This window comes from Cibotium barometz, chromosome 26 (assembly GCF_041138505.1).
Source record: "Cibotium barometz isolate CiBa-2024 chromosome 26, ASM4113850v1, whole genome shotgun sequence".
Taxonomy (NCBI): domain Eukaryota; kingdom Viridiplantae; phylum Streptophyta; class Polypodiopsida; order Cyatheales; family Cibotiaceae; genus Cibotium; species Cibotium barometz.
Window position 1 is genome coordinate 24,327,311 of NC_141071.1, and position 72,089 is coordinate 24,399,399.

Here is a 72,089-nt window from a genome sequence, read left to right on the forward strand (position 1 = left end):
TTTTAAAGCTCACCCAAAACATGCAGGTTAGATAGAGTGCTTAGAATGGTATAGAACATGAATTTATCAAATGGACATTACAAATTGGGGATGGCACTATAGGTTAGTCAAACAGTGATGATATAGTGGTAATTCCACCGCAAATGTTTATCCATAGCGACTCTGTTTTTGAGTTTGGTAGAATGGGTATACAAAGATCTTCAGAGAGTTAAGGATTATGCATGCTTCTTCAAAGACTGTGCTATTCTTGCACCACGAAATTTAGAGGTTGATGAGATCAATGAACTAGCCTTGAGTTCATTGCCTGGTCTTGAAAGAGAATACCTCAATACAGATTCTATTGTTGTTTCTTATGAGAATGATGCAATAATGTATCCAATTGAGTACTTGAACAGTTTGAACTTAGGTGGTGGTTACCCTCCTCACCGCTGAGTTCTAAAGATTAATGCCCCTATCATTCTGCTCCGCAATTTGGACCCTTAACGTGGACTTTGTAATGGTACCAGATTGATATGTAAGCAATTTAACTCAAAGATGATAGAAGCATAAATCATTACAGGTACAACCATTGGATATAGAGTCTTTATTCCCATTATAAAATTTATGCCTACTATGCTTCAATTACCTTTTGACATGAGAAGGAGGTAATTTCCTGTCCGGTTAGCTTTTGGTATGTCAATAAATAAGTCCCAAGGACAAACATTGAGTGTATTAGAACTTTATCTGGCCACACAAGTGTTCACACATGGACAACTGTACGTTGCTATGTCACATGTTAGATCATCCAATGCAGTGAAAGTGTGTGTAAAGCATATTGTGGAATATGAAAGTAGCACAAGAGGTTCAAATGAAGTCTTCACAACCAATGTTGTCTACAAGGAGGTTTTGCAAATGGCATGCCGAAGAATGTAAATGTAAATGGCAGCTTGTAAATGTTAGAAACTACATTTATTCATATCTTTGTATAATGAAGTAAGCATTTGAATGGAGAATGTTTCCAAAGGTGTGCAAGTGCAGTCTTTGATTGCTTTTGGATTACTTTTATACATAGTGCCATTATATTATTTGTTGCTTGGATCAAGCTACTACTGAGCACACAGCCATATATATGTGTGTGTGTGTGTATATATATGTATGCATGTATACATACATGTATACATGTATATATATATATATATATATATATATATATATATATATATATAGAGAGAGAGAGAGAGAGAGAGAGAGAGAGAGAGAGAGAGTGTTATATTTGAGCAGGGGTATATTGCTTAGGATGGATGTGGCAAGGAGATCATTTTCGTTTGTTTATGGTGATGGACAAGACATTGAAGGTAAATTTTTTAGACGTTTGCTATAATATAGATATTATCGTTTTCTAAGATCTATTTAATATTCGTGTGGTGGCTGAATTGTAGACCCTCCATTTTGGGAAGGACAAGCAACAGCATCTCTAATTATCGAACTATTAGAGAGCACTGGTGTTTTATGATATATATAGAAACTTCCTTTTTGTGTAGCTTTTGTGTTTTGTTTGATTAATTTATATTTTTATTGAAACATTCTTTTTGCAACAGGGAATACCTTTACTTTTTAGAACCCAAATTGTTGTTGGGTTTATATGGTTGAGATAGTTACGCGGCGATGAGAGCTTTGGGCTCCTTAGAATTTACAATTTAAGATTACGGAAGGTTGCATATCAACTTCATGTACGTGTAATGTTTGTGAATTATGAAAAGCCTGATAAGTTAGATTTTTAGTGCATAGGCATTGGACAATATAGAATTTTTTGATTTGTGATTTACAAGCTTGTTCATACGCCGTTCGCCTCAAATATTGATCCACCAAATGAGTTTTGTAAGCTTTTATCCTTATCCTGCTTTTTTCAACGGGAATTAAATCTTCAATATGCTAATGTTTTTTTTCTGGCCTACATTTTGCCAGATGGAGGCGCGGGATATAGGCTACCAAGGAGAGAGAATCCTGTTGTCCGAAGATTGTTTTAAAGCCGTGTTCATGTGTGTTAAGGTTGTCATCATTTGATGGGTTTGTAATGCTAGATGTATATTTATATGCCAAGTTTGGTGCTTTAGAAGCTTCTATATGGATATATATGGCAATCATGATGTGTTTTATATAGAAGGTTGGCAAGTTGAGGATGATGTATACATATATGTACGAGTGTGAACAATATCTATAGATATTATGGGTGTGTGCGCATACGCAGACACATATTTACATGTGTGTATGTGACATGCACACATGCATCATAGGCGCACACACACATACACATATCTTCTAGTTGGAGCATGTATGGTTTCAATGGATTACACGTACACATACATACATGTACATACATACATACATCTTTATACGTGTTTTTGTGTAACGTGATGTAAGTAAATGGAAAACGCTTCCAGCCCGTCGGAGACGGGTCGCGACACTAGTTTATGTAATTGAGGTTAAAACATTAAACCTTATGTTTTGCAAATCAATCCATCATGTGTGTGGGCCGTGGTGGCCGACGTGTGGTTGTGTAGATGTGGCTGGCGCAACTGTTTTGGTGGCAGACGAAAAAACGATAGGCAACGTGTGGCTTCAAAGGCATTTATTATCATGGGGTTATTGACAAAATGCAAGCTCCAATGATGTTTTTGTTAAGGGAGGCGACATGTTTTTGTTAAGGTTGGACTCTCCTTTATGCCTGCCCCATGGAAGCCCACCATTGCTAGTGCACTTGCAAAGAACATCTAGGCCTCTTCATCTCCGTTCACTTTCACCAAGCACATGGAGCCCCCCCTATTTTCTAGCGCTTCTTCTAATTCCTCTACTTAACTACCATCAATTCTGCAAATAGGTGCCCTTTTTGATAGATTAATACTCATTGAAATACCTCTACCATCATCTTCCCTCTTTTCTTCTTTTGACAGATTTTGCAACCAACCTAGCCAAGACAGGCTTACAAGTATACTTGTACAACCATAAAACCTCCAAGAATAATGCTCTCTACCCAAAATAGCAAGTAATAAAAGCCATAATCACCTTAATTTCTACAAATACTCTCCCACGGTTTTCAATTTGAAGCTTTTCTTGTCCACAAAATTGAAAATTTTGCACTTCTTGAAATCTAAAAACTGAAAATGCTTGTTACCTTCTCTTTCCACACCTTCCAAAGCTTGCTTTCTCCCAACGAACTAAGCTATGGTGTTTTTTTTATTTCTCACACTCTCTCCATCACTAAAAGGATACATTTTTGCACAAGATAGAGAAGGAATGCAAGAAGCAAGAAAGTGGAAGAGAGGGAAAAAAGAATGACACAACTCCCTTTTCATGAGAAAGGAGTCGTACACTTCTCCAACCACCCAAACCAACTTTTCTTGATATGTTATTAAATTGATAAAGTAAACATCTTTCACTTGTCCTAAGGTTTCCATTTGAGGCTTTATTTTTCCTAGTTGACATGCTACCAAAGAAATGAACAGATCTAAATGTGCATTGGCTTTTACAAATTTGCAGATCTGCTAAATAGCCAATCACTTATAAAGTGGTACAAAAGATATTGCAAAATAAGATTTTTACAAATGCATAAATGCCAAAAATATGGATAAAATCAATATTTTTGCTGATGTAGAACACTTTGTTGATACTATTTTGGTACCAAAAATAAAGGTTATCATTCCTCCCACACTTACTTTGTGAGATCTCACGAACAACAAAGAGAAATTCCTTTGCCATTGTGAAACTACATCAATCATCACTCTCCAATACCCTCCTTCTTCTCACACTTCTCACAAACATTCCCTTCTATCACTCTTCTTCTCAAACTTCATACCAAACTAAACTTCTTCTCACACACCTCAAAATGATAAGGCAAAAAGAACTACTCCCAATTATGAGCAAGTAACTCCTCAACCAAGCATAAAAAGAAACGCTAACTCCACCTTTGGCACCAATAAAAACCCAACAAGATATTGCATTAAGGAACTCCCAAAAAAATGATAAAGATTGACTGTCCTCCCACCTAGTTGGTCTTAATTTCTTTGGTCTTTTTTATTGAAAAAGAAAATCTAAGCCACAAAATTTATTGAGCCTAGTGTGTATGCAATTTTTTTAAACATCTCCTTGGCAATCCCCATCTCTCCTCTTGAAAATTCCAGCCACCATGTTTGTAAAAAAAATATTGAAGATCTTCTATGCTGATAAGCATGTGAACATGTCCTTATGGAGGACATTCACACGCTCTAGATTTTTTAAACATTTCAAGGTCCAATTTACCTTATCTCTTTGTAAGTTGTGGCTGTTACGATAATTTGTGGGTACCACAGGTTATGCAAGGTGGTGTAAAGAAGAACTCTCTAAGCAACCTTAGTTGTTGATTAAGACTTATCTTAATCATGTGATGTTAATAAATTTTCTCATAATGTAATTGACGTGGCCATTACTGAATTAGTATGCAAGAATTTATGACAGACGTTTAGGATGTGCAGGCTAGCCGTTACTAAATTGTAGTGGCCATTTATGAACGATAGTAGGTGGAGCAGGTGACAGACATTGACGATGTGTAGGCTAGTCGTCGTTACTGAATTGTAGTGGTGATGAATGTCCGTTTACAAACTATAGCAAGTGGAGCGCAGGTGACAAGCTAACGCAAGCAGACACATTTTTCCTTCGACATCACCTCTATTGATTTCTTTGCGCTTGTCACATCACCTGTAACTATTAACCATTTTTCTTGATCTTGCAAGGCTTACATAGGTTGTGCATTATCACAGTAGGCACTGGCGATCTTCTCTTGTCCTGTGGAACTTCTTCTCCATACATACCAAAATTTGCACGAGGTGTGGTGGTAAGCAACATGGTTTCTCCTTAATCTTCTTATCATTTACACTAGACTGTAGGTTACAAACATTTGCTCATAGGTGGATGACCTTAATCTATCTACTATTTCTCGACTGTTGTTTTGATAGGAGATGCATGAATTCTCCCTCCTAGCCTCCATTGCAACTACTCTGTAGGTTTATCTTTGGAGGAGCACCCGGTTGTTTGCAGGTTCATCTTTTATGACGACTTTGAGGATGCATAGGCCGTAGCATGAGCATGCAGGTGGAACGGTGTGAGAGGACGTTGTTGTCCCACCCTCTTTCCTTTCTCTCTCCCTTTCCCTCTCTCTCTCTCTCTCCCTCTCTCTTCCCTTTGCCTCTCCCTCTCTCTCCTTCCCAGCCTTCTATCATCCCTCTCACTCTCTCTCCCCCTCTCCCACCCTCTTCCCTTTCTCTCTCCCGTCCTCTTCCCTCCTGTGGTTGAATCTCACTTCCCATTAGATACACCATTTCGGTCTCTTGGGATTGTTCCTCTCTCTCTCTCTCTCTCTCTCTCTCTCTCTCTCTCTACCTTATTCATACACACAATTCAAAAAATGTCAATTCTTTATTGGTTCGTATGACATGTTATACATAAACATCATTACAGAGGGGAATGATGTCTTATTGTGAAACCCCAACATGCATTGCTCTCACCCTCTTTCTCTCTTTTTAATATGAAAAATAAGATCATGACACAATCATAAACAATTGCTAAACCTAGTTACTTGAATATTCACAAATAAATATGTTCATCAAGACACCCTCCAACTACTTCCTCTTCGGGATCAATACAAACAATGTTCATGCTTAATTTTTGTGCTACCATAGCACAATCTCCACATCCATTATAAAGCTCTACTATCACTTGCCCTTGTTTTACATGATGCTTTAACAGGCTATCCCAAAAGTCATATCCACGTTGAGATCCACCTGTAAAGAAAAATCTCTCTTAATTCCACCAAAAACTGTAACGCCCTTATTTTGGAGCACAAAATTGTTAGCTCCATACCTCACCATGCTGCCCCATCTAGGCATCTACCCCAATGCATCATGTTGCAAGGATCAATGATATAATTAGGTGAGAAAGGTTGTGTATGGTTTTGTCCAACTATGCTCATAAAGGTAGCAGCAACAAGGGTATGTATATGCACGAGGATGAGATGTTTTTTATAGCAAAAAGTGATGCTCAATGAAAACCTCTATGGTTAGTGTTGCTTACCTCTTATCCAAAGGCCCTTCCAATATGCGTTGTACATCACACATTCACCAAGGTGTCTAAGGAGAAGCCAGAGCACTCAACGTGAGCTATAATGGTTGCCACTTGATACACAATACCGATGACAATAATAGAGCCATTGTCATCTGGTCTCACAAATCTGAAGCAATGCATGCTCCTCTCCATTTACGTGGCATCAGAATGACATAAACAAAAATTTAAGCATGGCATACACACAACATATGCACAACAATACATAAGGTCTTAATGAAGAGAAAATCATCTCATCACTCACATGTGCAGAGATTCCATGGTGGGACAATGTCATTGGGGTAGCCATAAATAGAACCTCTTGTGGCCAACCTCACTATAGTACAATCACACGTTGTGCTTGTATTGACACCTTTAATAGTAAAGGTCATGTCTCCCACATTGACCTTTTGCAACATATTAAAGATATGTTCTAGCTCCTATGGACACTCTTGGTTTAGAAGTGCACGGCCTATCTTCAAAGGATCCCCAACAAATGCCATTATCTTTGTAAAACGATGTCTTACCACACCATGTTGAGTAGATTTATAAATCAATTATCATTATATAGGATATAAAAGACACACCTTTACACAATCCTTTCACATGTGGTTACAATTGATTATTACACGTGTTAACGCTGAGGCTTCTATAACGGTAGAGGAACTAGCACTTTGATCTTCACTTGGAGCGCCGAAGATTGCTGTCGTGGTACGATGAGACACTCCTACAAAGCGTGCATTTTGTAAGTGCGTACACCACACAAATACATTAAATTATAATTACCAATGATTAAAATCATACCTGGCAAATTCATTTGGGGTCAGGCCACCCAGGCTAGCTAGACTAATATGTTGAAATGGTGCATTTGGCGCTTCATCTCTTGCCAGGCTTATCTGAATCCATAACTTAATCTATGTCAGTATCCAAACAATATAACAATAATACTAATGAACCACAAGTAAAAGAGTGCCCTACATGTGTTGCTGCATGACCCACTTCTTCAACTTTTAGGGTTACCTCGATCTTGCGAGTACTATCATCAAAATCGCTCTCATCATATTCTGATGGAGTGGTATCAGAGTCGTCCTCTCCCTGTAGTGCCTTTCCTTTTCCCTTTCCCTTCATTGCATCCTTCTTTAGCACTTTTTTCCCTTCATCATCATCCCCTTCATCTTTCATAAGACCTTTGCCCTTGCCTTGAACATGTGATTTGTTATGTAGACTTCTAGGCTTCACAATTCATGATTTGAAAAGATATAAGGAAAAATACTTAAAATAAACTAAAATATCTAATTGTATAGTTCATACTATGGTTGATTGCTTCGTTTTACAAGCTCGAGTATACATCTCGTTCTTGCTCTTACGAAATTTGTCACTTGGAAAGTCAAGGAACAATGGGCATCTCTTGTATATCCTTGTATCCCAAAGGTCTCAAAGTTGCTGCTGTGTATACATAGTGCTCTCATGTTTTGGATTGCACTAATCTTTTAAGATTACAGGCATATCTACAATATATCTCTCCGCATGGCACTTACAAATCCATCTACACATTATTATTTCCGTTCAGTTTACGAATATAAGAGTACAACTAAGTAGTAAGTAAGCTTTGTAGAATGTTACACACCTGAGCACATCACGCTTGGTAGCCTTGACGACAACGAGGTTTGAAGCTACCACACCCTATTTCTGGATCCCACCATTTCCTCGAACAGCTTTCCAAAATACAATCTCTTAAGATCGGTAAGGTCCTTCAGGAATATATTTGAAAAAATCACCTTGTACGTTTTTGATATTTCTACAAGGATGGCTACACTCTGCGCTCTATCTCATGCCATATGATTTCTCTTTAAAGCAAATCCCTGAATAAACTTGTGTTTGCTGCGTTGCCATTGAAATTGTTATTCAAACAAATTAGAGTGCTTTGTAAATATTAAGAAGATAGGAAAAGTAATTATTACATACTTTTAGAGATTTGTGAATCCTTTAGTCTCTGCAAATTGCCATCGATCCAAATATCCAAAATTTGTGCTTTGTGATCATTTGGCAACAAGCTATCTGCCAAGCTATATAGCCTATCCTTTGTCAAACAATCTAGCTTCTCATCCCAATTAACTTACACTAGTCATCTGTAACACAACACCAAAATTAAACAGCAACATTAAAACTATAAAATGTTGTTGCCTACAAAATAGACAAAGGAAAGAGTGCAGGATTTCTTATTCAAAGAAACCTTCCCCTTGTGCAAGGTTTACAATTATCGCCAACCACCTTGTAGCATGCCTCCACTTTCTTTCATCTTTATAAAATGTAGTTCTCCATTTCTCTTCAAACTCATGTGCAGGCAAACTATCTACTAGGGGGTCAATATCTCACGTGGCTGCGAGGTACTCATCCTATTATTCACAAATTACAACATTAATATGCAAATGTTAATCATATATTGCAAGTGTCAAAAGATTGAAGGTTTACTTGGAATACTATTTGCGAAAGTTTCAAAAGCTCACAGTTATACCAAAATTGGTGGCCATGCCACAACTCAATGATTGTCGTCCCATATATACAACATCTTGTTGCTTATGAATTCCGACTCCGTACCTTTGATCATATTCTCGAACTCCTCGTTTTTCAATCGCCAGATGTCATCCCATGCAAGAACATCATCTTAAGTCACTTCTCTAACAGGATAATGGGATGAGGAGATACAGAAAATGAACCTGCGTCTATCGACAACATAACCATTCGTGTAAAATTCCATTGCTAGCTTCTTGTACCTAAACTGCACACTTTGTATAAAGGGGTTAGGCACAAGTCTGCATAAGGGAATAGGTGGAAAAGGAGTGGATTTCACCACCTGCAATGCACACACACACATTATGCTTGGTAATCCAAAAAATACCTTATGTTAGATATGAAAAAAAGTATTTAACAATTACCTTCACTCTGTTAAGACTGTCTTGTAGGAGTTCTAATCGTAAGCAAGTTGCATGAGTCACTGTGAAACCCTCTTCATTCTCGCCTTCTTTTTCAATTCCCTTGTCCATCTCTCCTACTTCCTTAGTTTCTTTAATGGATTTTGAAGAAGCATCTTTCTTCAACGACTTAGCAACTCGACTTGGATTTCTTCGAGGAGGAGTCCAATCATCATCATCTTCCTCTTGCACTTTCTTCCTCTTCTTTGTACTTGACAATTCTTGGCTTGTTTATCTGGTAGGTGTGATCTTTACACGCTTTGGATGTGGGGTTTCCTTTGATGTGTTTGCAAAGCAATCTAAATACATGGATATATATAAGACAGATTGCTCTAAAAAAAAACCACTAAAAAAGAGAATAATTAGAAATGTAGAGAGAGATAAAATAAGGCTTACGCAATCTCTCGCTGGCCACACAATAATGTATCCTTTGGTTTGATTTAACTTGTCGATATCACCATCTTCGAGGGAAAAAGGAAGAGATACTTCTCCCACTTCAAAATCTTATATCGACATGCTAACATGACCAAGTGACAAACCAATTCCATGGATAGTATCCGCAGTGGGGTTTACATCCAAATCGGTCCTATTAGCTACCTTGGTATCATTGAACGTCGACACTTGTGTCCCTCTTTGGAATTGGGGAGACGCCATGAGGACGAACAAGTAGCAAGAGAGGAAGGAGACTGAACAAGGAAGAAAGAGTCCTAAAAGATACAAGAAAGCAAAAGATATAAGAAAGCACAAGATAAAAATAGAGTAAAAAAGCAATAAATATAAATAGAGGGACAGATATAAAAAGAGAGAAAAAAGATTAAATTAAAAAAATCTAGGGTTTTGAAAGAAGAGAAAGAAGGAACTCTAAGAGAGAGGGAGGGAGAGGGCTGTCCTTTTATGGTTTAGGGAGCGAGAGAGTCTGTGTGAGAGAGGGAGAGGGGGACGTCGTTTAATGGGTCTAGAAAGGGGGAGAGGGGAACATTTTGCTTTTTAGGGGGGGGTGTTGTGTTCGCAGGAGCCGTGTTCACATATAGGGAGGGGGGAGTGGCTGTGCTGTGTTCACATGGGGTGAGGGCGTGGCTGTTGCGTCCGTGTGTAGGGAGGGGGGGAGTGGCTATCGCATTTATGGGGGGAGGGTAAAGCATTTAATTGGGAAAGAGGCGTGTGCGCCCCCCACTAAGGGTGACGGTAGCCCTTAGCGGGTGGTGGGGGGTTGCCAACTAAGGGCAATCGTCCTCCCCCCACCAACTAAGGGCGATCATCACCGCCCTTAGTTGGTGGGGGGGAGGACGATCGCCCTTAGTTGGTGGGGGGCGCCCACCCTTACTAAGGGCGACCGTCGTTCATAGTTAGTGAACTAAGGGCGGCAGTCATCCTTGGTGGGGGGTAGCCCCCACTAAGGAGGACGACCCGCTCCTTTCCAAGCACATGCCTAAGCTACCCACTCTTTTCAAGCACATGTCTAAACTACCCACTCTTTCTAAGCAATGCCTAAACTACCCACTCTTTCCAAGCACATGCCTAAACTCAACATGAGTGACTCACATGTGTGAACTAGCACTCTAATGTGTGTAAGTTTTGGCTTTAAATAAAACGGTTCCAATGTGTGCGAACACAAGTGCTAGTGTGTGTAAGTTCTTTGTGTGGGTTATGTACTTATTACTTGGGGTTAAAATCAGCAGCTTAAGAACTATACAAGGATGTTGATAGTAAAGTTATAGCCTAAATTGGGATCACAAAAGACATGTAAAGGTTATGCAATCATTATATGGGAGTTAGTTATGGAATAATCATTAAATGGGAGTTAGTTATGCAAGCATTTATTATATAGTAATTTTATTAAAAATAAATTTTAGATTTTGTATATTAATGATACTATTTATAATGATTAAAGAATGTTTTTATGTTTATCCAAATAATGATTATTTTTTTAAAAAAAATCTAATATATATAGAATTAGTGTTTAGGTTTTGAACTTGTCATCATTAGTTTGTTGTGTGTTTGTGAGCTGGTTTTCTGAGAGTTTGTGTGTTTGTGAGCTGGTTTTCCGAGAGCTTTCCTTGCCATAGAGAACACTTATTTTCACATTTTTGTAGGAGGTTTGGAGAGTGATCCTATTTGTTAAAATTGTACAGGGTCATTTTTATATTACTAAAACTGATGATTTTGATGGAATATTATGTCCTCACTCTAGATTGAAAGTTTTTGCAATCAAACCACAAGATGATGGTGTAGATCATCTTATACCTATCCAATTAGCTAGACCCACTAGAGAGGAACCATGTTATATCTTTGATAAAGATATAACAACAGAATATCTTGTTATTCCAATAATAGGAGAGTCAAGCAACACTACAACAAGCACCCTTAAAAGAAGTCATTATTAAGCTTACAATAGAAGATTCTCCCATAGGTACACCACTTCAGAAGAGTGTGGTAAAATACTTATTGTATAAGGAATCTCATATTGTTCTTCATCGTAGAATATTATTAGCAACCACACGTATTGAGAAAGTAGAAGAGATTCCTCAAATCTGTAATGGCGATGTGGCTTTGAGTTGCCGAATGTACGTGATCCTTCAACCTCTCCAATGCAAGGAATGGAGTAAGCACATGATGGCTGTTGTTGTTAGGTGTGAAACCTATAGAGAGCCATGTGAAGTTTCCTAGAGTTGTACGAAGGAGTTCATGTGGAGGCTTATTTGAGTGCACTTTTGCCTTGTGTGGAAGCATGGGCACACTGAATACAACATCATGGATTGGTACGCTTATTGTCTTGGCTTAATTTTAGTAAACTTTGATTTATAAGAGTATTTATTAGAACTTTGTAATTTTTCACATAATAGGCAAGCTCACACAGAAGCTTCCCTCTCTTGGCTTAGCAACATATGGATATGGATCACTAGCTTGTTTCTATTGCAAAGAATAAACCTGTATGAGGAGCAAAGAGGAACATCAAGGCATGCATTACAAAAGATAAGAGAACTTGTGCAAGAGGTAGTTTCAGAGGTGGCTACAAGTGGTCCAAGGAAGGTACAAATAGATATCACCAAACAAACAACTCATATTGGATGCAGTTGTCATGAAGCATACGAAGAATGAATCAAATATTAGCAACATGGAGTTGTCACTATTATTGGAGCACATGCATCCCCTAATTTAATGCCAAAGAAGGTAATGTTAATTCCATATTAATTTTAATTGTTTGGTAATTCTTGTAAACTTAAGTTCACATAGTTTGTTAAGTTGTCCAATTCTCTTGTAGGTTCAGGAGGATGGTGCGTGCTTCTAGGATCAACAATTTAGTGCAAGGAGTAGAGTCAAGTATCTTAGAATTGAAGAGACAATGTGCTTTTGAGTTCTTCCATATGGTAGTTGTTTTCCTAGGCAAGCTTTGGATGAGTCAGAGCGGTGTTACATGTTTAAAATGTCAACCACAAGGCCTGCATCATCGAGTTTAGATCTGGTAAACTATATGTGCCAAACAGAGACAGGGATTTGAGGAATGCTTGGGCTTGTTTTGATCACATCAGGTGTGTGCAAGGATGGACAACAATGGCTACACATGTATATGATCCAAGATATAGTTTGGTCTTGTAAAGTTCTTTGAAAAAATGATATTATTTTTAGTACTTTTCTAATTGTTGTATGATGGCATGCAGCCTGTAAGAGCTCATGAACAATTACAACTTGTGAAATAAAAGAGGAGAACACAATGGCACAAGTGCTTTTTTGGGAAATGATTAACAATTTTGTGGTCGAAAAAGGCTTTTCCAAGCCAGGTTTTTTTAGCTTCATGGTGGCTAATGAGGCTGGAGCCAACTGGAGGGCAGTTAGGACAGTCTATAAATAATGGACAAGAGAATATAATGGAAGGTCATGAGAATTCGTGTCTTTTTTATTAAGAACAAAGCTTGAACATCCATACAATACAATATGTAGTTGGGAATTTTCCAGGAAGAGCATAAGCGACTATGTCGTTAGTGGCGTTGTGCATTAAGTGAGAAAGAGACACTTTTAAAATATAGACACATTAGATCATGGTGGATGAACGGTAAAGTCGCTAATGCAAACTCACCAGCCATGGATTGTTTGCTTAGTTGGTGGCATGCTAGATATCCCCATTGGAGGAAACATCTTGTAGTAGGGGTAAGTATTACTTTCCTAGTTTAAAAATATAATAGCTTATATTTGGAATCTGAATTGTCAAGTTAACTATCTAGTTATAGGAGCTTGCAAAATTAACTTAATCTCTTATTGTAAGATATCGACGAACCCAGTGTGTCACACATGTCGACCACCAATCTAGTAAAAACAAAACGTGCAAGTTGGTTAGCAGGATAGGGTTTCAGGGGAACCATCTCTTTATATGATGCAGCTGTTTTAGACCTCACTAATACCCTCTTTATATGATGCAACTGTTTTAGACCTCACTAATACCCTCTTTATATGATGCAACTGTTTTAGACCTTACTAATACCCTCTTGCAATCCACAAAGAAGCATGCATTCATGCAAGGTAAATATCATGGATCATATCCCATAATAACAAAGTTCATGGAGAAGGCCAGAACATCAAAAGCTCCAAGTTTGTCAAAGCACTAGCAAATTAGTGGAAGAAGCATCTCTTTATATGATGCAGCTGTTTTAGACCTCACTAATACCCTCTTGCAATCCACAAAGAAGCATGCATTCATGCAAGGTAAATATCATGGAGCATATCCCATAATAACAAAGTTCATGGAGAAGGCCAGAACATCAAAAGCTCCAAGTTTATCAAGCACTAGCAAATTAGTGGGAGAAGCAGTGAGTGGCACACCAATGCACGTGCAACTGAATTTGTTTGGTGATAACATTACCGTTAGCCGGCTTTGAACACCCACAATTATAAATCTTGAGGAAGATAACTCATCACATCGTCCAGAGTATGCCACATAAAACCAGCCACGCAAGAAAGAAGGTAGGAGATTAAATTTTCCACCCACTATTCCTTTAGCTACAGAAGGTGGTCAATTGAAGCAGAGGTGCAAGAAATTGTGGAGAGTGACATACACGACTCAATGTGGGCTATACGTCGAACATCTCTACACAACAAGGTAAATTGCCAAGGATGGTTATTTGGTCAAGATTGAAAGTGCAAAAAGAGCATCAAGAACTGTAGGCAAGGTGTTCCATTTCCTTTTCTCTATGGTATGAGAGAATGATTTGGGGCACAAAGGTGTCAGTTTATGTGGTTTTGTAACAGTAGCGTGGATCATACTTGGAGAGTATGTAACACCATCTATCAATCACATGTTAGACCCCCAGTTGTTTGGCCAGTGAGACGAGGTACAAACTTGGCTGTGGATGAGATTTGATCATTGGAAGTTGGTGGGTTTGTGTTGCAAAAGAGACAATGTCAGAAAGTAAATGATGTAGGCCAATCGTCAATAAGGTACAGAAGTGGCATATCGGATATGGCAGCCAAGAGAATAGATTCGGTAATTTTAAGTACAGCTACGTCTTTGAGCATTTAGTCATTAAGGTCGGGAGATGGAAGTGTTTGTAATTGAGATTGAGGAATCACTAGTACACAATGAAAATAACCAGGTGACTATGGAAAAGAATGCACATGTCTCGATTTTCAAATCAGGGTAGGTATTGGATGACCATATTGTGTATGCGCTGCACCTTTATTTTGTATATTTGCGTATCTTTGAGTTAGATGCGAACCATAATATGTTTATACATCAACCCACTCTAAAAAAGAAGGACCTAATGAGAATGTTCCGCAACAACAGGCAGGAGAACAATGTGAAAAGCACCTCATACTATTTATGACATTGTACTGTAGTTTTGAAAAGATCCTTAATTTTGCAATAATAAAATGTCCTTTATCTCAATTCTCTAGTAAGGACTATTTACTTTTCATTTTTTTGAATGTTATAGTAGGACAATCAATATGGTTATATGTCAATGGCTTGAATATGTTCATTTCATTCATCTACTTTTCTAAATAAAGGGGATAGCCATGCATCTACTTTTCTAAATTTAGGGAAAAGCCATGCATGTACTTTTCTAAATTTAGGGGAAAGCCATGGATTTACTTTTCTAAATTTAGTGAATAGCCATGCAAAGTACCTTTTTGCTTTTTGGTTTGTGTATCTTTAAATTTGACCCATGCCTCTTACTTTAATCCTCACTTCCAAATCTTGTTGCCTCCCTCTCCCTCTCATTGTATTTCTCTCCCTCACTATCGTTCTCTTCCTTACAACCCTCACCATCATCAACTAACCTTTGTTGATCTCCAATGGCTTCTTCCAACGGCCCCAGCTACACTCTAAAGAAAACCCTGGATAGGGTTTACAAAGATTTATGCAAGAAAATGGGCGGAGATGCAACATAACATCTTAGAATCATGACAGAGGCCCGCAATCTTTGGACAAAGATGCTAGCAGATGAGCCTATTGATTCTGAAGATTTGTATGTGTGGAACATGAAGATTGGAAGCGTTATTAGCACTTGGTGAAGTTACGAGTATATTGTTGAAGAGACGAAGGAGCCCCTACAAGAGGAGTTAAATAATAGAGTAGCCCAAAAAAGTGTATAGGTGTAGGAACCATAGGTAATTATGGTTTGTTATCAATTTTAAACAATGTTTGATCGCAGTAGCCCTTATAAGAACGTAGGTGCAGATGTAATAACATTTTTTTGGAATAAAGTGGTCACAACTATAGATCGCCTTGTATTTTGTATTAATTGCCTTGGTAAATTTTTAATTTGTTGTTGTTTTGATTAATTATGTCAAATTCTCGGTTTGTTGTATGATTTGAATAACAATTATGATAGAAGAGATGTATTTGGAAGGTGTATGTGAATGAACAAGGTTTTATCTGTAATTGAAAGTAGTATTTTCGATCCTAAGGATGTAATGTCATCATGTTCTTATCTCTCTCACTCCCTCTCGCTCGCTCTCTCTCCCTTTTCCTCTCAAAATAATTAGGCCATGATCTCAATCATAATTGAAAAATTATTGACCTTAATAAATTTACATTCTTCATTACTTTTTAATATCTAGTACACAAGGCATAGTAGATATCTTGCCTAGAATGAAATTATCTTGTATGTATAATTCTTTAAATTATTCACCTTGTTGATTGTACTCACATGCAATAATATGCCGTCACATGCAATAATGTGCCGTCACATGCAAAGGCTTCAAATGACATACAATCACATGCGAAGGCATGCAATGACATACAATCACATGCGAAGGCATGCAATGACATGCAACACTACACAAAGGGCATGGAGTACCGTGCAATGACATGCACATGTAATAATGCCCAGATGCATGCAATCCCATGCATGTAGTCTACGCATAGTCGCATAGACCCATCTTTTTTCCTCACCAATAGAATTGGTGAAGCCCAAGGCAAAGTGCTTGGTCGAATGAATCCACTTTTAAGATATTCCTTTAGCTGTCATTCTACTTCTTGTGCTTCCTTAAAACTAAGTCGATAAGGAGGCTTACTTACTGGCTTTGAGCCAGGTATTACTTCGATTGGATGCTCAACATCGTAACAAACAGGAGGTAATCCTTCCGGTAATCCATTTGGAAACACATCTTTAAATTGTTGTAACAATTGCTTTAAGGATTCATTAATCTTTTTATTGTTAACATGCTTTGATTGAAAAGAAGTCATGTAAACACTATGCTCACTCAAATCAATTATGTTTTCACTTGCGTGGGCGGCGGAAAAGAAAATGACATCATCAAGTATCGTGTAACACAAAAAGATGTTTTCTATTTTATTAGCTTGTACAAGGCAATTGAGTTCCATAAAGCATATAAGAGGTGAGGAGGGTACATCATGTTCACCTTGCAAATGCACTTTCTTACGATCTACTTCAAACTCAAAAGAATTATGCAAATAACTTCTAGACAAAAATGGACCAATGTTATATAACCATGCACAACCTAAAATAAAAAATGCTCGAGTGATATGCATAACTTGAAAATCCAAATGCATCACATGACCTTGAATGATTAATGAGACATCACGGACTACTGTATCCCAAACATCTTTATCATAACCGTTAATCAAAGAAACCACATATTTATGATCACTTGAACTTTCCGACAACTTTAATTTCTTGACTAAAGTATAGTTCAAGAAATTGTGTATGGCACTATCATCAATCATAACTCGTACCTTGTGACCCTTAACGTGACCATACATTCGAACCAACTCATGTGGTCCAAATGTTGGCACCCACATCGATGATGTGACACAACACGCATGAGTAGAATCAACACGGTAAACTTGAACCTCTTTAAACTTACAAGAAGTCTCTAGAGGGAGCACTTGAATAGTGTGCACTTGCTTTTTTTTCTTTGATCACCCTGATTCGTCTCATTTTCTTTAAGTTTAGGACATTGTAGTTTACTATGACCCTTTCCCATACAGTGAAAACATATATTTTTTTTAACTCTTTCAAAATCCTCATGCTTTAGAAATTTATGTGGTCCTTTAGACTTATTGGATTGGTCATTCTTTTGGTTAGGTCCTTTCCTCTTATTTTGACCTTGATGCTTGGAACCCTCAGACACACTAGGTGTTTGTTATACATTATGTGCATGCTTTTTCTTTCCGACAATGTCATCGAAAATCTGAACAAACTTAATTGCTCATTCTAAAGTTTTCGGTTCATTTTGCTTGACTTGATTCTTATAGTCCGAGTCTAATCCACAAATCTTTTGAAAATTGTCTATTCCTTTCAACTTAAGAACGATTTCTTTATAATTGGAGATGTACCGAGTCAATGTGAGATTTCTCATCTCACAATTATCCCACGTTTCCCAATTATGATCCATCTCATTCTCAGGAAGAAATTCCTTCATGAACACACTTTCAAATTTAGCCCACGTAGTAGGCCAAGTTCTGGACTCCAAGCTCATTCACCACTTGTATGCCTTACCTCCTAGAGTTAAGCTCGCTTCAAGCGCGTATATCTCCTCTCGAGTTTGACGCAATCAATGCAAATCCTGCCACTTTTGTAAAAAAGTGTTGACCGCATCCTTATTACGTTCCTTCTCCTCCCCCCATTAAAAGTTGGAGGTTTCAGATCTTTTAGAATAGCAATAGCATCTCTAGAGTTAGATGTACTGACATTCGCATTGCTCCCTTGGGCGGGTTCTAGTAGCATCCCACCCACTGAAGCACTTACAGTGGTAGAAGCTTGCATATTATCCTTTAACTCTTGAATAAATAGAAGTATCTTACCGTGCTTGGCCTCAATGTCCAAAGTACAGGATTCTATAGCCTTAAACTATTTAGTGCGACTAAATTATCATAAAAAGAAGGTCATTGTGACGTTAGGATCGAGCACTACCTTTTCCATGTCCAACAAACGACTGGGATCTCCAGACTCATTAAGGTTATTAGATTCCATATGGACCCTCTAAATATGATGCAGGAGAATGAACACAAGCACCAACCTAAAGTCCAAGCTCTTGGAAATCAATCGGATTGTTAGCTCAAAGTGAAGTTGTCAGTGCCATATGAAAAGCTACGGGTTGTCGTTGTTGAGAAGCACCTTCCAATCTTCATAAGAATAACCCCGAAACTCCACTTGATAACTCCACCGTGGGAACATCCTCCAAGGTTCAAAGGTTTAAAACCTTTGAATGGGTTATATATTTTTTTATTTTCTTTTGTTTTTTTTAAAATTTGAAATCTTTGAATTTCGAAGAAGCTCCAGCGCTACACTACAACGTGGCCTGATGGTTCAATTGGGTGCACAATTCTGTCGGCGGGGCGGCTGAACAATAGCATAGGCAATGGGATGCTATGAACTTTGACCTACACTGGGCAATAACTACGTAAACAAACTCTTGGTTGTTGTGTCTACATCAGTGCAGTACTATTGTTTGACAACTTTGGTAGGAGCTAAAGGCATGAGAGAAAAAAAAAGTGGTTGCCACTCCTTACGTATGTAGGCTACCATAAGCCAGTTTTTGTTGTTCTCTGCAAGCTATTATGTGAACGTTTGTGTGTCGACTTGTTTCAGTGTAGAAGTAGTGGCCAATGTTTCCATAGAGTGCAACGCTCAAAGGATAGATGCTGCTAATTGGCATGCTCTGATACTAGGGCAACCATGGCTGCACGATCTTCTTCTCCAAACGTGGGTGCTGAGAGCTCCTTGGTTCACCTCCCCAACCATAGCAAAAAACTACACGACTACTATCTCTAGACTCATACTCTTTTAATAGCTAAAAGCCCTTCACATGTGCCCAGCCACGTTTACTAGTGTCCGGCCACTCTTGAGTCCGTAAAACTGGTCATATTGGCTCCCCTAAATCCCCGTCCCCTGTCCGGATGGTTGAGCTCTCTACCTCCCAATAACACCATTGTCGCAGAGGGTGCCTAACCCAAACCATGAAGAGTCTTAAAGTGGAATTTTTGTTTAAAAGGGCATATATGTGTGTGTTGAGTTGTGTCCATGAGAGAGAGGCATGCACGTGTATGAGAGTCATGAGCGAAACATGTCTAGTTCATGCTATGGAGGGGGAGTATTAAAGAATTGGTGAAAGTAATGAAGTGCTCCTAGATTTATGGAATGTGACACCAAGGGGGGAGTGTTATAAATTATGGTGCCACAAATTTATATAATTAAGGGGCAGTGTTGGAAGTATAGCTTGGGTGATATCAATTGTGTAAAGTCGGAAGGATAAGCACATGGGTAGGTGTTATCTTGAGAGGGAGTATAGCTTGGGTAATATCAATTGTGTAAAGTTGGAAGGATAAGCACATGGGAGGGTGTTATCTTAGAAAGGTGACAACTCATGGATAATAATGCCACATGGGTAGGTGTTATCTTAGAAAGGTTATAAATCATGGGTAGGGGTGCCTTATGGCAAAGATTCTTGGCTAGAGGCTAGCTATATTAGAAGCCCCTCATTATATGGCTAAAAGCATATTGCAATACATTTAGTTGAGTGTGCTCATTGTTGGTGTCCACATATCTTAATCATAGATTATCTTGATTGTTTTGAGCCCCCTAATCAAATATCTCATTATGCACAACACTATACCAAGCCTATCCCTAGCATCTTAGCTTCTCAGCATCCCCTCCCCCCTCCCCCCTCCCCCTCCCCCCCTTCCAACACCCCTCCAAGAAAATGGGGTAGCCTCATGGGAGAGCCTGGAAGAAAATGGAGTCCCATTAGGGGCAACCCAATTTCTTGAGGTGGAAAAGAGAGCCCTCGTCCCTTCCCAATCATCATGGTCCTCGAGGGTGGAGTTGAAAATGACAATGAGGTGTAGGTGCTTTTGATGACTCAATATGTTATAGTTGATTTGATAAGTCATGGTTTGTGTAGCTTATACATCATCGATTCTAGAAAGCATTATGGTTTGAGTAGCTTACACAACAGCAACTCTAGAAAGCATTATGGCCATGTTGATGTCGTAGATATATGTATAAATTATAGAAAATAATCCCTCTTGAATGCATGGTCTAGATTCACCCTCTCGAGACCCAAGGCCATGGAGGGTGAAATCACTTAATTTGGGATTAATGAATATACTTCATAAGATGACACATGAGAACTACTCATTATTATCTCTCATACAAATGGGCTCCCAAGCATAATGATTTTTAACACTGTAAATCCCCCAACAACCTTTACTCGTCATAAAGAGCCCACGTTTTGAAATCATGAATCGTCCCCATTTTTTTATGATGTTGGTGTAATTTTATCTTCTCTTTTGCTTTGTAATAGGCTCTTTGCATATGTGGAAAATTTATTTTTATAGTCAAACATGAAATCCATTATCCATTAGATGCCATAGAAATCTTTTCATTGGTACATAGTGAGCTCCTTTGTCTCTAACTATTGGTGGGCATTTAAAATTTCCTTATATGTATGAAAATGTAGGTTTTGAAGGTGCATGTCTTTGACTAGGCTTATTCGGATGTTGCATGCACTCTTTTTTAATTGGACTCTTATGACTTTAGCACCTTCAAGTTCACCAACTTTTGTTTCTTTAAAAATGACTTTGGGAAAAAAACAATGTAGAATGCACAATTTTTAACCAGGCATAATGTTTGGTTTTTATAGCAATACCCCCCGATTTGTTAAGAGGAAACATGATGCCTTTGATTTTGTTTCGATATTTTTTCCATGTCCTTTTAGTCATGTATGTTACATACTTCAAAGGAAATTTGCATTGGGAAAAGGTTCACATTCTATTTTTATTCCTAACCTAAAGGTAGTGTTCAAAAAACTTTTTGAAATGAACATCCTTCTCATTGTGGGTTGAAGCAAAATTAGTAATTTTGAAAAAGTATTTGTTTTATACTTTCATCTAATTATATTTGAAAATTTCAAGAAGGTAGTTTTCCTTCTTCTCTCAATATCACTAGTTTGGCAACATGATGAGCTGTTAAACAACTATCTTCAAAAAGTTTTTCCAAGTTATCTATAATGAATTTTCACATGCTATCTTTTGCATCCTAGTTCTTATGCCTTGAATTCCATCACAAAATATAGTATGGCTAGATTTGATTTCTAGTAAGAGATTTGTGCAAAATTTGATTTGATTTCTAGTAAGAGATTTGTGCAATATAGTATGGCTAGATTTGATTTATAGTAAGAGAATCCTAGTTCTTATGCCTTGAACTCTATCACAAAATATAGTATGGCTAGATTTGATTTCTAGTAAGAGATTTGTGCAAAGCTCTATAACCTATAATCTTGGTAACAAAAGCAAGGCCCGAAAGAGGGAAAATAAGGCTTAGAGAAAGGAGCGGTATAGAAAGCCTATTTCATATTTTAAAAATCCCTTTAATGAAAGGATTTATGTCCTATTAGGTTTCCAAAACAGTGATATGAGGTGGATGAGCCAACTCTAGGATGGAGCGAACTTATTTCTTACAGAACCCTCAACTTGCTTAAAAAAAACATTTTATGTCATATAATGTCACCAAAAACAATGATATGAGGTTGACGAGCCGACTCTAGGATGTAGCGAGCCTTATTTTTATGTCCTTTTAAGCTACCAAAACATTGATATGAGGCAGATGAGCCGACTCTAGGATTAAGCAAACTAGGGTTCGAACTCATCTCTTTGAGAACCCTCAACCCCCTCAACCCGCTTTAAAAATTCATTTTATGTCCTATAATGTAACCAAAAACATTGATATGAGGCTGACGAGCCGACTCTGGGATGTAGCGAGCCTTATGTCCTATTAATTAACCGAAACAATGATATGAGGCAGATGAGCAAACTCTAGGATCAAACTCTAGGATCAAGCGAACTCATTTCTTCGAGAACCCTCAACCCACTTAAAAAGAACATTTTTATGTCATGTTAGGCTACCAAACTAGTGCCAAGTTAACCTCCAATATCAATATAATGTAATATATTCTCCCATATACCATCATCATCACCGGTGCAAGTTTTTCCTCCTCTTGTGTGTTTTTTTAGAAAAAGAAAAAGAAAATAGTGAAAATTTGAAAGAACCTCATTAATACTGCGTGCCAGCGCCTGCACAGATAGAAATCAAACCACTAAGCTTGTTGTTTGCAGCTTGTGTTCTCTTTAAGGGGTGCCCATTTTCTCTCATTTTTGTGGAATTTGATCTCTTACTGCCTTAGCCCTCCTCAGAAGCAGAGCCCATTTCTTCTTCACGTAAGCTAACACCTGCTTTTAGCTTCGTTTCCCCCCATCTAGTAAACCTGGCTCAGAAGATCGGCAAATCGACTCGCAAGCCGGGTGTTATGTCCAAGGCGCTTGTGTACGCCGATGTGAATCTGAATCGTCCAAAGGATTACTGGGACTACGAGTCGCTCGTAGTTCAATGGGGGTAATCCGAGCTCAAACTCTCCAGAGATCTTTGCGTTATGCTTATTTTGAGTTCTCTGTGTTGAGCTCTCTTATGGTTCTCCGTGTCAAGCTTTGTTAGGGTTCTCATAGCGTTTTCACTTTTTAGTGTTTCGTCCGTTTAGTTATGTAGCGTTTCCTTGACTTTTCTGATGTTGCTCGGATCTATCTCTGATCTGGGTTTCAGTGACCAAGAGGATTACGAGGTAGTGCGGAAGGTGGGTCGCGGGAAATACAGCGAGGTCTTCGAAGGCGTCAACACTGCCAACAACGAGCGTTGTATCATCAAAATCCTGAAGCCTGTAAAGAAGAAGAAGGTATTTTTCATGCCTTTCTCATGCTTAGGTCACTTCCACGAGAGAAGGGCAGCTTTATGTATATATGGGTCGTGAGATTTCCTATGTGGTTGCAGACGAGTTAGGGTTTTTGTCTATCAGGTGAACTCAGGGTGAATTGAAACTTAGCTGCTCACCATGTTTTTGGCCAGAAAATCTGTCCAGAAATGGGTGCGCCTCTACTTCCTCCTGCTAGTTGTCACACAGTTCACCTGGGCATCATCGGGGATCAGAATTTTGGAGGAAAGCTTTATCTTAGGTGCTCATTTACAGCCTGTTTTTTGTTTGGAGTATTTTTTCCAAGCAGTTCTCCAATCAGCGTGCAAGAATTGAGCAGCCAAATGCATTCTCCCATGAGAACACAAGGCTTCTGTAATGGTGGGTTGGATAGCCTGTTTTCTGAAATAGGCTCTGCTGTTTTGGTGGTACCCATTCTGGTGGGGAACAGGTATCCATCATCTATTCCCTACTCTAGATGAGGAAGGTGATGAGTTCCTGGAGGCGCATTTCCCCAGTGTCCATTTTATAACGCCATGCTGCCACAATTGCAAGGGTGGAAAGTGCCAATCCTGCTCTGCTTGGTGGCTGCACCTTGTGAGACACATCAGCAGGACCCGGAAGGATGGAAGGTCTCCCGGGTTTTTTTGATCTGCAAGTGTCAAATGTGGTTGAGACTAGATCAGCAATAATGATGGCTTGGAAGTGAAGAATGCAGTCCCTTAGGGGACTGCATGTTTACAGCCTTTAAGAGTGTGCCTCCAACCACAGGCTACACCTGCATCTAGTTATATTTTGGCACATGTATGCCATGGCATTTTAGTTTGGAAGTTATCATTTGTAGCCTCAGAAGTGAGGTTCTGGGGCAGGCCTACCTGTGCTAGCTGTCCATGCATGTATCAGGGTTTTTAAAGGTTATACATGGATGAAGTTGGCAATTTTCATATGCTTTTGTTGTCTTGCAGTTGCTCAATGCCATGTGTTTTTTTGGGTCCTTTTCAGATCAAGAGAGAGATCAAAATTCTACAAAATCTTTGTGGGGGACCAAATATCATCAAGCTTTTGGACATAGTACGAGATCCACAATCAAAGACACCAAGCTTGGTTTTTGAGTATGTCAACAATACAGATTTCAAAGTCCTTTATCCGACACTAACAGATTACGACATTCGCTACTACATATATGAGCTTTTGAAGGTAAGTACATATCTTTTCTTCTTGCACGATAGTTATTTAAGATGCATTTGTGGCAGGTTTGGAAAGTGTTTTTTCTGTTTTGCTCAGCAAGAATGTACACACTCTCTCTTTTGGGGTTTTTCGCTTGGGTTATTAAATTTGTATTCTGTTCTGTTCCATCCATCCACTAGCCTGCTCGTTTGACCTGGTCACTTGCATAGCAATAGTTGTGCCAAAAGGGACTGGGGTCCTATCTAGGTGGCATGACACGTTCGCTTCTGTTGTGCAGATTGCTCAGAACATCGAGATTAAGTACAACCATGGGAAACCTAAAACTACCCAAGGGTCAATGACTAAACCTACTCCCAATGGGGTAATAAACCATCTACCCATGGGTCCTACAAGATCCATTTGAGCCCTTGGTTTCAGACCCAATGGGAGCCAATTCAGGATCATAAGGTGAGTCAAGGTATAACAGGGGGAAATTGACCAAAGCAGAGTGGCTTCATAATGGAAAGATGATGGGTGTTTTTTTTTTCCATACTGGGGGACACTTCAAGCATCAATGTCCTAAGAAGCAGGTTGCTCTTGCAAGTAAGCCTGCACCTTCAGTTTCTACAATTCAGCCACCCTAGCTTCTCAAAATCCCCCAGCTCCCGCGCTTGATGCCATTATCAGCCTTTAGTTGGAAACTAAGGAGGAGGGGGTGTCTTCTACCGAATTTGAGCCTAAGGAGTTGTTCAAATGTTATGGTTGTGTGGATGGACAGAGGTTTGTCTTGTAGCACGGAGGATGTCATTACAAAACAGGCTGCTCATTCTGCCCATTTTGTTTTGGCCTCAGTTAGCCTTCAGGTGGTGGGATTTGGTGAAGGTATGAATGCTAACATCCAGTATGAAGCCCATAATGCGAAGATAGTCTTACAAGTGGAATACTATAGAACACTTGTGCCTATGTGCTAGGGTCTGATAGAGACGAGAGAAGAACATGGCACACACGAGTTCTAAACTAATGTTCTGGATTATGTAAAAGATATAAGTGTTTCCGATATAAAAGATGACTGGGAATGTCGCAACCCAAGCTTTGCTGAAGATCTCCTTGGCCAGCCCACGCATGCAGAGAAGTGCTTTGTAGAGAGACTAGCACCAAGAAAAGCAGATGTTTTTGACGAATTTCCTATGCACGTATATATATGCATCATTACTGTTGGTTGGTCATGTTAATGCTGTCGGCTTGTTTTAATGTCCACGGCCAGTATAAAAACCCACGATTGCTTATAAGGCTGTGTTTCTCACATGTGGGCTGTTGGTGGTGCGTGCCCAGCCTGATGCGCACGTGTTCCTACTGTTCATGGCCTACTTGACTGTTGCCCGACTGCCCTCCAAGATTGGCCGACTTGTGTGCCTGCATGTACTCGATTGTTGCCTGACTGTCCTCCAAGATCGGCCGACTTGTGTGCCTGCTTGCCCACATCTTGTACCTGCAGCCCGACTAATATCTTGGCTAGTTGTCTACCACATGGCACCAGTATAGGTCAGGTGTGCCACATTCTTTCCCACTTGCCTTGCAGTTGCCTGTAGCTGCACGTTGTCCATATGAAGTGCCCTTTCATAAAAGGAAAAGATCCAAGTAGAGTGCATTCATGATAACCAAGATTTGTGCAATGCCTTGGCTCACATTGCATCCTCACGGCATCAGCACAAAGATATGGAAAAAAACTTCCGGATGATCAATTGTTGAATGAGTCAGCACTTTCCATTTGTCCAATCGTTCTTGAAGAAGCATTGCAAGCTGCTGAGTATTCTTTAGGAGCCCACGGGAAGAAATCTCTAGAGATATGGGATCGAGTAGGAAGCGCTAGCCTTGGTTTGGGGGAGATTGGTGGATGCCGGTCATGGTTGGAAGGTGAACTACCTTGCTACCTCATGATTTGGTTAGTACTAACCGTCTTTTCAGCTGTGTTTAGAGCAGATTCTTGGAGTGCTAAGGTTGAAGAGATATGCGTGTCTAGGTGTTGTAGATGTCAAGATTTCTAGGTATTTCTCTCATCGTCTCTCTTTCTCTAAAAACGAATTGCGTTGTTCGTTAGCTATTAGAGTACACCACTAGTGATGATGGTGGCTAAGGTCAATGAAGTTGATAAAATTCCTTGTTGTAACTTGAGCTTGAGAGACTGTTGTCTATGCTCTATAGAGTGGACTGACTTGCCATGCTTAGTAGCAGTGATGGTAAGTGTGGTCCCCACTTTTGATCCTTTTCTTCCTTGAAGAGAGAAGGTGGCCTTGCTCTGGTACCAATGTAACTGAAGCAGGGGGCTTGCCCGAGGAACTAGGGCCTTATATACACTATTACATCAATGCATATTTAAAGATTAAAACATGACCGAAATTCCATAAAACTTAATCCACTGGTATAGGTGCTGGAACAGCAGGTACATGTGCTTGTACAGCTGGTAGAGCAGGTACTGTGGCAGTAGAGGGTGCAGAAGGTGCAACAGCAAGTACCGATGCTAGGACAGCAGGTACAACTCACCATACAGTAGATATAAGATGGTTACAACAAGAACAAACAATTGTAGAGCAGGTACAGGAGATGTCCAGCAGGTACATGAAAGTATAGTATGGCTAAGTGGGGTAGGTACAGCGGGTGTAGTTCAGCTGTATGGAGCAGTATGTGGCTGTACAGAGGTGCTGCGCAAGTTGTTTCTGGAAGAGAAAAAGGTGGTGGGCATCATTAAATAGGGCCTTTTACCTGTCCACCCAATATTAAAATGATGTGAACATTGTGAAATGCCACCTTTTGGCCTCCGTTCACTCGGGAATCCTTCCCCAGGGCATTAGGGTGTTTCTTGCATGACCAATTCCACCTGCGTGACTCACATGTTGTTCCAAGAGCCATGACTAGGTTTTGGGCACCATGGTCAAATAAATCTCCCATTTCCAAGGTTTGTACTTTGTTGATATCTTGGTGTTCTCCGGAGTCTCTCCACATGTGAAACTACTTGGAAGTGTCCAAGACGGTGACACGATGCCGTAAACACATTGAACACACGTAAGTCCAAATTATATTCAGGCTCAGGCTCAGGCTCAGGCTCAGGCTCAGGCTCAGGCTCACCACGCAACAATAGATCCAATACATTGGATCACCCGTCCATAGAGACCAAATCAATCAGTCTTGGTGTCCCATACCACTAGGGCCCTATCCTATAATTGGCGTGCATTTCCTAATCGTTGGGCTCTCTAGCATCGAGATTAGGTTAACTAAACCTACGGTTTGCGTTAGTACATAACATACTTCCCCTTAGACATTTACGTGTCCTTGCAATTGAAAGCAGGGAATCATTGCCTCAAACTAGCCACCATCTCCCAAGCCGAGTCCTCATCGGTCCTATCTTTCGACTTAATCTTATGTTCATCATCCAATTTTTCATGTTAGTAGACTCAAGGAGAAACTAAACGGCGAGTATAACATTGTGTCACTTCAAGAACTTGTTGATGTTGAGGACTTTTATTCCACGTGAGCCGAAGCTCAAAGTAGATTTCAAGGAAAAGAAACTTAGAAATAAGTTGACTTTTGAACTTCTTGTAGTCTACAAGCTTATAAGTAACCTCACCTACTCTATTCAGGATTTTGTAAGGTCCATGCACCTAGGGGATAATTTGGATACTTTCTTGTCCTCAAAGTCTCAAAACTCTTGGGTACTCAAATACAGAAGCATTTCCTTGGAGAAAACTCGCACAGAACATTGCCTACTAGCTTATGGCGTGGGGAGGGTTCACACGTGGGCGAAGGGCACTAGTAAGAAGAGGTCCAGGTTGGCTAAGAGCTTATAATTAATAGCCTAGGGCTAATAATGGCTAAAAGCTTATAAATAAATCATGAAAGCTTATAAATAAAGCAAGGGCCAAATATTACTATATAAGTGACCTTGGGGTCACTTATTAGACATAGGAGGTCAAGTAGTCATGCAGTGGCCCGGGGCTACCAAGGAAGCGTGCAAGATCTCATGGCCATGGAGCTACAAGGTGGGTGGTTCGGTCTTTTGGTATGGGATGCTAGGTTGGGGCCATCGGTACCAAGCAGGTGTCATGTGCATCATAGATGCCATGGACATTTTCAGGGCTAAATCCAAAAGAGGCAGCCAGATAAAGAGTAGAACCAGAGCACAGAGCACCTTTGGCAGTGTAGACTGGAGACAGGCGTGGAGAGCAAGCTGAAGGTCAGATGGCTGTCGGCTGCAGGACAGGTGGTGCTGGCTGCACACAAGGCTGTCGGCTGCTCATGGACGTGGTCGGCTGAACCAGAAAATAGGGGCAGCAGCAGGCGCAAGGAGGAGGACCAGTCGACTGACTTAAATAGCATTTAATGCATTTATGACTGGCCGACCAGCAGTCGGCCAATCTACCAAGTGTCCAAGGGACCTATAAAAGGCATCAAGTGCTCATTGAATTGACCATTCATTCCACTAGGGAGTGGATCATTAGGGTCCTAGTTTAGGACAGAATTTTGGTGTGTTACCACCTTTTATGTAAGGCAACCTATGGCTGTAGTAGAAGTACCTTTTTGTACCATATGAATATACTGAATTTTCAGCACATCTCTCTCTCTCTCTACTCTCTCTCTATATCTGCGTTTTTGCATCAGATGGTTTCCAAGAGTGTTTAGGGCTGAAAGAAGACTCCCAGAGCTTCCGCGTGTTACATTGGTATCAGAGCATCAGGCTCAGCAAAGCTAAACACTGATTCAGTCCCAGATGATGGTGTACAGGTCCAAGGTACAGGAAAGTACACGGATTCAAAGCCCAGGGCAAGGAACACAGATCGGGAAGAACTCCTAGGAGGTTTGTTGGTGGTGTTCCACAGTGCCAGAGGGGATGGCAGTCCTGTGAGCCAGATAGGTTCACAGGCAACGGTCCCAAGGGAGGTTTATCCTCCAAGGGTGATGTGAGGGTGCCAGACTCATTTCTCAGGAATGAAGACCAAGACGGTGTTCAGAGTCAGGGCAGGAATGGATTGTGGACTAGAGGAAAACATATGCATAGATCTTCGTCAGAGATAGAGTGGTTTGGAGAACAGGCCGGGTTTTCAGAGAAAAAGGGTTGCCAGGGATGGATGATGACAGAGCTAAATCCAGAAGAGGCAGCCAGATAAAGAGTAGAACCAGAGCACAGAGCACCTTTGGCAGTGTAGACTGGAGACAGGCGTGGAGAGCAAGCTGAAGGTCAGATGGCTGTCGGCTGCAGGACAGGTGGTGCTGGCTGCACACAAGGCTGTCGGCTGCTCATGGACGTGGTCGGCTGAACCAGAAAATAGGGGCAGCAGCAGGCGCAAGGAGGAGGACCAGTCGGCTGAGTTAAATAGCATTTAATGCATTTATGACTGGCCGCTTGGGGGCGGTTCGAGACATTGAACCTACGGTTGGGTGGTGACTCGCTAGCCACAATCCATTGCGGTCATGTGATGGGTACAACTATGTCGGGTCTATGAAACCTTGTTAGGGTTTTGGTATTAAGTCAGATAATCCTTGGGTGTCGTCTGTGGAGACCTTACAATAAAAGTGTGACAATCTTGAGCACTCTTGATAGTTTCCCTAGCGCGAGCTACCATCTCCTACATCTCTAACAAGAAATCCATAGTCGCTTCTAGTTTCAAACCCTTAAGTCCTAATGTCACGTTCATATCCGCAAATAAGCATAAACGGACTCTATTGTATGCTTATCACTGTTGTAAGCAAACTCGATCTTAGGGATGTACTTCTCCCAATGAGATGGTCTCTTGGAAACATATGCACAAAGCATATCCTCTAGAATGTGATTCATCCTCTCTGGTTGACTAAGGATGATTAGAGGAAATCATACTCAGTGTAGTCTCCGATCTTTGGAAAATTAATTGCCAGCAATGTCCAATAAACTTGGAGTCCCTATCACTCACGATATAAGAAGGCAACCCATAAAGTCCGAAAATCTAATTAACAAATTGTTGCGTCAATTCATATGTATGTATGTATGTTTGTAATAATAACCCGGCTATATATGTGTGTGTGTGTGTGTGTGTGTGTACATCATGGTCACCATGAAACTTGTTTCGGTGGCTTTGAAACTCGTTTCACATTTTAGTATTGAAACGTTTCATGTGCACATTGAAACCATATCGTTTCATGTGGGGAAAAAGGTTGTAATTTTGTGTGCTTTTTATCTTTTATAAATGTTTCTTTTTCCTTCTTTCATCCTATTTGTTCTTTTCTCTTCTCTTTTATATGTCTTCTTTGTTTACTGATGATAAATATGCTCGAATAATCTTATAACTATTGGCCAGTACTTTCACATTTTATGTATATGATCATTTTGGTCCAACGTTTCACTGTCCACCTACTTGGTGTTGAAATGTTTTGTTCCAAAATAAATCGTTTCACCGCAATAGTGAAACGTTTTATGGTGACCTTGATATACATATATGTATATATGTATTTAATATTTATGCACACACACACACACACACACACACACACACACACACACACATATATATATATATATGTATGAATACTAGTGTTGGTCGGCCTGCATCAGCCTGTTGAGAGGACTGCCCATGACCAGGACCACTGGCCGACTGCCAGTGGCAACTTCGCCTTCGAGAAGCATGCCTGACTACTGTACTTGCATCCGGCTGCTCCTGCTGCTGGCTGTGTACCTGCCCATCGCTCCTATCTGATGCCTGGCTTAGGGAGATGTGCCTGAATACTTTGAGGTGTGTCACAACCTACCTCGGTGCGTCCCATTTAATGGTCCACGACTACATGTAGCCTATCTAGCACTATGCCAGACCTACTAATATCATCAAGCCACTAAGGCCACCATTTGGTGTCTAAATCAGGAATGTGTCAAGTTGCCCAACCATAGCTTCTCCTCATATGGGGCTCTTACAAAACATGAGCTAACTAAACCCATTACAAAGTACAGTGAGGCTGGACTTTGTTTTCTAACATGAAGTGGGTATTTGTGAGAAGGATTCCACTTGTAGGCACTTGTCAAGGACGACGTATACACAAAAAGAGAAGCAATGTCCATTTCTTTGTTTCTTGTATAAGGCAGGTTGCTATTTAAGACAACCCTTTTTTCAAATTAAAAAAACGTGCAGCTAAAAATGTTTTTGAAACGCGTTTCATGAACTGCCTGGAAACTATAATTGGTATATATTCAAATGAAACTAGTCCCACTAGCAATGAGTGCAGTTGACCAGCTCTGCCTTCTAGTGCATGCCCTCGACGACAAGCTGTTCTATGAAGCTGAGAGTACCAAAGCAAAGTTGCTTACTTTATATGCATGATGTATTGTGAGTACCTGGCTTGAAGTTGAGATTGTGCTTTTGTTCTGCATGAGTTTGGGGTACTTAGTCGTGGCTTTGACTGGCTGATACTGCATGGAAGAATCTAAAAAAGAGGAGAGCTGTGTCAGTTCTATCTCATGCTTTGTTTTTTTTTTTGCGTGGCTTAAAAATCTGTTAAGTGCTCCTTTAATGGCAAGTCATATTGTTATGCGTGCATTATGCAACAGGCGCTAGATTACTGTCATTCTCAAGGAATTATGCACAGGGATGTGAAGCCTCACAATGTGATGATTGATCATGACCAAAAGAAGCTGCGGCTCATTGACTGGGGCCTTGCAGAGTTCCATCATCCTGCCAAGGAGTACAACGTCCGAGTGGCTTCCAGGTTTGAGATTTTGGTGATCCTTCAATTGACTGGATGGTTGAAGTCGTTTTTAAGTTGTGGTTTGGAAGTTGTTTTACAGCTTGATCTTATTTGTATGTCTCTGAGTTTTATAGGTACTTCAAAGGCCCTGAGCTTTTGGTGGATCTGCAAGATTATGACTACTCTCTAGACATGTGGAGTCTTGGCTGTATGTTTGCAGGGATGGTAAGTTAAATTCAAAAGCAAATTGAGTTGTTTCTTCATCTCTTGTTTGGGTGATAGGAAGACTTCTCGTGTGAATAGAGGCTGACACAGTAAGGGTATGAAGATCATTTTGTATAAAAGGAGAGCTTTGAGCTCTTATTATTATTATTTTCGCATCCACAAGATCCTACTGTGAGTGAGTGGCAAACCTCATATAGAGGTAATGACTGAAAAAGAGGGAGGGGGGATGTTCTCTCCAAGTGTGAAGAAAAGTGTATTGCCTCTTGTGCATGGTCTATGAGCCAAACTTGCCAAGTGGCTGCATGATCGACACTGAGACTGCCCCGGGCCTTCACAACAATGGCAGCATGTCTACTGGGTGACCCTCAATTAGGGTAAATCCAAAGAAAATATGAGATCAAGCGGGGAAGGAAACTACTCCGCAGACATTTTCAGAAGTTTGTCATGATGGGGGCATCCATGCACTGGGTCCGCTATAATGCTGCTAAGTCCAGTCATGAAACCCATGAATCTGAACCCTCAGTTAGGTTGGTGATTCTCTTCTGTTGCCCTTTAGGTGAGGGTCAGCTGGCCGGTGAGAAGATTGCCAAGGGGTATTGTCCCAGATGCCCGCAATGCAAAGGAAAATGCTGTGGGGTAAAGGTTGCCATCCATGCACCGGGTCCACTATAATGCTGCTAAGTCCAGTCATGAAACCCAATAATCTGAACCCTCAGCTAGGTTGGTGATTCTCTTCTGTTGCCCTTTAGGTGAGGGTCAGCTGGCCGGCAAGAAGATTACTAAGGGGTATTGTCCCACAGGCCCACAATGCAAAGGAAAATGCCGTGGGGTAAAAGTTGCCATCTAGATAGGGGGAGGGGAGGAACCAATGGAGGGGTGACAGAGTTGATGGACTCTATGCTGACTGGCCCTCCTCGTGGATGAGCAATTTGTTGGCGCTGCTGTGTGGTCGGTATCTGAGAGAAGAAGAGTCGAGCCAAGGACTGAGCCAGACTGAAGTCTGAGATTTGGATGTGTTTCTCTGGCATGTGTTAGCTGGAAGGAAAGCAAACCAGGTGGTTCCAGATCAATGATTGCCGAAGATTCTCCTCTCTGCAACATTGGGGACTGGAAGAGGCTTCCTCAAAGAGCTAAGCAGGCTCTCTGCGAACTTTCACCCTGATGTGAGATCCATCCTAGTAGCAAGCGGCTGATGGTGATAGGAGTGCAGTCTTCCATGTGGGCCACCTAAAAAATTCTTCCATGGCTTTCTTGGTTAAAGGCCACATAAAGTTCTGCTCTGGATCTTAGTGTTGATGATGCCAAGGTTCCCTTGTGGAGAGGCAAATGACGGTGCTTCAGGAGACCTTGGCTGATCAATAGGCTATCAGCCTCCCCATATCAAAGAAAGTTGGGAATTAAGCTGAAAGAGAAATGCGAGAAGGTCCATCGGGAGGTGATGTATCACAGCATGGCTGGGAGGAGCGTGTTCACCTTTATCGTCTGGCAAGCCAAGGAAAGCTGCCTTGTGCTCCAACAAAGAAAAGCAGACTCCTTGCACCCAAGGTTTTGAGAAACCCATCCAAATTACCATGCTCGCAAGGAATGCCCTGCCAACTCTTATCACAGGCCGTCTCAAAGTTAAGAAGGAACAACACTGCAAGGTCTTTTCCTTGGGCCATTCCCAAATCCAAGGAGTGTGATCCACATAATGTTCGGGAAGTCATTGGTCTTGAGCCTCCCATTTTTACTCAATTAGACGCATTATCAGTGATAACTTGCTTGTATTACATGCCTTTTCCCAGTCTCCTCAATGAGCATCTACTGCCAAATCGGATGCTCTCGAATCAATGTTGTGTATGCTCTTTTTGCCATATCAAGAGGAGACAAGCAAATTGATCAACCCTTTCTTGCACACATCCACCCATCCATCTGTGCATATGGTACAGCCATACTTCGGCCTGAATGCTTTGATCTTCCCTATTTTTGTTTGAGTATTTTCATCCAACAATGGTAATGACTTCATCGCTGGCACTCATGCAGTACCAAGGAGCCACAATGTGTGCCACGTTGTTCATTGTCTCCAAGAGTTTGATGGGGCAGTTGCACCTCACAACCAACTTTGCAAGCTTCTTTCAGCTTGCTTCTCCCATTGCTTTTCCCCACCCTTTGCAATTTGTGAGTTTTCAGCCTTGATGGTTACGGATGACTATATTCTCAATCCCTCTTTTTGCTTAAGCTGGCCAATGGTGGACGAGAAAATGAGGGATTTGGACAAGGCATCTTTGGAATGCTCGGCCTAGAGTTCTATGTTTACAGATGCACGTTTCTCAAGACCGTTATACTTTTTCTTTCCTCAACTCTAAAGAAAGGTGGTTGGGTATGTGGGGCTGCGGGCAGCCCATGCTAGCAACTGGGGTGATACTGCTTTTTGTGCCCTAACTCTACCAACTTTTCCCAAGACACCAACACTGCTTTTTGTGCCATAATAACAGAACTTGCAAGCTGCAACCCTCATCTCTAAACTCATAGAGAACTTCTAGACTCAAGTTTATTCCCTTTTGCTTTTTGGTAAGTTTCCACATACGGACTGCTAGTTTTTTTGAGGGCATATTATTTTAATATAGCCCTTGCTTTCTAATCTTGATTACGAAGAAAAGCCCAATTCTTCAATTTCATGACAGTGGTCCACAAATTCGAGTTGATGCAGGCTAGGCTCCAGGTGGACCCCAGGCAGCACGGGCGCTCTTTCTGGCAGCGTTGTTTGAGGCAGAAAATACAGCAGATGCTCAGCAGGTACAGCACGCATAGAAAGGACAGGCGCATGGTGGCCAGGGTTGGGAGAGCTCCCAGCCTGTCAGGGATCATGTGCAACATAGTTCTTTTTACTTGTAATGTACTCAATTATAACCTCAAACTGCTGAAACATATAGCTTTGTTCTCTTGTTCAGAGATGGATAGGCAGTTTGTGTTAGAATGTATTCAAATCATAACCTCAAACTGCTGAAAAAGTAGCTTTGTGTTCTTGTTTGGAGATGGATAGACATTGCATGTTATCATCTTCAGTAATAATCATCAGAGACACTTAGCTTGCCCATCAATAAAGAATAAACTTTGTGGACTCTCTCTCTCTCCCTTAAGAAGGAATTTGGGTCTGTAGATGCATGCTAGTTGTTTATATGGTTTCTATCAGGATATGTATGCACGTCGTGCAATTATTCAGACTAGGTGTTGAGGCCTAAAGATCATCACCTTGGTTTTGCTTAGCATTGAGGAAACCCTCCACAAGTGCATCCACTTATCCTTGCGACTTAGGCGAAGTGCTATCACTGGTATATAGTCAAGGAGGAGCACCATGATGTTCTTGGGTGGACTATAGGTAGGCAGTTAGAATGAGCTAGAATTATATCTCATAATTAGCCTAAAATAGTTAGGATTTCAGTGTTGGTAAAGGGTTCAGAATAAATAAAAGCATTCTCACATATTTAAATGATATGTTGATTTTGATTGACTAGATTTTCCGGAAGGAGCCCTTTTTTTATGGCCACGACAATTATGATCAGTTGGTGAAGATTGCTAGGGTGAGAGAGCTTTGATCTATGGTTGCATTGGCCCTTGGGCATCTCATTTCTCATGGTGTTTTGATATACTCATCTTGTGTAAAGAGTACATTTTGCAGGTGCTTGGCACAGATGAATTGAATGCCTATCTGAACAAGTATTGCCTCGAGCTCGATCCCCACCTCGAGGCACTGGTTGGCAGGTTTGTAATTACAGTGAAAGGTCAAGCTTAGTTTGTGAACTTGTGGCTTTCTCCCTTTAGTATATTCAGTGTTATGAATTAAGCTAGTGTTTGTGGGCCCCTCTGTCTCTGTCTCTGTCTCTGCCTCTCGAGCCTCTGCCCTACCCTCTCTCGTGCACCACGCACTGATGCCCTGCCTTCTGCCGCCTGCCCTGGCCTGGCTGCGCCCTGTTCTGCCCTGCCCACCGCCGCCGACTGCCTGACCTTGCTGCGCCCTGTTCTGCCCTGCCCCGCCGCTGCGGCTTGGTCAGGCCCCCAAGGCAGCAACATAATCCTCTCTCTCTCTCTCTCTCTCTCTCTCTCTCTCTCTCTCTCAGGAGCTAGGTAACTTTGTTGCTGGAGTTTTCCTTCCCAGATGCTATCCATTAGGAGCTCCTAGTAACTTGCTTTTCCTCATAGTTGTTGTTTCAGTTTCAGTTAGTTGTTTTAGCTTTTCCTACACAGACATTGTATTAGATCCACCAATTGTTGTAACCTTTTTGGTCTCATAGATCATTTTGGCTTATTGAGGATGTTAATATATCATTTCATTTCATTTCTCTCTCTCTCTCTCTTGCTTGCACCAAGATGAAGAGATCCTGGAAATGGGAGGCCCTCCATTCAGAACTGAATGCAATCAGTGACAGGATGGAGAAACATATGCTCACAAGCTTGGAGAAGCTAGAGAAGCACCCCCTAGGCAGATGGGCAAAAGCTTGGGCTGAAAGTTATCAGGGACATCCTGATATGCCAGGAAGATACACAGGATAGGGAAGTTGAAGAGCTCAAGGAAGCCCATGTGACCCAAGTGGGAAAGTGGAAAGCACAAGTTGAAGGCCCTCCATTCAGAACTGAATGCAATCAGTGACAGGATGGAGAAACATATGCTCACAAGCTTGGAGAAGCGAGAGAAGCACCCCCTAGGCAGATGGGCAAAAGCTGGGGCTGAAAGTTATCAGGGACATCCTGATATGCCAGGAAGATACACAGGACAGGGAACTTGAAGAGCTCAAGGAAGCCCATGCGACCCAAGTGGGAAAGTGGAAAGCACAAGTTGAAGACCTCAAGGAGGAGCTACATGTATGCAAAGCATAGATGAAAGAAGAAAGGGAAATTAATCCCTCCCTTGCCTCGGAGGTTGAAAGCCTAAAAAACAAATTGCCGGAAGCTCTAGTGGCCACAAAGAAGGAGATGGAGAAAGGGCGGGCTGCAGTGGTTAAGCAAGAAGTAGAGAAAGATTGGACAAAAGTGGTGAGAAAACACCCCACACCCACCCCCATCATACATGATACCTTGGAAGAGGAGAAGAGGAGGAAGGTCTGCGCTATTCATGTGAGGGTGACAGGACTAAAGGAGGTGGAATCCCCCAAGGCTGATGCTCTAGCCCTATGCAAGAAACTCAAAGTGGAAGGGACTCCCTATGTGGATACATGGCGTGTGGGATGGGACACCTTACGGGGAGCGCCGCCCCATCTTGAAATTCTTGGACCTTGCTAGCCGAGAGGCCTTCATGGACACACGGATAGCTCTACGAGGGGAGAAGATATACATAGGGGATGATCTTACCCAAACCCAAGTAGAGCACAGACGGACATACATGCCCACGTCTTAGCTCACCACAATCTTACACAACTTTGGCATAGTCACATTTCCATCCATCAGCTGATCTACCGCCAGACCCCCCACCGGCACCATGCCCCAGAACGATTGGTATGACGAGGAATGCTGCACAACACGTGAGCGTCTCCTACGCGAGGTTGTAATTGGCCAAATCTGAGAGCGAGATGCTCAAAGGATTAAGTTTTAACCAATACACAACCAGACGTAAGAAACAAGCACATGTTAAGGGCCAATACAAGGACTTATACCAATCTCTCAAAGGTGTGAATTATATTGAGGGTTGGAAGAAAATCCAGAAGAATCGCCCACCCACACTTATCACATCTCCATCCATATGGCACACATATGCATGATCCCTGTATGAAGTTCTAGATCAGCTTCCCATCCCACCACCATCACATCAACGTCCCATCACATCCACCATCTTCACACCTACCATGGTAGCGTGAGCTATCCGGAGACTAAAAAACGGTAGACTATAGGACCATGAGGGCCTCTTGGCAAAGCACATCTTCCATGCGGCCCATAAGTTCAACTAGGCTCTTTTGGAAGGCTTCCCACCCACTTGGACAGTCCATATCATCACACCCATCCATAAAGCTGGAGATCCCACGGACCCCAACAATTACAGGACTATTATGATTGGCCACACACTGGTCAAACTTTGTGGGTCAGTTCTTGAGATTGAGCTCAACACACTAGCAGATGGACATGGGCACATAACATCAGGGCAGGCAAGCTTCCACAGGTCATTTACTACTCTGGATCACATCTTCACCCTCCGAGCCATCATAGAAGAGGCCAGAGCACAATATCGACGAGTTTATTGTTGGTTTGTGGATTTCCGCAAAGCATTTGATACGGTGCCTCGAGCTAGACTATTGCAAAGACTCCAGGATTTGGGGGTGCCATTAGACATGATTTGGGGGATCATGGCATTATATGAGTCGGTCATAGGGCGGGTGAGATGCCCAGGAGGATTATCAGAGGAGATCTCGAGTATCATTTGAGTGAAGCAAGGTGCGCACTGTCTCCCACCCTCTTTGGCCTCTACATTGATGAGATTTCAGCCTTCATTGATAGAGGAGGGCAAGGAGGCGTATCACTAGGAGGAATCCTTGTTTCCATACTACTTTGTGCTGATGACATTGAGCTTATTGCAGATTCTCTAGAGGCTCTCTAGAGGCATCTTGACACATTACAAGACTTTTGTGCACATCGGGATCTCATAGTAAACCTTGGGAAAACCAAGGTTAAGGTCTTCGACACATCCCGTCTTTTCACATCTCGATTGAGTTTCACCTACATGGGCAGTGCAGTGGAGATTGCACACTCGTATGTATACTTGGGAGTCACTTTTATAGGACCAATCTTCTCGATGAGCTGTGTTGCAGAGGCTAGACTGATGTAAGGGTATGCTTCTCTTGCTCTTATGGAGAGAGAGTGCTTCTAGGCTCATTTCCAGGAGTCGAGGACCAAGTTGTGGCTATTTAACACCTTGGTCACTCCGGCATTGATGTATGGAGCACTCTTTTGGGCACCTGATCTTACAGTGGCCAAATGGCCAAAGATAGAGAGGCATCAGGCCATGATGCTCTCCCGTATGATACCTAGCAAACCATCGGTCCCACACGATATTATCCTGGCAGAATTTGTTGCAGCACCCATGGTAGTAGAGGCACTCTTCCAGACAGTCACATACATTCACATGATGAGTGCCATGGCCCCTTGGAGACTCCTGAGGCTTGCCCCACAATCCTCCCAACAACTAGCTGTAGATGGGCATGAGTCATGGTATAGCCGAGTATGCATCTAGTTCATGAGGCAGGGACTCAAGATGGATTGCCTCCCCCCACTCCAATATGACCCGGACTCCCCATTCATCAGGCTCTCTCAGGATGACAAGAACCGGGTGTTCAGATATGATTTATTGGGACTATACATAAAGGATACCTGGATCACAACACATGAGCCACTCTCTCACAAACGGCAGTACTATGTGGATACTTTCATGAGGCTTACTGAGGACGGTTTCATACTGAGCGCCATATATCTTGACATATACATGTCACATGTCATGCGGATTGCAGTGGGCCAGTTGCTGGTGTCATCGCACTGTGTGAGGATAGAGACAGGGGGAGCCATGCGGATACCACGTGAGGAGAGAATATGCACTATGTGCCAGCAGGAGGTCGAGTTAGAGGAGCTCCGTATATTATGAGATTCGAGGGAGGTTCCACTGTCTCTTTATAGAGGGGTTTGGACCCTTACCCATGATCATGGATTACCCAGATCAGCTTTTCCAGGGCCTCTTCCTACTAGAGCTTCATCGCCACAGAGACTTCACTGATCAGGGAGTTGAGACCCCATTGGACTCCGTTCTTCCGACCACAAGAGGATGCCACTCCAGCCATGGATGATACACCCACATCCTCGTTGAGCCACACATTCTCGAGTCCCCAACCGCCCGCCTTTCCCCACTTTGGTGTGACTCTAGACGGGGCCACAGCACTACAATGAGCGTCATCCTAGACTCTGTGGACCTTGCCAGCAACACAGACATCTGCCCCATGCTCTATATCCTGGATGGCCCACTCCCCCTACCGGGGGGTTAGCTCCATAGGTTGTATGATGATGATGGTCCCACTTTATGTCATATGGCTCAAATTTGACATTCCCAGCTCATAGGTCTAGTCCTTGTTTTCTTTTGTACTATGATGAAATTACATGGACATTATTGTTTCACTTTTGGTCTCATAGACCCATTGGGTCTTTTGAAGATGTTTAATATAACTTTCTTTCTTTCTTTCTCTGCCATCAGCCTCCACCTCTGCCCTCCCATTTCCACCTCTGTCGTTGCCGTGTGCCCACAGCCGGTCGCCCTCTGCTCCTGCCATCACCTAGAGCTTGCCTTCGCCTCTGCCATCACCCAGGGCTTGCCTTTTCCTCTGCAATCGCCCTCTGCTCCTGCCTGTGCCGTCGCCTAGAGCTCGCCTATTGTGTCACCAAGAGCTGGCCTTTGCTGTCGCCCTCTGCCCAGAGCCCGTCGCCCTGATTCTGCCATCTCCCAGCGCTTGCTTCTGCCTCTGTCATTGTTGCCCGCTGCCCAGAGCCCGTCACCCTCTTCTCCCCACTTCTGCCCAGTGCCGTCGCCCAGAGGCCGTTGCTCCCTGGTATACTGTCTCCCAAATTCAGACCAATGGTTGAACCAGCAACTGGAAGCCACTTCCACCCTTACTTCATTGTGCATGGGGCCGGCTCCCATCTTCACTCGTGCCCTTGAGCCTAACTTGAGAAAGGCAAGAAGTAGACCAAGCCAAAAATGACTAGATCGAGCAAGGGAATTGGAAAAGTCCTTGTCAAGATTGATGCCCAGGTCAATGCAAGTACATAACCAAATGGACACGGTGTGCTTACAAGAGATTGCCTATGGCTGTCGAAAGAAATTTTGCAAACACGGCTGCTTACAAGAGACTGCCTCTACGAAAGAAATTTTGGCTATCCAAGAAGATTGTCGCAAATGGGAGATTGCAGAAATATGAGAGATGACTAAGATGAAAGAACAACATGCTAGACCGTTAGATGGAATGGAGAAAGAGATTGCCAAGCTGAGTGGAGGAATACAGGACTGCAAGAAGAAAGGAGGAGAAATCAGTCCCCCGATCCTCTCTGAAGTTTCAAACCTCAAGGTGAAGCTTCAGGAGGACATTGTGGAGACCAAAAGGGAGATTGAACGAGGGTGGGCTGTAGTAGTGAAGAAAGAAATTGAGGAGTGGATAGAGGTCACCAAGAGACATAGGACACCATACACTCCCACTATTATTTATGACACGATTGAGGAGAATAAAAGAATGGAGATTCGGGCATTACATGTGCATGTGGTTGGGCTGTGAGAAGGGGAGTGTGCCAAGGCATACGCCACCATACTCTGTTAGAAAATGGGCATAGAAGGCACACCATATATGGATGCATTGAGAGTAGGTAAGGACACCACACGTGCCTGCCCACCACTACTCAAATTCAAGGACATCACCAGCTGGCATGTATTCTTGGATCATAGAGCAGCCCTTAAAGGTGAGAAAAATTATCTTGGTGATGACCTCACTCCCACATAGGTGGAGCATAGGAAAATGAGCATGCTACATGCAGGTGCTTGAAGCCAGTAAGATGAGAAAGTGGGCAGTTTATAGAGATGGCAAGGTCATCATCATAGACAAATGTCCCCGGCACAGGCACTGCCCAACTCACACTACACCCAGATCCATTTCACCCACGATTGTGATCTTGTCTATGTAGATGAGCTCTACCGTCGTCTCTTGGATGTAGACCCATCTGCACCCCTCACCACCCTCACCTCACAGCTGGCAACAATCATCCACACATCCGCCATCGACAATTTTCCCCACACCCCCGCCGGTCTACCGCCAAAGCCCACACAGGTACCATGCCTCGGAATTGTTGGTATGATGAAAAATGCCATATCACATGTGCACATCTTTTGCGTGAGTGAGTTAGCTATTGGCCAAATCTAGAAGCGTCAAGTTGAACGGACTAATCGGTACCTTACTCACCACAAGCAATGAGCACATTGTCTTAAATAGCACAAGGACTAATACCAACTCTTCTTGAGCGGGAATTCTTATGAGGCTTGGTGTAGGATCCGGGAATGCCGCTTACCCACTCCTATCACAGACCCACACATTCGGCACTCACATGCACACACATTATACCACATACCCCAGCAACCCCCCCTCCCATGTCACCTCACGCATGTCCCACCACATCCACCTTATTCACAGAAGACATGGCGGTGAAGGCTATACACAAGCTTCAAAAGAACGGCCGTTCACAGGTTCATGAGGGGCTTATGACTGAGCACCTCTCTTATGTAGGCGACACCCTGGCACCCCTTGTAGCCCATATGTTTAATAGGGCCCTCTTAGAGGGCTTTCCACCCACTTGGTCATCACACATTATTGCGCCTATCCTCTGAGGAGGGGCTACAAAAGCACATGGATACTTTACAGGATTTTTGCGCACAGAGGGGGGTCTCAGCCAACCTTGGAACAACCAAGGTTTTGGTATTCCACACATCCTACCCAGTTTGCAGGCCATACAAAGATCACTTACATGGGTAGCGAGGTTGAGGTGGTGCACTTATATGTCTATCTCGGAGCTACCTTTACTAGTCCACGCTTCTCTATGAGACAGACAACAGAGGATAGACTCACTAGAGGATATGCAGTGCTAGCCTTATTGGAGAAGTAGTGTTTCCAGGCGCATTTTTAGGAGCTGAGGACGAAGGGTTGGCTTTTTGACACCCTAGTTGTGTGGGCAAAAGCACAAAAGGACGAGATGTGCGAGATGTGCGAGAGATCAGAGTAAATCAACACAACATGAAATGGATGAATGTATAATGGTGAATGTAATCTAGTACAAGAGGCCCTCTGATGTGGGGTGACTCTGAGTAGTAGACCGGTGAGGAAGCAAAGACGAAGTCGAAGCAAGAGGCTCGCTCGGTGACGAAGGCTCTCGTCAAGGATAGCGGTGGCACTCCGTGTGGATGTAGATGTCGAAGGTGATCTGCGTAGGTCAATCAGGTTGCTGCTGTGTGCAAGAGGTAGAGCCAACAACTACTGCAATGGTAGGTTGATGAAGATGTGTTCATCCCCGATGATGAACTGGTGTTGGTGCGTTGACATTCAGCCGGCAAACTGCAGAGGTGTGTTGCGTGGGTAGTAGAGCCAGCTGCTGATTTGGTGTTGTTGAAGAAGTGCCACTGGTGTTGCAGTATGCTACCGAACGCAGGTGATAGAGCGCTGAAGATGTGTGTTGGTGCAAGCGCCGGATGTTGCTGAAGCGTTGGACGTGTTGGTGTGTCGATGGTGATCAATATGTTCGATGTTCGTTGGTTGACGATGATATATGGCTGGCTTGATGAAGGTGGTGGTTGCAGTGTTGGAGCCGACGTGCTTGTGTACGTTGGTTGATGACCACGATGATTGATGCCGATTGGTGATGACGACATGTGTTGGGTTGGCCGGCTTATATAGTGCATGGCTGGTGTGATCGGTGAGCCCCAACCGACCAGCAAAAGAAAAGATTTTTTTAGATAATATAATGATGCCCTTTTGGGCTGGTGGTCACTCCTCTCAAGCCAAAAGGGGACCATGAGACAAGATGATGATGGTAATTGGGTGAAGAGGAACATGATGAAGTATTTAGATAAGTTTTGTTGTTGCGGGTGTAGATCATGTGCTCTTCGTCTTTGGTAGAGTCTTTTGAGCTTGGGCTGTATTAGATCAATGCCACAATGCAAAGGGTTTTCACATGCATGAATGCCCATATGGGTTTTCATTCACACATACACCCAAAACACAAAAAATAGAATGTGATGCAAAGGGTAGGCAAGATGCTAAATGCTATGCAGCAGGTTTTCACATGAGGGTAGATAACGAACAACCCTCATCGTTGAACTCCAATGTGGCTCCTTCGGAGCATTGAAATATTGACTTAAGATGGATGTGCAATAGGAAATGTCAGGTCTAGAGTTAGTGAGCCATATGAGTTTCCCAATCACTTGTTGGTAGGTTCGTTCTTCATGTGGCCGTGAATCCTCTTCCTTTGTAAGTTTGATGGTTGGATCCAGTGGGGTGGCCACAAGGATAGCACCATCAGGAAAATACGAAGTAATGAGATGAAGACAATACTTTTGTTGGGACGCATAAATACCATTAGGATGCTTGATCACCTCCATACCAAGGAAATACGAGAGAAGACCAAGATCAGTCATCTTAAACGTTCGTCTTAGCTGTGCCATGATATTAGCCACTTTGGCTTGATTTGAACTAGAGATGATAAGATCATCGACATACAACACTAGGTAGCACACCATTCCTTGATCTGTGTGGATATAGATTTTGGGATCACAGTGGGATGGTTAAAAACCTTGGCTGCGACGAAATTTATCGATGCAATGATACCGCGCTCGGGGGGCTTGCTTATAAAGAGCTTTATGTAGGCGGAAGACTTTGTCCTCATGCCTGAGGAGCGGGAAGCTCGGAGGTTGGTCAACATAGGCTTCCTCCTCGAGAATGCCATTTAGGAAGGCACTCTTGACATCCATCTGGTAGACTGGGTGTTTGTGGTGTGCAGCCAAATTGAGTAAGAGACAGATGGTCGTCATTCGAGCTGTAGGTGGGAAGGTCTCGTTGAAGTCAATGCCTTCTTTTTGACGAAAGCCTTGCACTACAAGCCAGACTTTGTACATGTCCAATGTATCATCGGCTTTAAATTTGGTGTCGCAAATCCATTTGGTTCTAATGACTTTCTTATGACGAGGGCGATCCACGAGGGACCACATGCCATTACGATCAATGCTTTCAAGTTCTTGTTCCATAGCGTGTTTCCAAGATGGCTGTTTGATTGTCTCTTTCCACGATGTTGGCTCATCATACGTCACATAATTTGCGGAAAACATAGAGGCAAATGAGGCACGAGGATTGAGCTTCGTGGACTGATGAGGAGCATCCAAGGGGGTATCGTTTTGGGAAGCATGCTTGAATCCCGCATGGTCTGTTTGTACCAGCGGGGTACAGGGTTCCTGGGTGGTTGTTGGGAGGAGGAAGGTGAAATTGAGGTGGGTAGTATAATCCAAATTTCTAAGAATATTAAACTTCACCTTAAAGACACTAAGTACAGATAGTTTCACCAGTCACAACCACACTCACCCACACTCACTTAATGAGTTAAAGATTTGGAGAAGCTGACAACACAATGGGTTCGGAACGGGCCGGCCCCTCTATAAATAAAGCTTTATTATAGGGAGTATTTACAGATACATGTAGAGGGTGCTCTTAAACTAGATTTCCAAGTACCAAAGATGAAAACAATAGAAAACAAATCCTCTGCCCAAGCCCAAGGCAAGGGGTGCTTCGAGCTGTACACCAGGCAAGTGTGGATCTCAGATGAAAGGTCTAGTCTCACATAATCAGCTATGTGGATCTTAGAAACCTTCCTAGTCTCACACTAAGCCGGTTGCACTAGAAGAGTTTAGGTCACTTGGTCTTTATTCCCAAATAGAATCATTTGTTGCAACTTTACTTACAGTGCACATACCTTCCCTTTGATATTTCTTCAAAGCACTTGTATCAAGAAAGGAACTTTGAGAAGAAGTCCCACACCTTTGTTATAGAGGGGTGCACCACCCACTTGTGTGTGTGAGACAAGTTGTGATAACAAATCTTTGTTCTTCTCTGTATGCAGCCCTGCTGTGTATGTAGGAGTGCTGTAATACTTCGTATGCAGCCCTATATTGAGATGTATGTGCACACTGTACACAACCTTTTTGCAACTCCGAGTAGCCACCTTTTGCTTCAGTTTGCCGACTGCAGTAGAGAGAGAAAGAAGACCTTTTGCTTCAGAAAGGGAATGGATAACTTTTGGCCGCCTGTGAAAAAGAGCATGGAACCACCTTTGTCCATTGGTGAGCGTGAGAAGGTACAGCAGGGAGCAAGCCCGATTCTACAAGCCTTCATAAATGATACAAGTTCTTTTATACAAATGACTTTAAAGTTTGGGTGTCCCTTGGGTGTTCACACCCATTATTAATGTGGGTGTGAACACTCCACCTTATAAAATATAACTGTTGAGAGGGAGAGAGACGAGACAAGAGACACCACATACGCTTCACAAGAATGAATCATATTAGTCACAAGTCACATATATATAGGCAAGACCTAGAGTGAGTTAGGGCTAGCTATATATAGCTCCAACATCCCCACTCAAATAAAGGTTTCTAGCTGCGAGTAAAAAAACCCTTGGGAGCACAAGGGAAAAACCGGAGCTTCTACATATAAATGTACAATGCCACTGCCACCTTAAAGTCCATGTGCAATGTGCTTCTATATACAAAGTACAAAGAATAAATGTGCATGATGTGAAGTAATGTGTGAAGTGTCCTAAAGTCTATAGGCTATGTACAAGTCTAGACAAAATTGACATGACGTGAGATGTGCTAATCTCCAAAAAGAGAGGCCGCCGCAACTCCAAGTTCTGATCGCAAAAGTGTAAACCGAGCTTCATGGAGTCCTTTGGTGAGAATGTCTGCAATCATTTGATCAGTTGGACAATGTTCTACCATTATTGCTCCTTTCCTTACTTCATGTCGAACATAGTGATAATGAACTGTAATATGCTTGGACTTGCTATGTTGCACGTAGTCCTTGGCTAGACTAATAGCACTTTGGTTGTCACATCTAAGAGGAGTGCTTGAGGAAGGAGAATGACCAATATCAGCAAGCAATTGTCGAAGCCAAACTAATTCACGAGTTGCTAAAGTTGCAGCTATATATTCAGACTCTGTAGTAGAAACTGCAATACAACGTTGTTTCTTGCTAGCCCAAGATACCAAACAGCCATTGATAAAGAAGCAATTACCACTGGTGGATCGCATGGACAAGTTAGAGCTTGCCCAATCAGCATCTGAATAACCCAAAAGATTAAGAGAAGTTGATGAAGATATGTCTTCTTGACGGCGATATACAAGTCCGAAATCTGCAGTGCCCTTCAAGTACTTCAAAACACGTTTAGCTTGAGACCAATGTCTTGTAGATGGAGAGGACAAGTATTGTCCTAACAGATTTGCTGCAAACAGAATATCAGGACAAGTGCTCATGCCCACAAATTGAAGACAACCAACAAGATTAGCATAGGGTTGATTTAAAGCTAATGATTCAGCCTCAGTATTTGCAGAAGTACTCCTAGTAGAGCTTGCAAGACAAGGAGTGTTCGCCGAATGTGCAGTAGCCAATCCAAACTTTTGAACAATATCTTGGATAAAATTTATTTGACGAAGAAGCAAAATACCATTGTGACGATACCTTTGAACTTGAATACCAAGGCATGAATAAATGTCGCCAAGATCCACCATATCAAAGGTTGAGGAAAACCTTTTTTACTTGTTGCATGAAAGATAGATTATTAGACACACGTATAGTGTCATCAACATAAATATCAAAAAATGGTTATCCACATTGCGCTTGATATAAAGATTTGGATCAGAGAAGCTAGAAACAAACCCCTGAGATGTGAGAAATTGATCAATCTTGATGTACCATGATCGTGAAGCTTGTTTTAGTCCATACAAAGCACGGTGGAGTTGGCATACAAGATGTTCCTTTCCGGGAATTGTAAATCCTTCAGGTTGCTCCATATATATTTCCTCTTTTAAGTCTCCATTAAGAAAAGCCGTCTTAACATCCATTTGATGTATTTCCAAATCAAATTGAGTTGCAAAAGCTAGTAGTACTCGAATGCTTGTACTATAAACTACGGGTGAAAAAGTGTCATGATAGTCAATCCCTGCAATTTGTGAGTATCCCTTTGCAACTAAACGAGCTTTGAATTTATCAAAGGATCCATCTGCCTTTGTTTTAGTCTTGTAAACCCACTTACATTTGATAGGATTACGATCAGAAGGTAGATTGGTAAGAACCCATGTACCTTTCGAGATCAAAGACTCATATTCAGCTTCCATCGATTTCTTCCATTGTTCCTTTTGTGTGGAGAGTACATAGCTTCTGCATAAGTTGAAGGATCTTCACAAACAGCCAATACGTGATTAAAGGTTTCAAGATGATCATCATATACATGATTTGCACCGTGCTCAAGTTCAATAGGAAGATCAACATAGATATCAAGATCTGTAGCAGTCTCCTTTGAAACCGTAGGATGAACATCAATAGACTTGTCTCCAATATCCATCAAAAGAGTGTTGTCATCATGCAAATCATTGTCTAAAAGTAGAAAAGGAAAAGAAGTGAGTAATGTTTTTGTATCATCAGCATCATCTGTGAACCACGAACCTCCCATCAATTGCTCATTGAATATAGCATCTCGACTAACAATTGTCTTTTGAGAACTTGGATCGTAAAACTTGTAACCCTTTGAGTTGGCAGAATAACCAATAAAAATAACCTTCAAACCTGAAGGTTCTAGCTTGTGTCGTGTCTCTTTTGGGACATGAATATAAGTAATACAGCCAAAGTCTTTGAAATGTACAACAGAAGGAGTTTGGCCTGTCCAAGCTGTGATTAGAATCTTACCAGAAGGTGCAGTAGTTGGAAGATGATTTTGAACAAAAACGCTGTCAATACTGCTTCTGCCCAAAAAGAGCGAGATAATCCAGAATGAATAAGTATGCATCTGATTGCATTCAAAATTGTACGATTCTTTCGCTCTGCAACTCCATTCTGTTGGGGAGAATATGGAATGGTATACTCATGGTGGATGCCGTGGTTGATGCAATGATCATGAAATAAGTTGGAAATATATTCACCACCATTATCACGTTGAAGAATTTTGACTCTTCGACTAGTGTGATTCTCCACATATATTTGGTACCTTTTAAATGTGTCCAATGCTTTTGATCTATGTCGTAGCAAAAAGACATTTGTATACCGTGAATAGTCATCAATAAAAGTAATGAAGCAACAGTAGCAAGACTTGGATGGAGGAAAGGGTCCACAAATATTAGTATGAATGAGATCCAAAAGATTATTTGAATGAATATTTGTAGACATTGGAAATGTCTTACGATGATGTTTGCCTAGAGCACAATATTCACATATCCCTATATGCGGGTGAGATTTGAGGTTCATACCTCTCACAAGATCATGACGATGAATATCAAGAAGCTTTGAGAAATTTGAGTGAGCAAACCGATGATGCCATACCTTATAATCCAGATCTCCTAGAGCTGTAACAACATTTGCAACATCCTCGTTCAATGAAAGTTCAAAGAGATTACCATGTCGAGGAGCAACCGCAATAGTAGTGCCATCCTTTTCGATGCGACACTTTGTATTATCAAATCCAACAAATAGACCAAGATCCACAAGCCGCGCAACAGAAAGTAAGTTTCTTTGTAAATCAGGAACATATAAAACTCCTCGCAGTATTTTGGTTGAGGAAGAAGTTCCCAAATACAAGTCGCCAATACCCATTACTTGGCAAGTTGTATTATCAGCAAGATAAACCACTTTCTTGATAGGAATTGGATGATAATTGTGTAACCATTGCAATTGATATGTCATGTTGCCAGTAGCACCAGAATCAACAATAAAGAGAGAACCATCACGAACATGTAGTACCTTTTCTGGAGAGACATTATAATGAACCAAATTAGCCTCTTGATGAACATTGTCTTCATCATGAGGATTTTGTTGAGTAGCATAAGCTTGATTTCGAGCTTCATCATAACGCCTCTTGAAACATCGACTGGATGAATGCCTTGTGCTCCCACAATATTCACAGGTTGCAGAAGAGGAAGAACCCCTTGATAAACGAGGTTGCTTATTGAGGAAATCTCAAACGAGAAGAATTACCCCCTCTTTGGAAGCTACGAGATGTAAATTGGGAGGAGAAAGAAGGGCGTTGCTGAAATGGACGTCTCCGGACAGCAAAGGCTGTCTCTAATTCTGTGTACTCTTGGGCAATCATGACCGTTTCATGAGTTACCGACGTTTGACGTTGAGAATATTCAATCAAAGAAATACATGTATGCTCAATGTCAATTCCATCCTTGTTAGATAATATAGTGATAATATTATCATACAAAGGATCCTTCATCGTATCAAGAAGGTGTGTAACCAATTGAGTTCGAAGAATAGGATCCCCTGCAGAGCAGAAAGTTGATTCATAATACCTTTCAATGATTCAATGTGACTAGACATGGATGTACCTGTCTTGAATTGAAGCTTGCCCAGAAGACTACGGAGATAGAGAGTCTCTGTAACAGTTTTTTTCTCATTTTCTCAAACATAGTGATAAGATAGTCCCATATAGTATATGACGTGGATAACGGATAAACATCTAGCATGAGTGAATTGTTAAGGGTAGAAAGTATATACCGACGAGCAGTCTTATCACGACGAATCCAGTGTGCATGATCAATTTTTCACTGTTCAAAAATTGGACCTTCGGTAATAATAACATCATTCTGAAGTGGATCAATAGGTTGAGGAGGGCATGCAAGAATACCAAGAATAATATCTGCCAATTCGTCTCCTTCCAAAATTAATAGCATCTTGTATTTCCAACCAGGAAATCCATGGCCTTGGAAAAGAGGAACAGAACGCTCCTCAGAAGGAAATCCGTTAACAAGTATGGTGTTTGCCATGTCGGGTTGTGAGAACACGTACAGATAAGATCGCAGAACTTGCAGACCATGTACGAGATGCAGTTTGCCTGAACTGTCTTAACTTTTGACTCAGAACTCCGATTGACAAACCGTTTTGATAGGATTCACGAGCATTGTACCATCTACGCATCAGCACCTGGTTTTGGTTTTAAGGACGCGATTAAGAAACAATTCTAATTACAACAAGTGGAGCTATACAATCATGTAGGCAACATATAATCAAAGAACCAATCAACCCTACACAAAACTGTTGCCAAAGATCAATCTTGTAAGACATGAAATCATAATCATAAATTGAACAAGAAGACGTAGATGCTTCCCTTATGATTAGAATCGCTCTGATACCATGTTGAGAGAGGGAGAGAGACGAGACAAGAGACACCACATACGCTCCACAAGAATGATACATATTAGTCACAAGTCACATATATATAGGCAAGACCTAGAGTGAGTTAGGGCTAGCTATATATAGCTCCAACAATAACTAAGCCTTTTACATGGTTTTAAACGGCTAGTTTTGATGCCTGCAAAAAGCCAATCGTAAATCAACAAGCAAAGGCATCCACATAGTCTCGTAGCTAGTAGTTCTGGGCGTCCCCAACATTACGAGACCAGACATAAGCAAGCATGCAGGACAGGAAAACAAGTCATGCATCTAGTAAATCTTTTATCTTCGCACATACACAAAATGAAGTGCATATGCAAATATACATTGGAAATCCCCCTTTCTCAAGCCATGTATCTCACTCAGGGGTCTAGTCATACTAGATGACCCTAAGCTCCAGTGTTACCAGTCATATTGGTCACACCTCCAGGCCTACTAGTCACATTAGCACTGCCTGACATGCTACTGATCATATTAGCAAAGCTCTCATCCCTCTGGAAATATCGGTCCATGTGGTAGGACTACTGATCATATCAACAAAGCCCAAATATTGGACATCCCGTGGGTGATTCACCAATCAAACTGGTGTCCAAATGCATAGAAAGATTTGGAGAGAATCTATCTTTGCATTTATTTGAGGATACCTTGTTGTTCAGGGAGCCAAATGGTGACAGAAGGCTCCTCAAGTGGCGGAGTAATAGTCGATTGATTGGGTTCACGTCGCAGAGTTATAGATTCTTGTTTGGGTGATATGGGCAGCGGAAGGCGAAGTAAAGATAGTTGGTTTCTCGCCATAAAATGCCTCAAATGGGGTCCTATGAGGGGCAACGGTTCAGAAGGTACACCGCAGTATTGACTGCTTTTGACAAAAGTCGTTTAGGTAGCTTTGCTGCAAAGAGCATGGAGCGTGCCATATCCATAATGGTATGGTTCTTATGCTCGACCACTCCATTTTGTGAGGGGGAGTTGGTGTGGAGGTGAGCTGGCATTGAATGCCTTGCTCTTGCAAGAACTCGGCAAATTGATGAGAGATAAACTCACCACCATTGTCACTGCAAGCAATCCCAATCGAGACGCCCATTTGTTTAGTGACAAATCGAACCCACGTGGTAAAGTATTGGAAAGCATTTGATTTATGCTTTGGGAAATACACCCACATATACCTCGAATAGTCATCTACAATGAGCATGTAGTAGAGTGATTTGTTCAAGGAGGGGGTTGGGCCTGCCCACCCAAGTCAAACTTGAGGATACCCTGAGCATGATGAGTAGCATGCTGTGGGAACGCTGTACGAGGTTGCTTACCCATTTGACATGGCTGTCAGACATCCTTGGTCAGTTTGAGGTAGGGTATGCCTTCAACCAACTGGTCCCTAGACAACTCATATTCTGGTCACATAGGCACGAACTCGGCAGTCTCATCAATTACCTTGACAACTCGTTTGTTGAAGTAAACTCCACAATCGAGTTCGGTCAGTTGGGATACATAAAGTAAGTTAAGGCCCAAGTTAGGAACAAGATAAACAGGTTGCCTGGTTGGGGCTTGTGGTAGTGTCAAATAATAAAGTGCCAACAGATTTGATGGGCATTAGTGTATTGTTGCCACATCAAACTTCACCCTTAGCAAGACGTTGAGAGATGAAAATGTTAGCATTGCGTGCCATCTGGTGTGTACCTCCACTGTCGACGATCCAAGTAATCGAATGGCCACAAGGAAGAGTTGGGTGGGCTTCAATGATTGGCACACATTGATCATCAGGTAACTGATAGATTTGAATGAGGGTAGAAGCTTCCATATACTTATTGCCTCGTCTAGCTCGCAGAGTCTCTAACTAAGATGTGGCCTGAGCGACATTGGCCGAGGGGTCGGGATGAGGTGTAAGAGAAGACCAATCAAACATCCCTTCTGGGGTGGCAAAGGATACTGATTTGGGGGGGGGGGGGGGGGTGGAGGGTGTGGACCTTGAGTGACCTGACCAGTGGTTCGCTACTGAGAAGATCTTCATACTAGTGCCTTGTTGGTTCCGTGGTGGGGGGACCTTGTAGAGTAGGTGTTGGTGACCACGATGGTTGACGCCGATTGGTGATGACGACGTGTGTTGGGTTGGCCGGCTTATATAGTGCATGGCTGGTGTGGTCGGCCAGCCCCAACCAACCAGCAAAAGAAAAGGTTTATCCCCGGCAGATTGGCAACACAGAGTATTCTCAGATCATGATGCAGAGTTTGCTGCGGGTCCTATGTTGATGGAGGCCCTGTTCTAGACAGTCACTTATATACACAGGGTGAGGGAGATGGATCACTTCGACTCCCCTGATTTACACTAGTCATGCCAACAGATAGCGGCGGGAGGAGAGCATTCGTCTTGGTATGGCACAGTACTCACCTGGTTTCAAGCACATGGACCGACTCCCTCATTTCAGAATGATCCAGATTCCCCATACATCAGGCTTTCACATCAGGACAGGAACCAGGTGAACCGATAAACCCATGGATCACAGTGGTAGGCCCATTGCTTACCAAGATGCAGTACTACAACAGCTGATGGTTTCATACAGAGACCAAGGTATCTCGATGCCTTCATGTCCCATGCTATGAGGATAGCCATTGGCCTACTTAGGGTATCATCCCATAGACTGAGGATAGAGACTGGCAGAGCTGAGCAGATATCCAGAGAGGATAGGACATGTAGACTCTGTCAGATGGGGGTTTGACAGATGGGGGTTGAGTTGGAGGAGCACTATGTTTCCTAGTGCCCAGTCTACTATGAGATTAGAGGGAGATTTCACTGTCTATTTAGAGAGGGCTTTGGACCCTTACCGCGGATCCAGATCAGAGGTGCCTCAGACTCTTCCTACTGGAGCTCAGCCGACACAGTGTCACTACTCAGAGATCTTCGCCCCCCAACAGCCCTCCTCACAGCTTACCATCACCGGTTTTTTTCAGCGTAGAGGGGTGGACAGGGAAGAACTAGATCCCATCACAGTGGATACAGGAGCCTATACCATAGTGCTCCCTTGCAGCAAGCCCATGGGAGTCGCATCAGATCAGGCATGCATACTCCAGAGAGCTAGACACCCTCGTCCTGTCAGACCCCGACCACCCCCAGCTTATCAGCCCAGATTCAGGAGATCCTGGCCAGTCATCAAGCAACCTCATCTTCACAGCAGACTATCAACATCTCTATCCTTCTTGTATCACCCATGGTGGACATCCTAGATGGGCATATAGGGTTGATTGATTGTTTTTATTCAGCTCTCCCATATCCCATCACTTATTGTACCCTATACTTGGCATAGTAGGATCTAGAATTTTCATCTTGTATAATCTTAGAGTCTTAAGATCTTAGCTTTCAGTTTTCAGTTTTAGTTTACTGTTGCTTTTTCTTATTTCATCCAGGATGAGATTTCATGGACACTCACATCATTTTGGTCTCATAGACCCTTTGGATCTTTTGAAGACGCTAATATAACTTTGTTTCTTTTGATTGACTGTTTTTATTTAGCTCTCCCATATCCCATCACTTATTGTACCCTATACCTGGTATAGTAGGATCTAGATTTTTCATCTTGTATAATCTTAAGAGTCTTAAGATCTTAGCTTTCAGTTTTCAGTTTTAGTTTACTGTTGCTTTTTCTTATTTCATCCATGATGAGATTTCGTGGACACTCACATCATTTTGGTCTCATAGACCCTTTGGGTCTTTTGAAGACACTAATATAACTTTCATTCTTTCCTTCTCTCTCTCTCTCTCTCTCTCTCTCTCTCTCTCTCTCTCTCCCTCTCCATATTCAAAACACACACGCACACACACACACATGCACGCACGCACGCATGCTCAGAGAGAGAGAGAGAGAGAGAGAGAGAGAGAGAGGTTGTTTTTGGGAAATATGGGACCTGCTCCCTTTTGATAGATTAGGGAAAGAATTGTTAGCCTAGTATCAGAGTAACTTGTGGCTGTATATTATCGTGCTGGAACAATGCATGGATTGAAATCCTACTTCTGAAGTAACCATTTTCTAAGCATTGAAGAAATTGCCTGCAGGCATAGCAGGAAACCCTGGGCAAAGTTTATCAGTTCGGACAATCAGCATCTTGTGACTCCTGAGGTCAGTACATGATGGTCATTGATCTTTTATCCATGTACAGGTGCCTATGTGCCTTGATGTGTAATGGGTTTTGAATGCTCTCTCAAGAAATGAATGCTGTGCAGGCTATTGATTTCCTTGACAAGCTGCTTCGATATGATCATCAGGAGAGGCTGACTGCACGCGAAGCAATGGTGAGCATCTCTGTGTAGACTTCACTGTGCTATCTAGCTGTTGATGTGCATCATGCTGGAAACTAAATTTCCTTGTCTCTCTCGGTGGAACCACCCACACTTGCAGGCCCACCCGTATTTTTATCCTATTCGAACGGCTGAAGCAAGCAATCGCCGTTCCCTTTTAAGCTGACCATGCTATTATTCTTGGTGAATTTTAGATGTGATTGGTGTAGCATATTTATGAACCTCTAGATGGTCTGCTTCTTAGTTATCGGGTTTCCGAAGTGTACTTTTACAGGCCCGCCATTTGTTGGGGTGGTGGTGCTCATGTTCATGATATCTGAACTGAAAACAAGGCTGTATGGTCGTTGGAAGGAGGCAGCATCATATGTGCTTTTGTGTCTGCTAATTCGGTTGGGTGTGTGTAATATGTAGCAGTACACTTGTGGAAGGTATGTGGATAGCAAAGCTGTTGTAGAGTGTTGAGTTCCCAATGCAATGCAATGCTAGGAAGCTGGAGGTCTGCAAGCTGGCTGTTTCATTGTATTTTTGGACTGCCTTGCAAAAATAAGGTCCTAGCAGCATTCTAGAATTCTGCCCTTTGGTAGGACAAATGTTTGATGGGGTCCACGAGCGACAATTAAATACAGATGCCAAGTCTTTGATGTAAGTATAGTTTTTATAAAACCAGCTTTCCTTTCTGCTACCTGTTCTTGCGATGAGATACATCAGGTTCTATTCAGTGGCTGCACAAAACGTACTTTTATCACATTCTTCATGATCACTCTGGAAAGAGCTCCTCCTATTAGTTTAAAAAACAGCAGCTTGAGGGCTAAATGTAGCGTTGCTAGTTTGGGAAGACCATATATTTTAGGCCCACTTCTAAGAATGTAGTGCCAAATAGTGGCTATTGATCCTTTGGTTCACTCACCGATGATGTATGGGGTGTACTTCTAGGGATCCGACTTGGTGGAATACTAAAGGAGAGTGGAGAGACTGTAGGTTATGATGCTCTCACGTATGATCAAGAGCAAGCCATCAGTGCCACATGCCATAATATTGGCTGAGATAAGACTAGCCCCTCTCATCATAGATGCCATATTCCAGGCCATCACATGCATAAAGTATGTCTACACACTCCACTTGCTAGCTCTGGATTAGACAATTCAATCCCTTACTCATATACTCATATGCACACAAAGAGGCAGTGAAGAGCAAAGAATAGATAAGACTCAATTTGCACAATTGGATTGTATCCCTCTTACCGTTAAGGGCATGTAAATATGTAGTATATTGAGGTTTATGAGATTGAGGCATGTGAGGAAATGGGGAGTAGTCCTCTTTAACTCTAGAAACATCTTCCAACAAGCTGTCCCAAACATGTCTTCAAATATTACAAGATGCGTTCGAAAGTTCTTGAACTTCCAGTAGCATTCAAAGATGACTTGGAGCTCTAGGCTCTCATTGATTTTGAAGTACAATATACAAAGGGGTCAAAGTGATTAAAGAGCCATCACTTACCATCATTGATAGATCTAGACTTGTTTGTACTACTCTAATGAAATCCTTCATTTGATGCACTATGGTTCTCTTGTTGAGATCTGAGATGTTCAAAGTATTCATTTTATACACTATGATTCTATTGCTGAGATCTTTGAGTCATTCAAAGTACGGGACATTGAAGATCTAGCTACATGTTTCTCTTTTTGTTTTTTGAAAGTCCTCCCATTCCCATCTACTTTAGAATGGAAAGTAAAATTGCATTGGATCACTCTAGCATGGGGGCTTTACAATAGACTTTCCAATGGTCTCTTTTGGAGAGGAAAGGTTTTCTCTAGTCTGCCTAGTCCTTCCTTAATTACCTCTTGAACTTTGTGGTCTTTGGCCTTAGGAAACCTTTCTCCTCTTGAAAATACTTTTGTCTCCATCCTTCGAAAATCGATGGAGCACTTTGGCCACTATCCAAGTCTCCAAAATGTTGGTGGTCTTATTGTCATCCCTTCCCAAGGTCTCCATATAACACCATTCGGTAGGATCAAGTTCTTGCCTATGCAAAAATGGTTGTTTTTCTAATGTGGCAATTCTATTAAGGGATATATAAAGATGCTATATGCAATGGTCTGATTTGGGGTTCAAAGATGGGTTTGTAGGGCATGTGAGAAAAGCTTGTTTAGGGCCTCCTTATAGGGAGGTTCTTCAATAGTGATCAATTCTATTAGGTTGAAGAAGCGTAAGGCAAATCTACCTCATCATTTTTTATCATCACGGTATGCAACAAGGACATCTTTGATTTACTATCCATCTCCAATGATGTTGAATTTGAAGGGAGAAAGGGTTGTAGAGTGATTATGCCATTGGGTGCATAGATTATTATCAATTTAGTAGATTGTGCCTTGTGCACCATGCTTTCTACTAAATGTAATTTCAAAGCCATGTTTGAATTGCTTGGAGAGTTGCATCATTGGCAACCCTCTTGTTGCATCATTGGCACATTAGGGTAGTCTTCAAACGAGCTAGGTTTGAATAGCTTGATGCAATCATCTACATTGGTTTGTTAGGAAACTAAGTAGAAGTTTAGATAGTTTAAGAGGTTAGAACGGGCATATATGTTAGAAGGGGTTGAAGAGTAAGTTTTAGCTCTATGATGATGGAGGGCATATATGTTAGAAGGGGTTTAAGAGTAAGTTTAAGTTCTATGACAATGGAGGGCATATATGTTAGAAGGGGTTTGAAGAGTAAGTTTAAGCTGGAAGAAAATCATGACTATGAAGACATGTGCTGGTGAGGCAAAGAAGAATATTGTAGAAATTGCAAGTGGTGACATGTAGTAGAGGATTAGGTTATTTGTGTAAAGGGCCTAGAGCTTCATTTTGGTAGAAGAGGATTAGGTTTTTGGTGGAAAGGGTCTAGAGTTTCATATAGGTTTCATGGAGCCGCCCAAGATTGACAATTGAAGGCAATAAATGATTATAGTTTACCCATAAAATTATGACTCTGAATTAGTGAATAAGAGTTTTCATTGTCTTTATATTCAGTTACCATTCACAATTAAATAGCACGCCCAAGTTGAATTCCAAGAAGAAAAAATTTGAATCAAGGTTCTACTTGACCAATCTTTATCTAATATGCATGTACTTGAACGAAAACTATGGTTTCGTTTAGTTGGTGCTCTTTTAAACTTTGACATGACTATACACATGGGGATAGTTGGTGTTCTTTTAATCTTTGACATGACTACACATTGCATCATTGGCACATGAGGGTAGTCTTCAAACGAGCTAGGTTTGAATAGCTTGATGCAATCATCTACATTGGTTTTTTAGGAAACTAAGAAGTTTAGATAGTTTAAGAGGTTAGAACATGCATATATGTTAGAAGGGGCTTAAGAGCAAGTTTTAGTTCTATGATGATGGAGGGCATATACGTTAGAAGGGGTTTAAGAATAAGTTCAAGTTCTATGATGATAGAGGGCATATATGTTAGAAGGGGTTTGAAGAGTAAGCTTAAGTTGGAAGAAAAGCATGACTATGGAGAGATGTGCTGATGAGGCAAAGAAGAATATTGTAGAAATTGCCAAGTGGTGACATGTAGAGGATTAGGTTATTTGTGAAAAGGGCCTAGAGCTTCATTTTGGTAGAAGAGGATTAGGTTTTGGAGTAAAGGGTCTAGAGTTTCATTTAGGTTTCATGGAGCTGTCCAAGATTGACAATTGAAGGCAATAAATGATTATAGTTTACCCATAAAATTATGGCTCTCAATTAGTGAACAAGAGTTTTCATTGTCTTTATATTCAGTTACCATTCACAATTAAATAGCACGCCCAAGTTGAATTCCAAGAAGAAAAAATTTAAATCGAGATTCTACTTGACCAATCTTTATCAAGATTCTACTTGACCAATCTTTATCTAATATGCATGTACCTGAATGAAAACTATGGTTTTGTTTAGTTGGTGTTCTTTTAATCTTTGACATGACTCTACACATGGGGATAGGCTTGACCTTCATGCACAAAAATTGTTATCACGGGAGTGAGATTTTTGAAATATTTTATTATCCAATTTTTGTAAAAGGAAAGCTTGTAGAGCAAGCTTGGACTAAAATAGCCAGGTAACCTATTTTTGAAGTCTTTTCGGCACACGCTTAGAGGGCAGTTGGGACGACCCAATCTGATGTTCTCTCGCGTCTTTATTTTTTTGTTGACACACTTCTGGAGGTCCCGTGTACTTTCTTGTTTCAGTGGTATAAGAGTTCAAGGTACGCTCCGTTAGAAAGGTGTGTGTTTAGGACACTCAGACGACCCAGGACTTGTTGGTTTTGTGTGAAGGTGCAGAGTAGCGCAAGCACGAAGATTAAGGATCCGTCTTGCACGAACGTCACATCAACAGGAGCCGCATGCACATGTCTTGACGAGGGATACCAATTAGGCGGTATAGCGACAGAGCAGAAGACAGTCGACATCGCATCGGTTTGACACACCGACAAACATGCAAACAACGGCACTGTTGATGGCAACATGCAACTGGTATTTGACACACCGACGAACAGGCAAACAACGGGCACCACTGATGGCACACGGCAACCGGCACAACACGCCCAGCAACGGACACCGCGGATCGACGACGATAGCACGCTGACCTTCGGGATGGCAACGACGATGGCATCCATGCGCACACGTCTCCTGAGAGACAAAGGCTTATGACACTCGTTTTTTTCCCTTTATATCCCTCTCCTTCGAACAAACGTCATGTGGGATAATACAGGAGGTGCGTGGCAGCGCGACAAGAGTCATGTGAGAAGAAGAAGAAGAAAAAGAAGAGAAGAAAAAGAAGCAAAAGAGAAAGAAAAAGAAGAGAGAAGAAAAAAAAAGCAAAAGAGAAAGAAAAAGAAGAGAGAAGAAAAAGAAGAAAAAAAAAAAGAAAGGAGAAAAAAAGAAGAGAGAAAAACAAGAATAAGAAGAAGAAGAAGAAGGAGAATAAGAAGAGAAAGAGATTTATTTTACTTTAAAAAAAAAGAAAAGAAAAGAAAGAAAAGACGATTATCATTAGCATCGATTATGTATTTTGGTCCTCTTGTTGGTAGATATGTGGATTGCTCCAGTGACATCATGATGAGATCGAGTCGAGCGTTATTGTTATATGGTTACGATCATTGTTATACGATTTTGACTAATTGTTCGATTCCAAAGTTTTAGATGTTTTCTCAGCTCCACCAGGAACTTGTGAGATTAGGGTAGATTTTTAGATTATGCACCTAGCTCAAGGTCATCGTTATTCTAGGATGTGATTATTTCTTATGCAGTTTATGTCATAATTATGAAGATAATAGTTTGAGTTTGTGCATGAGTGTAGGCATGTTGTTATGTGTGGTGTAAGCATGATGTGTAAGTTATTTCAATGATTTCTATCACGGAAGCTGCATTGAGTTTAACAATTATTTACGATAAGTCTTCATCTTTAAAAAATCTTTAACTAACTTTCCCCTTTTCTATTCTATGACTCTAGTCTATTTCTAAGGGTCATTTAATTTGTACACATTATTACACGTAGGAATTTTCTTTAACAATTTCTCTTCTAAGAATTTAGGATATGCCCTTACACTTGTTTAGGTAGATAAGGTGCTTCTAATATCCTTGAATTATGGAGTAATTAGGACTCTCTCTTTGAAAAAAATATTTTCCTTGAATGAATTTCTCCTACTTTCCCATCAATCTATCTTTGAAATTAAACCTATGGTTTTTGACTAATGTACCCGCATTCACCCATGCACATCTAATACATGAAAACAAGCATTATCTCTCCCTACAACTCTTTTTAAATGTCTCTCTCTAGAATTTTAACCTACCTTTGTCAACTTCACCTTAATTTTTTAGAAAAATGAAATTTGATTTTCAAATCTAACGATCCTTAAAAATTTCCAATAAGCTTGGGTGATGCCTTATCTCTCTATTAACTTTATCTTTCTACCTTCTCTCTCTACACAAGGGTATCCCGAATTCCTAAATTGTATCTAATCTTCTTAATTAAGCTTAACTTTTCACATATTAATTTTGGAGATCTCCTTGATTCGATGAGAGAAATGCCCGCAATTTGATGAGATATTTATGTATGAGCGTTGCGGCTATCTCAGGACTTGAAAGCAAACCCACCTCAAACTTTTCAACCTGTACAATCAACTAACAAGCACTATACCTCGAGAGGCACATCAATGTGAAAAATTAAAGACTCGTTTAAGGAATCCAAACTAGAAAAAACTTGAAAACACTAACCTACCTACCAGTCACCACACTACTACTGAGGATACGGTAAGAGGATGTTGTAGAGTCGTGGCTCTAGCCCTAAGGCTAAGCCTCTATCTGCATCATCCAAATAAATAACGTCAACCTCAGTAGTGCCATGAGTTTCATCCGTCCATTCATCATTGTCAGATATTTCCTTTTCATTTTCCCATCCACATAAACTCATCAAGAATGTAACCATGCGAGGATAGTCATCTTGTGGAAAAGGAAAGCATTGGGCTATCGGAGATATTTCCTCTATGGAGTAGGGGTCAGTCATGGTCAATAGGCAAATTAGCCATTCTAATTCCTCAACATTTTTCTCTCTGGCTAGTACATCTATATGATCCCATTCAGTTTCAATTACAGGATAGCACATGTGAAATATCTGAGAAAGGTACAGATGATACCTCTCACCAAAGGTGGGAGTGGATGAAGTGTATGATGATCGTGCATCTGCCATATCTGCAAACATAGATATAGCATCAGTAGGTTTATGACAGGTCAATCTAGTTCTTGATTGTATACGAATATTTCTCCTCTTTTTGTGCTCTTGCTCTTTTTACTATTTTTTATTTTTCTTTTCTTTGTTTTTTTAATTATTATGTATGAAGCTATATATATACATCCCCTTGAATTTGGCAATTACATGGTCAGGGGAGAAGGTTAAGGAGGAAGCATTAGAATGTCGAGCGTGAGTACATGCTCCCCCTTTCCTTGGGTAGATCATATTATTTGCAATGATGTTGCTGCCTCTTGGAACCAATTTGTCCAGCGGGTGATAGGTTGTGATGTGGACAGATAGCTTTTTATGACCCTTGTTGGCCACATCCAATTGTAGAGATGGTAGTGTACGCTCCCATTGACGAATGGAGGAAATGGTTTCCGACGATACTATTACAAGGGGAGACGTAGACTCATCGGTTTTTTGTTGGGTGTTGACAAGAGTAGGTGTAGAGCATATAGAAACTTCTATATGAGTGTGTGCCTGGCATGAGGAGCTAGAAGCTTCATGTGGCTCCCCCCTTCCTGAGCTAGGTGGTAATGATCGATATCGTTTGGGTATCCAAACTAACTCTGGAAGAAGTGGTGCGGAGCACTCTGTTACCTTTCCCTTACCACGGTCTTGAATTGTCATTGGGGTGGCAACAATTGGTTTGCAAGGTTTTACAGGTGATGTAGAGGGATTCAGCTTATGTTTAGGGACCCAAATCTGGTCATTCCCCTCGTAGTACCCTTGGGCTACTAATAATTTTTTAGGGATCCATCGCGATGTTACATTGCCCTTTCTCGGGTGGGTAGCTGCTTTCCTTTTACGAGGCTTCTTGGTGGTGGCTGAACGAGATTGAGCAAGGGAAGTAGCTATTAACGAAGCTTTTGGGACCCATTTGTATGTGTTTTTTGGCATAGTAAGCGGAGCTTTAGAGACCACCCTGCATGTTTCCACTCTTGGCGTTGAAGCGTTAGAGGGGTGGCAAACAATCAAAGATGGTTTTGCCACTGGACTTTGTGATTTTTCATTATCTAGCATTTGAGTGGATGACTTAGGTGCGGGATTTTGAGCGGTCAGACCTAGTGTTGGTTCTTGCGTTGTGACTCGTCTAGTTGCCCAATCGATATTGCACTTGGTGGCCATCATCCATTTTCGCCCTAAGTTTACAGTCCCTTCCATGGTACCCGCAGGCATAACCAAAAAGCTTTGAATTACGGTCCCCTTGTCATAGGCAACCGGAGTGTGCAGAACTCCTGAGATAGGGATTTTTTTCTTGTTGATTCCTTGAACTTGGATAGCACTCTTGGATAAAGGTGGTTTTCCAAGTTGACACCACACGCCATATGATAGCAAATTGTGTTGAGCTCCTGTGTCCAATAATGCATTATACAACACCTCCCCGTAAGGACTCTGTAACTTAATTGGGTATCTTAGAGGCAGGTCAGATTCCAGTGCATCCTCCCCTGCTTCCTCGAAAAATACTTGCATAATTTCCAAGTTGGCTTCTCGTTGTCGCCTAGCACGCTGTTGACGTTCTTTGGCTTTGACTCTCGCTTGTATCTTTTTAAACTCAGCTTGTTCTTTAGCTCCCTTCTTTTGATGGATTGCATGTAACTCCTCTTGGCTCAGGGGGTCATAGTATCTTTTGAATTTACTCCCATTAAGGAATCCAATGGTTTCAACTCCGTCTCGAGAGTCTCCACTCTGATGGTACCTTGCGGGGTAATTTCACATACTCTATACGGTCCCTTACCAGCATATTTGAGCTTCTTCTTTTCATTACGCACTCCATACATGAGGACCTTATCCCCAACCTTGATGTCCTTGTCCTTTAGGTGGCGATCAAACCATTTTTTCCTTCTATCCTTCTCCACAAGGGCATTGTATACAGCCAATTGTCTTTCTTCGTTTAGCCGCTCAAGGATATATAGACGCTCTACTAAGGGATTACCATCCCAACCCTCTTGAGTAGCAACACGAAGACTAGGAATGACAAATTCCCATGGCATGACTGCTTCTTGGCCATATACCATTTTGAATGGTGTGCAACGAATAGCCACTTTGTACGCAGTACGATAGGCCCATAAAGCTGTCGTAAGCTTTAGATCCCAATCCGTGCGATGAGCTTCAACTGTCTTTGTCAAAACAGAGATTAATGTCTTGTTTGTACTCTCGGCTTGGTCATTCGCTTGCGGAAAGGAGAGATTTATGATAGGATATCATGAAATTTGTTGTGAGCTCCTTAATCACGTCATTTATAAAATGAGTCCCATTGTCGCTCACAAGTTCAAAAGGACAACCGAAGCGTGTGATTATATTTTCAAAGAGGAACTTGGCTATTGTCCTTGCATCTGCCTTACGTGTCGCCTTCGCTTCAGCCCATTTGGTCATATAGTCAGTGGCCACAATAATATAGCGAGATTGTGTGTTTCGGGCCGCTGGGCTAATTGGACCTACAAAGTCTAAATCCCACTTTTCAAATGGTTGGTTTACTTTGATTGGATGTAGGGGCATCTGATCTTTCCTCTGGGGTTTCTTGTATCGTTGGCATTCATCGCAACCCTTCACAAAGAGTGATGCATCTTGGAACATAGTGGGCCACCAATACCCTGATTGTAAGATCTTTCGCGCAGTTAAGTCTCCTGAGAAGTGACCACCGGCTACGCCCATATGTGCCTCTTGCAAAATGTATAGATACTCATCCTCTCGAGCACAACGCCTAAGAAAGTCATCCTTTCCTCTTTTATAAAGAGTCCCGGCTATCAGGCAATAGGGTTTGCATTCTTTGATCAGCTTTCGAGCTAGATCTTTACGAAGCTCCTTGGGTGGAAAGCCATTAACCAAAAAGTTAACAATCTTCTCACTCCATTCAGGCATTGTCTCCACCATGAACAGGGAAGTGTCAGGTAAGTCATCATCAACTCTCGTAGGAGCTTCACCATTAGGTATGCGAGACAAATGATCAGCCATAACATGTTTTTTGCCAGGTCTCACAACAACAGTGAAATCAAACTCAAGAAGAATCAATAGCCATCGTGTGATTCTTCCTGTGGAGCATGGTTTGTTTACCAGATACAACAATCCTTGATGATCCACATAGAAAACAAACTTGGTGGCAAGGAGGTAATAACAAAATTTTCTTACTGCATATATCATTGCCAACCCTTCTCGCTCCGTAGTAGTGGTGTAGTTCATCTCTGCATCGTTCAACTGGCGACTGGCAAAGCTAATGGGGTAATCTAGCTTGTGTTCTCCAGGTTGAGTTAACACAGACCCAATAGCAAAGTTTGATGCATCAATATGCACATGGAAGAGTAAATCCCAGTTAGGCATTCTCAAGATGATTGGAGCACTCGCCAAGGCCTTCTTTAATAGCTCATAGGCACGGTCACATTCTTCGGTCCAAATAAACTCGATGAGAAGCTTATACAATGGTCGAGCTATCTCGGCGAAGAAGAGAATAAACCTTCGATAATAACCAACGTGGCCCATAAAGTGTTGGACTCCCTTGTAGTTGGTGGGTGGTGGCAATTCCAGAATGACCTTGATTTTACTCTCGTCTGTGAAAATCCCATTTTTGGACACTATATGCCCTAAGATAACTCCGTGTTTAACCCAAAATTGGCATTTGAAAGGATTCAAGGAGATGCGATATAATCTACACCTTTCAAATATTTTTCGTGAATACATCAAGTGCTCATCCCAAGAGGAATGAACACAAAGATCATCTAAGAAAGCTTCACAGAAGTCCCTTAGATATTCCTTAAAGGCCGTGTTTATCAATCGTTGGAATGTTGCAGGTGCATTGGTCAAGCCAAAGGCCATGACGCGAAAGGCAAACACTCCAAACTCCGTGACAAATGCTGTTTTAGCTTGGTCCTCGACTGCAATTGTGATCTGATTGTAACCCGAGTACCCATCTAAAAAGCTATATGCCTCCTTGCCTGCCACTCTTTCAAGCACATGTTCAGAATATGGCAAGGGGTAATGATCCCTTCTGGTGGCTGCATTAACCTTTTTGAGATCAACGCACACTCTAAGTTTCCCATTCTTCTTTGGTACGATGACTATCGGAGAAACCCATTCTGAGTGCTCAATAGGATATATGAATCCACATTTTACAAGCTTTTCAATTTCCTCTTGTACAATCTTTGCGTACTTAGGATTCATTGGGTAGGGACGTTGCTGGATTGGTTTAGCAGTGCTAATCATTGGAATCGTGTGTTGCACCACCGAGGGTGGAACACCCTTCATATCATGATATGTCCAGGCAAATATGTCCTTGAATTCCTTAAGAAGCTTCGTAAGTGCAGCTTCTTCCGCCTTGGTGAGGTCTTGAGTAATAAAAATTGGTTTAGACTCCTCACTCGGATCTGCTAAGTCTATCTCCTTGACTACGCCGGGCCATCGTAGACACCGCTACTCCCATTGGCGTTCGTTGAGCTTTTGTGTAGACCACTTTACGTTCCCCTGTGGTAAATGATTTGAAATGCTCGGGTGCGGGGTGTAAGTCTACTGGTTCTTGTTGTGCCAGGCTTTTTTCTTTCAATTCCGCCTCCTTTTGTTGCGGAGCTAATTCTTGGTTTTGCCGCCTTCTTGCAGTACGACTTAGTTTTGGCTTCTCTTCGATTTTTAATTGGGCGACGTCATGAGGTTGCGGAATACACCACATGACACTTTGGAGGTATTGTCCCCAATTATCCGCTAGCTTCCAATGAGCGTCAATAGCTCCTACATAACTAAGCCATTCTGCAGTGGATCTCTCCTTGTTTATTGCAGTTCGTACATTAGCTCGATAGCTTTGGCGCTTATGTCTCGTTTTCTTCTTACCAAGTTTTTGATTTTTGTTTCTATTAGATTCGGACTCACTTGGTCGATCTTCACTTGTGTCCCCCTCACTTTCGGATGAACTGCAGGAGGTCACTGTCCTAGGCCTTGAGCACCTTGCTTCCACATTTGGGTGAATATTTGATTCATCCCCCCCATCAGGCTCAGAGTCGGTTTGTTCTTAAGATTCATACTCAGAGTTACATTGGTCAGAGTCTTCGCTACTGTCAGTTGAGTTTGCGACTTTCTTGCCATCAGCAGGAGTCAAGTGAATAACACCTATCATGTTTATTGGTACTAACGGTGGCATATCTTGCCCCTCACGTGTTACCCAACTTGTGCCTCTATTTTCCCATGTGTCTATGGTTGCCGCTAGGTGTACCCAATCCACGTTATCCGACTCAGTCATACCCGGTAGGACATCCATATAAGGAGAATCTTTCCCATCATCAGTCTCTTTTTTGCATGTATAGCAATACCTTAATGGGGCGGAGTGAATAGTAGTATCCGATCGATTATCAATGATAACCTTGCTTCCTAAAGGATGTGCACGACCATTCTCAAGATCAACTCGAATGACAGAGTCCTTGAATTGTAGATAAACATGGTTTTTCAACCAGTCATGCACCATTTGTGCTTCCCTCATAAGGACATCCTAAGATCATTTGATATGACATAGGATGCTTGGAGAAATCCATTACAATGAAGGTATGTCTTACCTTGTATCCCAGAACCTTGATCTTAAGGTCCCTTAACATTCCAATAGGCTTAGCAATAGTTCCGTTTGCCATCTTAACCACTATGTTTGTGACTTCGAGGTGAGGTCTCCCCATAGATTCCCAACAGTTTTTAGTCACAATGCTCACTCCAGCACCACCATCAAGGATTCCCTTTAGAGTTAATCCCTTGGTTGGTAGTAATGGGGAGGGTTGCATTAGATTCGTCACCTTCAAAGTACTGTCCCAACTTGTTAACAGGTATTTCAACGACCGAATCTTCATCTAAGTTGGGTTGTAGATCCCAATGCTCCCCTTCATCTTGAAGAGTGTTGGGTCTATCCATATTTGCAAATTGTGGTAGCCCGGCCTTTAGTTCTCCATTGAGAAATGCCCGAAGAGCTAAGAATAGCTCAGGATCTCCGTATAATTTGGATATGATCGTGGTTCTGATTTCAGAGGACATGAACTCCATTAGCTTAGACACATTCAACAATACTTTTCGAGACATCGCCCCCTGACTAGGGACTGGTGAAGATGGAATCACTTCCTCTTCCTCGATGGGGTCAGGCATTCCCTCACTAAACATTCTTTCAAGCAAAAAGGGTGTTTGCCCACTTCCTGATGTCCTATCCTCACTTTCTTCCCGAATGATACTAGGTATAGCTAACGGTTTATGGTTCCTGTGAGGCTGAACTTGTGTAGAAAACACTGTGTCTGGAATTTTATTTTTTCTCGGGTTTGGCTCCAGTTCTCTTTGTGTTTCTTCCACCAAACCCCTTAAGTGTTGCACTTGTTCAATCTCCTCAACTGGGTTTGGGTAAGTTCCAATCTTTTTCTTGAGGTTTTTTTGGCCCACGTGGCTTGTCTTGGGGAGTCTCAGTCAGTTTGGGTGGTCGAGAGGGCATTAACTGACTTGGTTGGGGGGCCGAGGAAGTTTCCTTCTGTTTCTCCTTATTTATGTACTCGCTTGATTCTCCTTTATTGAGCTCCCGAGTGGGTTCCTCCCTTAAGGTAGTGGCTTTGGTCCCCATGGTTTCTATTGAATCGGAATCATCTTCAGGATCATTCATATACACGGGGTCGTCTCCTGTCCCTATGTTAGTCTTTGAACTAGGCTTGGAGCTCGTGGCATTAAGCGATCTCTTCCGCCGTGTTTTCTTTTTCTTTGCCTGAGCGATTGATGCAGTATCCCTCTCTTCAAGAATGTAGTTTTGATTTTGAAGCATTGACCGTGTAACTACATTCGCGGGTACAACGGGTGTGGTTCCTCGTGCTTGGTTGGTGACCTCAACCAAATTCAATGGCGTAATCTTGGGTGCATTAGGATTATGTGGACATTGAGCGATCAAATGATCTATTACACAACGATTACATGTAAGTACCGACATTCCCGATGTGCTCCCTTGATTTGGTTGCATTTGAGTAGCGATCTTCTGTAGCCTATTAGGGCACTCCGCTACACGATGCGGTCCACCACAATCGTAGCATTGAAGAGGTGGTCTCCTCGCCAAGGTATTAAGGTTTTGCCCTCTTGTGGCAAGAGCAGCCGCTTGATATACAGGCTTGACTTGCCCGAAATGATCCTCCATGTAGTACTGGGGAATCATTTCAAACACATCAATCCCATATGGAGCAGTGGGGTCTATCTCCTCTTCATAATCCCCACACGCACTATGTGACTCACAACCCATCTGGTTTATTGGAGTAATCCTTGGATGTGGAGGTTGTGGTCCTAGCATTGGCGGTGGTAATGGCACAGACTGGACTACATTCGGATTCCTTGGAACTATGTGCTGTGACGGTTGCTCGACAGGTTGTGCAGGCATCAGCGCGGGTACTTGAGGTGTGTTTGACCAGGCTAGCGGTGCCTGATTTGCCAACATTCGCTTAAGTACTAGGTAGGCAATCTTTAGATTGATGGCCATACTTACCACATGCATTGCAATTCCCATTGAATTTGACTCTGAATGTGGGACATTCACTCGTGCTATGTGGTCCTAAGCGAACCGAACACCATTGTTGCTCTCTTCTTGGGTACATATGGCTATTTTGAGGAGCTCGATTACCCCTAAAGTATTCTTGGAGAGCCTTAGTAAGGTCGGTCACAGACATTTCGGATATCTTGGGCTCCTTGGCAATAGGTTTTACTGTCATTGGCTCGTGCCCAGATACTTGCGAACTAATGGATTTTGTCTCCGAAGACACCTTTTTACCTGCAATCATCAAGTTGTCTTCTAACTGGATTGCATTGGCAGTGAGACTGCTTCCCACGTTGTAAGACCTCTAATGACTAGGCCATTGTATATGTCCTCGTGGCGCAATCCTCGGATAAATCTATCAAGTAGTTGGTTATTATTGAAGCGCTCATCGGGAGTGCAGCGAGAATTTAGATGCTTCAATCGACTTATAAAGTCTCTCATCACTGACTCCCCTTCCTCGCATTCAACTTTTTGGAGTTGAGATGCTACTCCCCAAAGCACACTCTCACGTATGTATTCTTTCAAGAACAATCTCTTGAGAGTGGGGTAGTGAGTGCGCTCTTCAACCCTTAAGACTCGATACCAATCTCCGGCCTTCCCACTCAAGGTTAAGCCTAAGGCTTTACACTTATGCAGCTCATTGTGCTCTTCCAAGGAATCACACACGTGTTCAAAGACTTCAATGTGCTTCCTAACATCCTCGTTACTACTGAAGTTTTGAGTGAGCTTAGCCACTTGTACTGCCTTGCTTCTAGGTTCTCTCTCAGGCATACCCCGCATGTTTTCCGCAATAGATCGTCCGATCGTCTGAGCAAACGCTGCGAGATCACCTAGGTGAGCAGGCATAGCTGGTGGAGGCACTTCTGGGATAGCTTGGCTGATAGGAGTTGGCGTTGGTCTTGGGTATGTTGGCAAATGACGTAGGATATGATATGTGGCTAGGCCTAGCTCCTCTTGGATAATGGTTATGATAAGGCGGTCGTGGAGCATATGCCATTGGCATACTAAGAGGCGTAGGAGCTACATGAGCATGAGTAGCAATGGGTACATATGGTCGATAGGCACTGGCACGCACTGTTGTAGGTACTGTTCCACTAGGTAGCGGGTTTGTACTAACTACAGTGGTAACAGGTGCGCTTTTCGTCATGCTCATCATTGGGGTAGGCATTGTGGATTACCTAATGGAAAGTTGAGCCAAGGTTGGAAAGCTAAAGTTACTGCTCGTGGGCTCAACCTGCATTGAGACTCCAGGCGAAACAACATACGAAGGGTCTATGGGACTCAATTGTGATAGGGTTGGTTGTTTGGCCTTGCCCGTATCCAAAAATCTCATAGGGCAGTGGAAACTAAGTTCACTCCCCTATTTTGCCTCTCAATTTGGATAATTCTATGAATAACCTCACATATCATTTGTTGTTGCTCCTCTAGATTAGTGGCGCTAGATGTAGATCGTAGGACTTCTAACCAACCTACATGGTATGTGTAGCCCGTGTATAGGTCAGTTAGAGTCTCTGTGTGTAGATCATATTCCCAATTTTCATTGAGAAATATCCCATCTAGACTTGGTGTGCCAAACGGTTCTCTTGAAGTGGACGCAATGTCACTTCTTATGGATTGGCTTCTAGGGACCTCTATTTTAGGAAGAGCATCGGAAGGTGGTAGCTCAGTAGGGCCCTCATTAAACGAAGTGGGTAGAATATCCATATGGACACTCTTTGGGAGGGTAGGGTCTACATGAGATGTGAATGGCGAATCCACTACCCCTCCTTCTTCATTTACTTCGCTTGTTGCATGTTCAGAGCGTGTAGCTCTACTAAAGGTCTCTATTAGACGACTAAACATGCTAGATCTGGGTTGTGGGGCCCAAACTGGCATGTTTTGGCTTGTCTCCTCAGGGTTCTTGGTAGGGTGCCCTTCCATGGCTTCTGAGTCAGAGGACGAGTCACTATCCACTATTCGTGGATCTTGGGCTGCACTTCCCTGGGTTCCAACTGAAGGCCAAGATGCCAACGTGGAGGGATGGTGTGAGCCTGCGTAAACTGAAACGCTTTCTAGTGGCTCAGGCTCTAGTACCCTACCAGAGCGTAGATGCATGTGACGTGGGTACCCTATGGGTGTTGGTAACTACCCTTGAAGTCCACACAAGTGGTTTCTTAGGTGTTTCACACCCCGTTTTTACTTGTTTTTGTATTGTTTTTAACC

The 72,089-nt window shown here is 42.1% G+C and overlaps 1 protein-coding gene across 1 annotated transcript; it reads left to right on the forward strand.

Moving 5' to 3' along the window:
- The first annotated feature begins 22,615 nt into the window (after positions 1–22,615).
- On the forward strand, positions 22,616–56,301 carry LOC147623801 (casein kinase II subunit alpha-2-like). Its single transcript, XM_086820421.1, has 10 exons — positions 22,616–22,930; positions 23,135–23,264; positions 24,282–24,476; positions 32,008–32,165; positions 32,279–32,369; positions 35,864–35,929; positions 36,028–36,110; positions 55,377–55,440; positions 55,545–55,613; positions 55,720–56,301. The coding sequence occupies exons 1-10, from the start codon at positions 22,845–22,847 to the stop codon at positions 55,783–55,785; spliced, it is 1,008 nt and encodes a 335-aa protein (XP_086676547.1). The 5' UTR covers positions 22,616–22,844; the 3' UTR covers positions 55,786–56,301.
- Positions 56,302–72,089: the final 15,788 nt, after the last annotated feature.

Coding starts and splice junctions, on each gene's coding strand:
- LOC147623801 (XM_086820421.1), top strand. CDS start 22,845: ATGTCCAAGGCGCTTGTGTACGCCGATGTGAATCTGAATCGTCCAAAG. Junction 22,931..23,134: donor TCGCTCGTAGTTCAATGGGG/GTAATCCGAGCT, acceptor TCTGGGTTTCAG/TGACCAAGAGGATTACGAGG. Junction 35,930..36,027: donor AGTTGGTGAAGATTGCTAGG/GTGAGAGAGCTT, acceptor TACATTTTGCAG/GTGCTTGGCACAGATGAATT.